The following is a 72,089-nucleotide window of genomic DNA, read 5'->3' as shown; positions in this document are numbered from 1 at the left end:
TGATGAAACAGTACATGCCATATGAGGTCCCTGGAGAGGAGACACGCGAGCGTGTCACGTGCACACACACACACACACACACACACACACACACACACACACACACACACAGACACAGACACACACACACACACACACACACACACACACACACACACACACACACACACACACACACACACACCACACACACACCTCCGTACATGCATGCATGCATGCACACACACACACAAACATACATATTATATATACATGTATATTAATATACAGTAGCCTACATACACACACATACATAATATACATACATGTGCGCGCAGGCACACACACACACACACACACACACACACACACACACACACACACACACACACACACACATAGGGACGTGCGTGCGTGCGTGCGTGCGTGCGTGCGTGCGTGCGTGCGTGCGTGCGTGCGTGCTGATGGAGGAGAGAGAGGAATAACCACTTGGGTTAGAGAAAGCCTTTTATCCATAAGATGGAATACTTCACCACCACGCCTCTCTCTGACACGCACGCACGCACGCACGCACGCACACACACACACACACACACACACACACACACACACACACACACACACACACAGCCTACGTTTCGGAGCTCTTCAAACAAACGTGCTGTTGATTAAATATTGAAGAGTGCCTGTGGCGGATGGAGCGGAGACGCAGTTCCTCTTCCCTCACACATCACTGGAACTTCATGGTGTCACACGCACATACGCACACACGCACATACGCACACACGCACACACGCACACACGCACATACGCACACACGCACGCGTATATCTATTCTACGTCCGAGCATAGACATGGTAACGCCCCGCCTGCCTCTGATTGGCCTACCGACACTGCCGGCCTTACCAGAGTTTCCTCTGAGGTGGAAGATACATGCTGGATAGTCTGCCAAGAGGTGGTGGGAAATAAATAATACAAGTACGATATACAAGAGAATGACAGCTTAGCAGGCGCGACAGTAAAGTAAGAGGCAAACTAATATTGTTTATGCCGTTGGCCTGTTTATGTGTAAACTTGAAACATTATTGTACTGTAAACAGTATTAGTTTACTATAATTAGATTAATACCATGATCTTTATCTTTTTTAGTATAATAGTATTAGTTTACACGATAATCAACACTAACACTTTAATTTAGAACACAGCCAAATCAAATCATAGTACATACGTGTTCAATCAATTATTCAATCAAAGCAAACGGCACAAACAATATTAGTTCGCCTCTTCTACAAAAATGTAAAGTTACAAGTTACTGTTGCGTGTTGCCATTCTCTTGTACTTGTATTATTTCCCACCACGGAGTAGCCTTGCATCTCGGAGGACAGGCAAGACAATTCAATTCAATTCAATTCAATTCAATTCAATTCAATTCAATTCAATTAAATTCAATTCAATTCAATTCAATTCAATTCAATTCAATTCAATTCAATTCAATTCAATTCAATTCAATTCAATTGCACTGCATCCTTATATAAATGTTATACAGGGTATAAGAGCGAAAATACATCGCTTGGATGCACCTGGGACGTGTCCTCAGTGATGTATCCCAAGGTCATCACCTGGGACGTGTCCTCAGTGATGTATCCCAAGGTCATCACCTGGGACGTATCCTCAGTGATGTATCCCAAGGTCATCACCTGGGACGTATCCTCAGTGATGTATCCCAAGGTCATCACCTGGGACGTATCCTCAGTGATGTATCCCAAGGTCATCACCTGGGACGTATCCTCAGTGATGTATTCCAAGGTCATCACCTGGGACATGTCCTCAGTGATGTATCCCAAGGTCATAACCTGGGACGTATCCTCAGTGATGTATTCCAAGGTCATCACCTGGGACATGTCCTCAGTGATGTATCCCAAGGTCATCACCTGGGACGTATCCTCAGTGATGTATCCCAAGGTCATCACCTGGGACGTATCCTCAGTGATGTATCCCAAGGTCATCACCTGGGACGTATCCTCAGTGATGTATCCCAAGGTCATCACCTGGGACATATCCTCAGTGATGTATCCCAAGGTCATCAGGGTTTCGGATCTACCAACATCATACCCCTCACTCGGGTGACCCAGCCGGCATTGATCAAGTCCCGACTTTACGTCCCAGTAAGTACCCTCGATCAGACCCACTAGGGAAAGACCAGGGCCACACAATCCGTTGGATGCACTCCGGAACTACTATGCCGGGACTGGGAGGCACAATTCTGGCATGTGGAGGGACTAGGCTCTGTGGGTTGACTCCTGTCCGGGCCCCTCCCTGTGGAGGGCCTAGGCTCTGTGGGTTGACTCCTGTCCGGGCCCCTCCTACATGGAGGGCCTAGGCTCTGTGGGTTGACTCCTGTCCGGGCCCCTCCTACATGGAGGGCCTAGGCTCTGTGGGTTGACTCCTGTCCGGGCCCCTCCTACGTCTCACCAGGTCCACTCCGGCTCTCACCAGGAGTACCGCCATGACCTGTGCGTTGCACCAGACACTTCATTCAGGAGTGGTGGTTTCTTGAGGTATAAAGCTTATATATTTTGAAACAAATAGGATCATTGTTTTTGCAGTCACTTTGGGACAAATAGCAGCATTTCTTCTCAAGACTTTTCTCAAGGAAAAGACAAGGAAAAAACACACGATGCGACGCATTGTGAGCTTGTAGATCTACTATTTTCAAATGACTTGACTAAATGTACTTTCCATCACCGGGAGAGGAAAAGACAAAGAGACAGACCAAGGTCGGGGGAATTAAGAGACAGAGGAGGAGAGGAGCTGAGGAGGAGGAGGAGGAGGAGCTGAGGAGACGAGGAGGAGGAGGAGGAGGAGGAGGAGGAGGAGGAGGAGACATCTAAAAAGGAGGAGAGGAGCTGAGAAGACGAGGAGGAGAGAGGAGGAGGAGGAGGAGGAGGAGGAGGAGAGAGGAGGAAGAGGAGGAGAGGAGGAGACATCTAAAGAGGAGGAGAGGAGCTGAGGAGACGAGGAGGAGAGAGGAGCTGAGGAGACGAGGAGGAGAGAGGAGGAGGAGGAGGAGAGGAGCTGAGGAGACGAGGAGGAGAGAGGAGGAGGAGGAGGAGGAGAGGAGCTGAGGAGACGAGGAGAAGAGAGGAGGAGGAGGAGGAGAGGAGCTGAGGAGACGAGGAGGAGGAGGAGGAGGAGGAGGAGGAGAGGAGGAGACATCTAAAGAGGAGGAGAGGAGCTGAGGAAAAGAGGAGGAGAGGAGCTGAGGAGACGAGGAGGAGAGGAGCTGAGGAGACGAGGAGGAGAGAGGAGGGGGCAGAAATGAGTGCAGTGGGACAGGGGGCGGGGGGTGGGGGGATAAAAGACAGGATAAAGTACAGAGGGACTATGGGAGCTCAACAGCCTGTGAAAGGGATGAATATTGAGAGAGAGGAGCCTCTATCTATCGTGTGAAGATGAATCGCTATAAGTCAAACCCCATGTGACAGAGAAGGTCGTCATTGTGTTTATGATGGAATAGAGAAGTATATGAAGCATGCATGCATGCATGGGGTCGTTTGGTGTTCAGCAAATTGAAAACAACCTTAATACGCTCACTCTTCGTGTAGCCTGTCTCTTAATACGCTCACTCTTCGTGTAGCCTGTCTCTTAATACGGTCACTCTTCGTGTAGCCTGTCGCCGCTGCAGTCCTGTTCGGGGTTTATGATCCGCGGTCGGGAGCGGATAGCAGATCTACAAGCTCACAACATTGTGAGCTTGTAGATCGGCTATTTTCAATAGACTTTGTACACATTTTGAGTACAATATGAGTACTTTTACATTTAGTACTTTTTGATGCCGATACTTTTGTTCTTTTACTCAAGTATACATTTTCAATTACACACTTTTACTTGTAACGAAGTACTTCTTAATTGCAGTATTGGTACTTTTACTTGAGTAAAACAATTGAGTACTTTTCCCACCACTGGTAGCATGTGGATGTAATGGACTGAATGCATCTGCCGTCAAACATCATAATACATACCAGTCCGCCATCTAGTGGCGGCTATGGTGAATGACATGTTTGATTTGTTCAACGCTGACAGTCGATGGCAGGAAAAAGCACAGGAGAGTACAGAGACAGTTCAATACAAGATCTGATAGCTGTTTCCATTAGGGCTCTTCATATTCAATTCATCTCAACCATCTGAGACAAATGCTTCTTTCTTTCTGTACACAAGAAAGGAAATAAACCAAGAAAGGCTTTATTAGAACTATTTGGGATCTTCTAGTAACAATACTTTTCATTTTAAAATTGAGGTATTTAAAAAGCCACTTTGGAATGTTGGAAACCACTTGTGAAAATGACCCCCATCATCGGACATAACGTCGACTCTGGACCTAGACGAGTAGATGGTAATACTGGCACAAAATACAAAAAAGTTCCCTGGTTTTGAGGTTAAGCCCCAAATAGTCAAACTGGCCAAAAAAGAAAAAGAGCATAGTATCGTAAATGGCGTCATCATGTTAGAGAGACCTCATGGGAGATGGAAGGTGATTCATCATGTTAGAGAGACCTCATGGGAGATGGAAGGTGATTCATCATGTTAGAGAGACCTCATGGGAGATGGAAGGTGACTTGGTGCCAGAAGGGTCATCATGTTAGAGAGACCTCATGGGAGATGGAAGGTGACTTGGTGCCAGAAGTGTCCTTGAGCAAGACACCGAATGAGCAGGTTTCCTGTGAATGTGTGTGAGAATGGGTGAATGCACCTTAATAATTAATTGGTGTGCGTGCTGTTGGCCTGTTGCGTGTCTGCACTGTAGTGCGTGCATGTGTACATCTTGTTACCGGGGCGGACCGGGCGGGTTTTTCAAAATCACCCAAATCACTGAATGCTCCTTTAACCCATAACATAACAGCTCCCAATGAGCTAATGTAACAGGCTACATTATAGATGCATTTATTATTTACCGTTTAGATGCTGACGGGGTGCCAAATGGTGGTACATGGAAAGACAAAGTGAGGGGATTTGAGGGCTATATTTTCATCATTGCAAATTTAAGTTAGCACATTCTTACAACAAGAAACAGACTTTCATTTTATGAATTACCAATGAATTACCAATTCTAATGGTAATTGGTGTTTGAAGCATTATGTAATGCTTTAGCTATTGAAAAATAGCAGATCTACAAGCTCATAGCGTGGCACCGAGTGGCGCGCTATGAGCTTGTAGGTCTGCTATTTCTTTTTTAATGTGAAAATGTGGCGCAAATCTTTTAATTTCAGAGTGAACATTTTTAACTCAAATCTTTGTGTCTGGGAGGAGGTCCCTGGAACTATACATATTTTCAGATGGGGGTCGGCGGCCAATTACATATAATTTTTGGGGTCCTTGACATGAAATATTGAGCACCACTAATAGTGTATTTCAGAAAACTGTCAGAATTTAGGAGACATTTTTTAAATTTCGACGTCAGGCCTGAATGACTTAATCCAGAGCGATATACAGTAAGCAAGAACAACACATGGTAATACATCAGATAGGGCCTGTATACATGGAAATATAATAGTCATCCTAGAATCATAAGCAAGCTAAGAACTAAACATCTGTCAAGTGAAGTGAAGCTATGAGTATACACTTATAGAGTGCTATGTGACGCATGCACTGTGTGCCCCCCCCCTCTCTCATGCACTGTGTTTACATAACATGCTATCTGAATTACATAAGTTATAGACCTCCGAATACGTCTGTAAGGTTGTCGAGGCTAGTGCAAGTGCCAAGATGAAGGCCGAGTCAAAGTGCCCTTTCCCTAAAAAAAAATGTGGCCAATAAAGGTGTATGGGGGGGGGGGGGGGGCAGTAAGGGCTTATGTGGGGGGCCAATAAGGGCCATTGGCCCGTCAAGATGAACATTTGACAGATAATTCCACGATCGTAATTATTATTTATAATTGTACTTTTAATGCGCTGGCTGCCATCAGTCAGTTTTAGTTTCATACTAATGAGAACGTATTGCTAATTTTACTGACCAATGACATGAAGCGGAACAAGGGACGGACCCCACAAAAAAAACACCTCCCCCAAAATCGGGCTATGCGCGCACACACACTGTGCCCTTTTATGGGGTTTGAGCGAATACCTAACAACTCGCCCCTTTACCAACTCGCCCCGGGCGTACAGCTGGCGGAACCGCGCGGCCCTGTATTCCTAGAGTAATCTAGTAAGAGAGTGGCGACACTATAGCGTTGACTCTCATTGTAACAATGGAATGCGGACGTGCTCATTCTATCTCAATGGGATAGTTCCAGCCACAGGAGCAATGTGTGGAACTATAGCCCATAGGCGCTACTCTCCTACTCTACACTCTGGGTATTCCTAAATGTAACTTAAATTATGCTTAAACGGTTTAAACCTAACCTTATTCCTATAACCTAACCTCAGTAAAACTATGTCTAAACCTAACCTTATTCCTATAACCTAACCTCAGTAAAACTATGTCTAAACCTAACCTTATTCCTATAACCTAACCTCAGTAAAACTATGTCTAAACCTAACCTTATTCCTATAACCTAACCTCAGTAAAACTATGTCTAAACCTAAACCTAAACCTAACCTTAACCTCAGTAAAACTATGTCTAAACCTAAACCTAAACCTAACCTTAACCTCAGTAAAACTATGTCTAAACCTAAACCTAAACCTAACCTTAACCTCAGTAAAACTATGTCTAAACCTAACCTTATTCCTATAACCTAACCTCAGTAAAACTATGTCTAAACCTAACCTTATTCCTATAACCTAACCTCAGTAAAACTATGCCTAAACCTAACCTTATTCCTATAACCTAACCTCAGTAAAACTATGTCTAAACCTAACCTTATTCCTATAACCTAACCTCAGTAAAACTATGTCTAAACCTAACCTTATTCCTATAACCTAACCTCAGTAAAACTATGTCTAAACCTAACCTTATTCCTATAACCTAACCTCAGTAAAACTATGTCTAAACCTAACCTTATTCCTATAACCTAACCTCAGTAAAACTATGTCTAAACCTAACCCTATTCCTAAACTTAACCCCAGTAAAACTATGCGTAACCCTAAACTTATTTCTAACCTTATTCTCAGTAAAACAAAATAAAGAATACAAGAACAGCGGCACCGAGCGGTCGGCGTGAGGTCGGCGTGAGGTCGGCGTGAATTGGGTGTCCCAGAGATAGAAATGCCATTAAACAGGGGGTCCGTAGACTAATGTATGTCAAACTGGGGGGTCCTTGAAATTAAACGGGTTGAGAATCACTGCTATAGAGCCGTAAAAACCTTCTCTTATGGGGGTCCCTGGCATATATTTTCAAATGGGGGGGTCCGCGGGGCTAACGAGTGTCAATTCGGGGGTCCTTGACATGAAAAAGTTTGTGAACCACAGGTTTAGGGGCGACCGCCGTACCCAATACCGTGTGTTTGAGCCAAGTTCTTGAGCTTAGCCCAGATACCCTGGGTAAATATAGATTTCATTTCATTTCATTTCATTTCAGCCCCTGCCCCCTCACATGTCCTCTGCAAGGCCCTGCCCACCCACCCTCTCTCTCTTACTCATGTGCAGTTCGCTGGAACCTGGGCCGGCCGTCCGCGTCCGAGAAACAACGATAAAAACAGTGGGAGACGGAGAGAAGGTGGGGGGGGCAGGAGGAGGATATGATGCCGCCGGTTCCACCAACACAACATGTTGTAAAAGTGTCTCTGGGCAGGAAGCCAAGCCCAGCGAAGAGTTCAGCAGAGTTCTGACTGTGCTGTTTATAGCAATGATGCAGCATTTCTGTTGAAGCAGCACTATATGTAATGTTCCTCTTCTACCCTGGATTTGAACCAGGTTTTCTGCATGCGCCTGAAGGGTAACAAGACAACTCACCCCTAAAGCCACTTTTGGTGAGTTGTCCAGACAACTCACCCCTAAACGTGAAGACATCTCACCCCTGCTTTTTTAGGGGTGAGATGTCTTCACTTTCCGGGGTGAGATGTCTTCACTTTGGGCCACTTTCGGGGTGAGATGTCTTCACGTTTAGGGGTGAGTTGTCAGGACAACTCACCAAAAGTCTGACTGAATATGTAGCCTTTGAGCTATACTTTACTGAATATTTCACAAGAATATAACACAAGAGTCAAATGTACGGTCAAATATAATGTAGTTTATTTAAATATAGAAACATTGTAAACAAAGTTCAAACAGCAGTTTGTACAAAAAATATAAAAAAAAGGTAAACATCAAAAGTTTAGAAAAACATCAGTTTGTACAAAAAGTTAAGTATAGAAAAAATGTAAACTAAAAAATATAGTAAAAAGTTGTCATAAAAAAAAAAGAAAAACATCAGTTTGCTACAAAAACACTAAAAGGTTGTCATATCTACAAAAATAAAGAAAAAAGTTGTGCTGTGTGCAGTGCAGTGTGCTGTCCCATTTTGGTCAAAAGTTGTGCACTAAAAAGTTGTCATATCTACAAAAAGAAAGAAAAAAGTTGTGCTGTGTGCAGTGCAGTGTGCTGTCCCATTTTGGTCAAAAGTTGTGCACTTAAAAGTTGTCATATCTACAAAAAGAAAGAAAAAAGTTGTGCTGTGTGCAGTGCAGTGTGCTGTCCCATTTTGGTCAAAAGTTGTGCACTAAAAAGTTGTCATATCTACAAAAAGAAAGAAAATCCATTCGGATTTCGATTCCGATTCGGGGCCATTCGGATTTTTTAATAATTATATTTACACCAATACAACCTGAGACATAACATTTAAGATCGCATTGCTGGCTAGCCTCGGTCCCAGGCTCACTTAACTGCGAAAAAGAAGAGCCTGGTCACAACCTAGGACAAATAAGCTATCTAAGGCAGGACTTCCGCCGTGTAACCCCCCCCGGAAGTTAACGTTTTTTGACCAATCGCAGCGTTGTGTCCCCTTAAATGTATTCCCGCTGAAATGATCATTGGGTGGGGACTAGTAAACACAGCCGCACCGCGTGACGTAGTTATCTTACACGCAACACTTCCGCCACTTCCGCTGATAGTCTTTTCAGCGTAGGTCTTGGCCAGGGTGATTGCTGGCGCAACTCTCTCTCTCCGCGCATTGGCGCTGCTGAAAACCGAGTTGGAACACAACGCATGCATTCTCCCTTCTCCCATAAAACTTCACGGCACGGAGGCAGTATTAATTCACAGAACAGAACACGGCATTGCTGCTGCTGCCGGACCGGCGCCGCAGTTCATCCTGTTCATTCCTGAAGGATAAAGTCGCTTCATGATTGAAGATTGATGAGTGATAGATCTGTGTGTTGTTGTCTAAAAATATACTCTCCCGTCCGTCCGACACAACACAACACAACACAACACAGCAAAATAAGTTTCGGTGTAGGCCAGGCCTGTCTCTGATTCTGATCACTAGGTACGCTGTTGACGGAAGATTTCACCCTTCTGAGCAGCGTACACTCACTGCGCAAATAACGTAAAAGGCCCCGCCCGTTATTTGCGCACCGTCCGTACGCAAATAACGTAGTGCGCTCTTTGCCGACTTTGCGCAGGGCGGGCGGGGGCCTTTTGTGAATCGGAACTACGCAGCCTGCGTAGTCTGCGTTTAGGAAGAGTGCGAGGCAGCTGATTTATTCTTCAATGTATGCCGGTGTCGGCGTGTGGCAAATATAACTAATCTACAAGCTCACAACGCTTACCCACGGAACCGTCTCGCGAAAACTTGCACAGCATTTTTTTTTTTTTTATTCGAATCTTAATTTTATATATTCAGTTATTCATTTATTTTTTTGATTCGAAAATTCGTTCGAATATGGAATATTCGTTGGCAGCTCTAAGAGAGAGAGAGAGAGAGAGAGAGAGAGAGAGAGAGAGAGACGCTCTACTCCTTACAAGTGTTTCACCGGATTTTACTGTTAAATAAATAAATAATTAGCCGTGACTGCGCACGTCTGTAGGAACCGATAGTTAGATCCGAAATTGAATTATGCCTACTGTAATGGGTGCCACGGAAAGTACAGACAACTCACCCCGCAATGTCAGAAAGTGAAGACAGCTCACCCCGGAAAGTAAAGACATCTCACCGGGGTGAGATGTCTTCACTTTCCGGGGTGAGCTGTCCGGGGTGAGCTGTCCGGACATCTCACCCCGACATGTAAAAAAGTGAAGACAACTCACCGGGGTGAGATGTCTCGTATTCGCATGAAGTACCGTTGAGCTAATAGAGTACAAGGCTTGTGGTCGCCCCTGGATCGAGTCCCAGGATGGGTCTATAGCTTTTTGATTAGTTATTGTACAGACATGTGGGGTTCTTATGGGAGGGGGGGGGGGGGGGTCCAGTGGGGTCCCCTCCAGCAACATGTGTCAACCCATTCTGGACGGGAACCCCTTTTGGTGTTTTAACTAAGCATTATGTTATACTTTAGCTATTGCAAAATAGCAGATCTACAAGCTCATAGCGCGCCACCGAGTGGCGCGCTACGAGCTTGTAGGTCTGCTATTTTTTTTAAATCGTGAAAATGTGGCACAAATCTTTGAATATAATATATTATAACTTTCAGAATACTTTTTATTTATTTCGACGTCAGACCTAAATGTGTTAATATAGCATCACACTCACTTTAAACCACTTTATCCATATTTTATATGTTGGCAGCAGATCTATACATTTAGAAAAAATGCATCATTCCATAAATACATAATCAATTCAGGGGTCGTTGGCATAGAAAGGTTTGAGAACCACCATCCTAGAACAAATAATATATACAAAGGTCGGCCTCTTGGTGGCGCTATAAAAGGCAGATGCAGGCCGAAGGTTTTTCCTTGGCCTCTAGGGAGTGTGCTATCAACGTTTCACGAAGATCGGTGCAGTTATAGGTATAAAAATGTGAAAATCTGTGAACATCTCATGGTGGCGCTACAAGAGGAACATTTGGGGCAGAGGTTCATCGTTGGCATCCAGTGTGGCATCGACTTGCTGTGTGACAGCAGTGCAACCTTTCTTGGCGAGAAAATATTTGCTTGGCTTCAAAATATACCTAAAGTACCAAAAGTAAAAGTATGCATCATGCAGTAAGTAATGACCCATTTCACAAGTTAGTCATCTATACAGTATATGTAATAAATAAATGAAAGTAGCAGATCTAAACGCATCACAGCAACACGTTGGAAACTGTTAATATATGTGGTCTTAGTTTTAGTCATCATTCCAAAGCACCAGCGCTCGCCATGCAGCCCTTATAGTGCGAGGTCGCTTCTTGCCCTCAGGCGTCTTACTGGATTTATATGAGGGATATATATATATATGCAAATTACACTAATAAGGAGGTTGCATATCCTTATGGAAAGAGAATATTTTCTAGACATGCAAACAGACTTACACTGTCTATAAGATCATGAGTATTAATTAACGTAAAGCAAAGAAATATGGCCATTTCTGGTTTTGGTGTGATTATTACATAATTATTACATAGACAAAAGGTTGCATGATTTATTTATAAGATGATAATAATTCCTGGAGTTGTAAACATACACTTAGAATCTGTGGGAAGCTTTCAAAGTTGACTAAAAGTAAAACATGCAGCAATTTGCTGATGTTCACCTCGTTTTTGCATAATTGATGGCAATTATGCTAATTAGGAAAGGTTGTATGACTTCACAATGGTAACAGATGAATTTCTGAACATCACAAACATGGACTTAAACTCTTAGATCACCTTTATAAGTTACCTAGAAGCAAAGTTCTTGCCATTTCCGTTTTTGACAATTTATTAGCCAATTATGCTAATTGCACATGCTAAACTCAACAGAAAAAATTGGAGACATGTTTTTTTGGCATTCTGGTAACCCCAAGAATCAAGATATACCTGTTTCCAAAAATTAACATTCCAAAATCACGGGCATCAGAATCTGATTGATAGGCTCCCCTACTATTAGTTTCAATTTAGTTTTCATTTAGTATGTCAGTGAAAAAAGGTAGTTGGTGCATTCTTTGTGTTATTAGTCAACGAAATTAACACTGCAAATCCAAACAGCGGTGCGTGCAGGGTATTAGCGCAGTATAGAGGAGGGTATGCGTGCAGAGTATTAGCGCAGTATAGAGGAGGGTATGCGTGCAGGGTATTAGCGCAGTATAGAGGAGGGTATGCGTGCAGAGTATTAGCGCAGTATAGAGGAGGGTATGCGTGCAGGGTATTAGCGCAGTATAGAGGAGGGTATGCGTGCAGAGTATTAGCGCTGTATAGAGGAGGGTATGCGTGCAGAGTATTAGCGCAGTATAGAGGAGGGTATGCGTGCAGAGTATTAGCGCAGTATAGAGGAGGGTATGCGTGCAGAGTATTAGCGCTGTATAGAGGAGGGTATGCGTGTGACAGCATCCTCATACCCGGAAATTATGTGGGAAAGCCTATTGAGTGGCAAAAAACTACTTTCTGGCCTTGACACAAACAGTACATGCAAACAGAAAAGTCCTGTCTGATTGACAGCCCATACATCCAATCATAAAAGTCCTATCTGATTGACAGCCCATACATCCAATCAGAAAAGTCCTATCAGATTGACAGCCCATACATCCAATCAGAAAAGTCCTATCTGATTGACAGCCCATACAGCCACAGTCCTGTCTGAGTGACAGCCCATACATCCAATCAGAAAAGTCCTATCTGATTGACAGCCCATACATCCACAGTCCTGTCTGAGTGACAGCCCATACATCCAATCAGAAAAGTCCTATCTGATTGACAGCCCATACATCCACAGTCCTATCTGAGTGACAGCCCATACATCCAATCAGAAAAGTCCTATATCTGATTGACAGCCCATACATCCAATCAGAAAAGTCCTATATCTGATTGACAGCCCATACATCCAATCAGAAAAGTCCTATATCTGATTGACAGCCCATACATCTAAACAGAAAAGTCGGATTGCATTAAAACGACTCGATTTGCCAATCACTTCATGCATGCTCATACTCTCTACACACAACACATACAAAGTGTCCTAGTAATCATTGTAATGTTGACTATAATTAATAACCATAAGTTAAGTACAATTTTGAGGTATTTGTACTTGAATTGAGTATTTCCAATATCCAGTACTTTTACTTCTACTCCACTACATCTCAGATTCAAAATCTGTACTTTTACTCCACTACAATCATTTGAAAACTTGAGTTACTAGTTACTTTGGAGATTTTAATTTTGATTAGAAAACATACATTGACCACTTCAACCCTATACATTTCGGCCATTTGGAAATAGCCGATCTACAAGCTCACAATGCGTCTGTGAGCTTGTAGATCTGTGAGCTTGTAGATCTGTGAGCTTGTAGATCTGTGATCTTGTAGATCTGCTATTTTCAATAGATTTTGTACACATTTCGAACTTGTAAAATGGCACATTCTGCACAATGAGTACTTTTACTTTTAGTACTTTAAGTACATTTTGATGCCGATACTTTTGTACTTTTACTCAAGTACATTTTCAATTCTGTACTTGTAAAAACAATGGAGTACTTTTGGCAGTGGTGGGAACCAAACGTCTTGACACGACCGGACGGACACACTGCTGGACAGCACCACCAACAGGCATGCCCAACGTCCGGCACGATCCATCCGGCGGCTGCTCCGACACGATAAGCGTCGACCAACATCCGTGGTGCACGACCACCGGCACACACACACACACACACACACACACACACACACACACACACACACACACACACACACACACACACACACACACACACACACACACACACACACACACACACACACACACACACACACACACACACACACACACACACACACACAGATCAAGCCTGTCACCTCTTCTTTTAAAACGCTTTTAAAAACACATCTATATGCCAAGTGTTTTTCCTAATATTGTTTTTAACTGTTTTATTGACCTGCTATTTTCTTCATATTTTATTGTTTCTGATGTTTTGTTGTTTTGATGTTTTTATGATTCCTGTTTTATAACCTGTCTGTAAAGCACTTTGTAACTATATGTTTGGAAAGGTGCTATACAAATAAAATTCATTCATTCATTCATTCAAACTCTCTATAAAGCCTATACCAGTAACTTACTAAAAAGAGACAATGTGACATCAAATTACTTTTGTGTTTAGTGTATATACGGTGATGGAAGTACTCACATGTTGTGTTTAGTGTATATACGGTGATGGAAGTACTCACATGTTGTGTATAGTGTATATACGGTGATGGAAGTACTCACATGTTGTGTATAGTGTATATACGGTGATGGAAGTACTCACATGTTGTGTATAGTGTATATACGGTGATGGAAGTACTCACATGTTGTGTATAGTGTATATACGGTGATGGAAGTACTCACATGTTGTGTATAGTGTATATACGGTGATGGAAGTACTCACATGTTTTACTTTAAGTAAAACAATAAAATAATACATTAAAAAAGGCACTTAAGGACAGTATTTGAGTACAGTATAGTAGTGATCAGTGTTGATTTTGTCGACTAAAACTAAGGCGAAAAATGTGGATACTAAATGAAAACTAAGCTACGATGACTAAAACCAAGTCTAAATATACCGACAATTTCGTCAAATAAAAACTAGATGTTATAGGAAGGGACTAGTGGACAAGAGATTCAGTCTTGGTTGCATGCTGAAAATAGCAGATCTACCAGCTCACAACGCGTCGCGCTGTGAGCTGGTAGATCTGCTATTTTCAGCAAGGCCCGCCAAAAAAACATTTTAGTCGACTAAATCAACTGTAGCTGTATATAGGTTTAGTCGACTAAAATCTTATGACATTTAGTCGACTAAAACTAGACACTAACACTAAAACATTACGGGTGACTAAAATGAAAACTATTCGAGACTTAAACTAAAACTAAAAATGTCAGATCTTGCTGCCAAAAACAACACTGCTATAATGAGTTACTTTACACCTACTTTACACGAAAACAAAAATGGATACTAAATGAAAACTAAGCTACAATGACTAAAACCAAGTCTAAATATACTGACAATTTCGTCAACAAATAAAAACTAGATGTTAGGCAGGGAGTAGTGGGCAAGAGATCCAGTCATTTTACACTTGGTTGCATGCTGAAAATAGCAGATCTACAAGCTCACAACGCGTGGCAAGGCGACGCGTTGTGAGCTTGTAGATCTGCTATTTTCAGCAAATGTAAAATCAGCCATTACGACGGCATCAAGGCCCACCAAAAAAAAACATTTTAGTCGACTAAATCGACTGTAGGTTTAGTCGACTAAAAATCTTATGACATTTAGTCGACTAAAACTAGACACTAACACTAAAACATTACGGGTGACTAAAATGAAAACTATTCGAGACTAAAACTAAAACTAAAAATGTCAGATCTTGTCGACATTTTAAAAGTCTCCTAAATCAGTTTTCTGAAATACCTATGTTTCTGTATCAGTGGTGCTCAATATTTCATGTCAAGGACCCCCACAAATATGTTGTTCCAGAGACCCCTCAGAAGCAAAGATTTGAGTACTTAAAATGTTCACTCTGGAATAATATATATTCAAAGATTTGAGGCACACTTTCACGATTATTAAAAAATAGCAGACCTACAAGCTCATAGCGCGGCACTCGGTGCCGCGCTATGAGCTTGTAGGTCTGCTATTTTTCAATAACATAATGCTTTAACACACCAAAAGGGGTCCCGGCACAACATGTGTTCATTACATCATCTCCTGCTGAAAGGAGGAAGGTGGTGTTGGAGGAAGGAGGAAAGGAGGAAGGTGGTGTTGTAAGTTTCCATTTAGAGATAATATGAGACGTCAAACTATGAGGGAAGCAAAATGCTGTGTCATGTTGTACTGTATGTGGGCTTGCATTCAGTGCAAGGGGAAGTACACGCCCTCAAATTGCAGCCTATATATTATATATTATGCGTTTGGGGCTGATCAGCATAAACCAGAAGGTTTTGGAATTTATTTATTTGTTTTCAGGCTTCTGGCAAAAGCAAAAAAAAAAAAAACCCCAAAAAAGTTTTTCATGTCAGATCTTGGCTCAATGGGGGAATAAGATTTTGCTGTAAACAGAGGAGAACATCTCTCAGAAATCATGTACTGGGAGGATACATTTGGGACATTCTTAATGTTATACAGTACAGTATTTTGTACTACTCAGATTTTTTCTTTTTCTTTTTACAGTTTGTATAATCTCGCCGATATCGCCTTGTGTATATAACCCCTTATGCAATACTATATTTCTACTTTATTCACAAGCATTTATTCAAAGCCCGCCTATACTGTAATTCATGGGTGCCCAAAAGGTAGATTGCGATCTACCAGTAGATCACAAAGGCTGTGCAGGTAGATCACATGACATGCCCCTAAAGAGTATTTCATTTAAATATATTGAAGAAAAATAAACGATACAAAAAAAAAAAAAACACATTTCTCCCCCTCTATTTCCCATTCCAAGTGCATTTGTCTTATACTGTACAGAATGTAACACAAACTCTACTATTCCGAAGCCCCCTCAGGTACATATTTAAACTATTTTCAGCAATGGTATAATAATTGATTTGGTGAAAAAGTGTGGGCACCCCTGCTGTAATTGAACTGACAGAAAAGCCTGCATAGAGTCAGTGCTGTTTTCGTCGACTAATACTATGACGGAAAAATGTTCTTCGATTACCTTTTTTCACTGAAAAAAACGACTAAACTAAATAAAAACTAAGCCATGACGACTAAAACTACGACTAAATATACAGTCGATTTTGTCAACAAATAAAAACTAGACCAAAATGTTAGGGAGGGACTAGTGGACAAGAGATCCAGTATAAGTTAAAGACACAAGTCATTTTACACTTGGTTGCATGCTGACAATAGCAGATCTACAAGCTCACAACGCGTCGCAGCGCGATCTACTATTTTCAGCAAGTGTAAAATCAGCTATTACGACGGCATCAAGGCCAAACAAAACACATTTTAGTCGACTAAATCACCTGTACATTTCAGGTGACTAAAATGGGACTAAAACTAAATGAAGTGAAGTGAAGTGCTTGAAAAAGATTCCACGATCAAAGGGATCGATATACAGTATATAAATATAAATATATGTATTGATTCCGTAGAGTAGCAGATTTCTGCAGGGAGGATGTTACGAACATGCTTATCCGATCAGATCAGATGTTGACGTAAAGAAAGAAAGCACATTACGCACAAGAAACAAACCCCACGCACTCATGGATAGTTCACACCAGTTTCCTGTGAAACAGATCCATATCTGATAAAGTGTGAACATTGGGGCTAGTAGTAGTAATAGGCTACATCCGACATTAGTATCAGAGTTCCAGTAAAACGCCTGCGGTCTCCAGGCTCCAGTTACGGTAACCAAAGGTTATGTCATGGATGAAGCAATCAACCAATTCTCTTGGCATTGGCATGTTGGCACTGTATGCCAACTGTATGCCAACTGTATGCCAACTTTCCCTTAATTCTGTGCAGTGTTGATTTCATCGACTAAAAAAATACGACAAAAAAATGTTCGTCGACTACCTTTTTTCCACCGAGGAAAACTACATGGAAACTAAATGAAAACTAAGCCATGACTAAAACTAAGACTAAATATAGTGACAATTTTGTCAACAAATACAAACTAGACTAAAACGTTAGGAAGGGACTAGTGGACAAGAGATCCAGTATAAGTCATTTTACACTTGGTTGCATGCTGAAAATAGCCGATCTACAAGCTCACAACGCGTCACGCTGCGACGCGTTGTGAGCTTGTAGATCGGCTATTTATTTTGGCAAGTGTAAAATCAGTCGTTACGACGGCATCAAGGCCAGCCAAATCACATTTTAGTCGACTAAATCAACTGTAGATTTAGTCGACAAAAACTAAATAAAAACTATTCAAGAGACGACTAAAACAAAAAAAAAAGAAATTTGCTGCCAAAAACACTGATTCTGCGGTTCTATCATTGGGCGGTTTTCTGTGAGTGCGATTGATTGATTGATTGATTGATTTATTAACAGTTTGCAGAATTACAGTACATTTCAAGTACAACTCAATACAACTGTGAGTGGACGACACCATAAAGCATTACACTTGTTTACAATAGGGCCCACCATTTTCAATTCATCAAAACAATTAGAGACGTACAGATATACACAACTATATAGTCTGAACAGGACATCATCATAAAGGAGGTAAAAAGGGAAAATAAACATAATACAGTGAGGGGAAAAAGGGGTGGGCGGTGGGGGGGGGGGGGGATTCAGATTTTTACGGGGGCCAGTTTCTAATTGCAGCCGTCCGTAGGTGCCCTTTGAGACACGTGAACGCGCGCAAACGGCGCAATGATAGTAATTTATTTTACATTTTGACAAAATATCGCAAACCATAAATCAGTGGACTCTCCAAAATCAGGATCGATAATCAGACCCAGAAATCTGGCATCGGTGTCGCATAGCCAGACTTTAATCTGGCATCGGTGTCACATAGCCAAACTTTCCGAGAGCACTTCACTAGCCCACTCCGCCCGCCTACGTAACTCCGGCGCTGTGTCCATAATGTCTGGCTATGTGAGACGAGTCGCCATCTAACAATGTCTCATGATGAATAATCCTCCTGTTCTGGAGAAAGGATTTTTAAAGTGAAAAACGTGATTCATCTAGATTTAGCTAAAACAAACACAGGACGCCCCAACCCCCTCCCCTCCCCTCCCCTACAACATCCTGGCCATCACTCCGAGCATCCCCTCCCTACACTCAGGACCACAATGGAAATAAGATCAGCAACATTGACTATGTATCGTATCGTTTTGCAATGGAAATAATCGGTATCGAATCGTTTTGCTATATGCAATTAATCGATTGTATCAATAGTGATTCAATACTATATTTTTGTGCGTGGTATTTAGCAATTTTTTGAAGAAAAATGAAAAAGAGGGGTTTACTTGTATACTTAATTTAAAAAGAATGTCAATGTATTTTAAATAGTTACTGTATCGATTTCAAATCATTGAATCGTATCGTATCGTATCGCCACAATGAACCAATATCGTCCATGTATCGTATCGTCAACCATGTATTGTGATACCCCTACCCCTACCCCTACTAAATATATGTTCATTATGCATTATTTGGTACATTTTTTGTGAATAAAACCACATAATACATATACCTCTTGGCTCCCAAGCTGTGTAATTTAGAGAGTAAATATTGTACTTTTACTCCACTACAATTATTTGAAAACTTTTTTTTTTTTTTTTTAGACCTCATGGGGGGGGGGAGGGCATTCAACAGAAGGGAAACCCCTTCCAAAACCAGGAGAGGGTAGGCCTATAAAATGAAGGATGCACTCGACACCCAGCAGAACTCTTTTTTGGCCCTTGAGGCAAACTGCAGGAAGCATCATCATCATCATCATCACTCACATTTCAACATAGTTTGGCTCACACTGCAAGTCTTGCAACGCAACATGCCTTCCTCATCGAGACGACACAGTGAGTGTGTGTGTGTGTGTGTGTGTGTGTGTGTGTGTGTGTGTGTGTGTGTGTGTGTGTGTGTGTGTGTGTGGGCTGGTCTTTTACACAAGTCTCTTCCTCTCCCATTCGCTCATTCATTCACTGACTGACTGACTGACTCATTCACTTCTTTGCTGTGTAGTCTTCCCCAGGCAGCAGCAGCAGCCTCTTCTCTCCTCCTCCGCGGTCCTGGTGGCGGTGCAGGTGCTGGTGCTGTATGTGGTCTCGGGGTCCGGGAGCCCCCTGGTGGTGGGGGTGGGTGAGGCGATGCTCGACGGCCCGGCCGGAGGGGAATCGTCCGGAGACAAGGACCACCCCGCTAGCGGTGCTTCTGCTCCGGACGCACCGATCAGCGCCTCTCCGTACTGGAGGGCGCTCATCAGTGCCACGGCGGGGCACGAGAAACAGGTGAGTGGGAAAATTATTGTTATTATATGTTTTCTATGCGAGTGGTTTTCATAATTAGTTCATGTCAATTAGGACCCCAGAAATTATGTAATTGGCCCACCCCGACCCCCATCTGAAAAAATGTGTTGTTCCTTCCAGGGACCCCGACCCCAGAAGCAAAGATTTGAGTTAAAAAGAATATGGGCTCCATTTTCGTCACCGCTAAACCCCTTATCCCTAAACTTCTTTGCCTTTTTTTTTTACTATTTTGAAAAACATTTTTTAAAAGTTCAACTAGCCAATCTACATTGACACGTTGTGAGCTTGTAGACTGGGCCATTTTAACTATTCAAAAATGTTTTGCAAAATAGTAAAAGGGGTTTAGTGATGATGAAAATGGAGCCCTATATGTTTTCAAAGATTTGTCCTGGAACAACATATTTTCAGATGGGGGTCGGTGGCCAAATACATTTTGAATTCCAGACGTACACTTTAACAGAGTAGTTCTACATTGCAGTATTGATACTTTCACTAAGGTAGAAATTGACTACAACAACAATATACAGCAGTGGTTCTCAACACTTTTCATATTGAGGCCCATTATTTATTATTTATTATTTATTTGAGCCACGGAACCACCATCCACCTTGGAACAACATATTTTGAGATTGAGGTCCGCGGCCAAATACAGAACATTCTGGGGCTCCTTGACATGAAAAAGGTTTGAGCACCACTGACACAATTATTTACATAGGTTTTTTTTCCCCCGGAAAACTGTCATGATTTAGACGACGTTTTGTAGAATCAGTTCTCAGGTCTAAAATGGGTTGAATAAAGTTAGACGTTGTTCCTTTTCTCCATACAGTTTAAAGAGGAATTTCTCTCCAACATAAAGTATCAGTCTTTGGAAGACTACAACCTGCCCTCCTTCCCGGCAGGCTGTCCCAGCGCCAACTTCAGCAAGGTGTGTGTTGTTTCCTTTTGTACCTTTTACTTTCGCTGTGCGACCAGATCGCCACCATTATATTTTCCTCCGAGTGCTCGCTCCCATGCAGCGGTTCCTGTATTGTTGAATTTGTTTTACTGAGGTTAATGTTAGGTTTAGACATAGTTTTACTGAGGTTAAGGTTAGGAATAATGTTAGGTTTAGGCATAGTTTTACTGAGGTTAAGGTTAGCAATAAGGTTAGATTTAGACATAGTTTTACTGAGGTTAAGGTTAGGAATAAGGTTAGAATTAGACATAGTTTTACTGAGGTTAAGGTTAGGAATAAGGTTAGGTTTAGACATAGTTTTACTGAGGTTAAGGTTAGCACTAAGGTTCGGTAACTTTAGACATGTCTAAACCTAACCTTATTGCTAACCTTAACCTCATATATGCATAGTTTTACTGAGGTTAAGGTTAGGAATAAGGTTAGGTTTAGACATAGTTTTACTGAGGTTAAGGTTAGGAATAAGGTTAGGTTTAGACATAGTTTTACTGAGGTTAAGGTTAGGAATAAGGTTAGGTTTAGACATAGTTTTACTGAGGTTAGGTTATAGGAATAAGGTTAGGTTTAGACATAGTTTTACTGAGGTTAAGGTTAGGAATAAGGTTAGGTTTAGACATCGTTTTACTGAGGTTAAGGTTAGGAATAAGGTTAGGTTTAGACATAGTTTTACTGAGGTTAAGGTTAGCACTAAGGTTCGGTAACTTTAGACATGTCTAAACCTAACCTTATTGCTAACCTTAACCTCATATATGCATAGTTTTACTGAGATTAAGGTTAGGAATAAGGTTAGATTTAGACATAGTTTTACTGAGGTTACGTTCAGTGAGCGTGCTGTGGGGCGAGCGTTCTTGTATGCCAATACGACTGGTAAAAAAAGGTAAACACAATGCATTCCGAGGTTTTTTTCCCCAACCATGATTTGTGACTTGACCCGCTGTCTTTCTCTGCCTCTCTCTCTCTCTCTGCCCCCCCCCCTCTCTCTCTCTCTCTCTCTCTCTCTGCCCCCCCCCCCCCCCCCCTCTCTCTCTCTCTCTCTCTCTCTCTCTCTCCCCACTCTCCAGGAGAGCTGTCTGAAGAGGCTGGTCCAGGGTCTGCTCCAGTACAGGGTTCTTCTGAAGCACGTGGAGTCTCAGTACCCCAAAAACCCCATCCTGCCCGAAGCCAGGTTCTACGGCGAACGGCTGACCTCACTCCTCACAAACAAGGTGTGTGTTTCTGTTTGTGTAAAAGGGTTGTTTTTGGCAGCACATTTCTATTTTAGTTTTAGTCATTATAGTCTCTTGAATGGCTTTCATTTAGTTTTAGTCCCATTTTAGTCACCCGGAATGTTTTAGTTTTAGTCGACTAAATGTCATAGGATTTTAGTCGACTAAATCTACAGTTGATTTGGTCGACTACAATGTGTTTTGGCGGGCCTTGATGCCGTCGTGATGACTGTTTTTACACTTGCTGAAAATAGCCGATCTACAAGCTCACAACGCGTCGTGCTGCGACGCGTTGTGAGCTTGTAGATCTGCTATTTTCAGCATGCAACCAAGTGTAAAAGGACTTATACTGGATCTCTTGTCCACTAGTCCCTTCCTAACATTTTAGTCTAGTTTTTATTTATTGACGAAATTGTCAGTATATTTAGTCATAGTTTTAGTCGTCATAGCCTAGTTTTCATTTAGTTTCCATTTAGTTCTCGTCAGTGGAAAAAGGTAGTCGACAAACATTTTTCGCCTTAGTTTTAGTCGACGAAAACAACACTGGTTTGTAAGGACTGTTTGAATCAATTAACGGGAGGAAGAATTTACTACATTCTTAGAAGCAAAGAATCTCTTTAAAGTTTAGATAATGCTTGCTGGTTTATGTACCATAATTATAGCAGTATTTCTCCAGCAAAGCGAGGAGTAGTTTGATTTCACCGTTACTTGCTGTAAGTTATCACAATAGAAGTTTTAATTGTATTTGAAGAACAATTACAATCCCACTGAGGACCTATACTATACTATACTATACTATACTACTACTACTACTACGTTTCTGCCTTGAAAGACCATGAATCCAAACAGAAAAGTCTGAAATTACCTCATAGTTTGAGAAAGAAATGTTGTCATGAATGTTAGCCAATTCAGGACAGGAACCCCTTTTGGTGATATAAGCATTATGGTTATACTTTAGCTATTTAAAAATAGCAGATCTACAAGCTTGTAGATCTGCTATTTTTTGACAAATATTGAAAATGTGGCGCAAATCTTTGAATATATATATTGTTTTCAGAGGCCTGGACCGAACGTTTTTAACTCAAATCTTTGCTTCTGGGAGGGGTCCCTGGAACAACATCTTTTCAGATGGGGGTCGGCGGCCAATTACATACATTTTTGGGGGTCCTTGACATGAAAATGTTTGAGCACAACCGACATAGAAAACTGTCAGGATTTTAGAAGGCATTTGTAGTATCGTCCTACAAGGTCTAAAAACGAGTTAAACTCACCACGTTGTTCCTCCTCTCCGCAGATGAGGCGTCCAGAGCAGGTGGTCGAGCAGAGCGCCGGCCAGGAGCGGAAGCTCCTCGGCGAGCTGAGCGACCCCGACACGACCACCGAGTTCGACCGGAAGTTGACGGCGCACGCGGTCCTGCGCCACATGCACCTGTTCCTCATCGACGGGCAGCGCGCCCTCTCCCGGAGGGAGGTGAGAGCATCCCGACAGCACCGGCCCGCCAGCGCCTTACAGCCACTGTAACCTTTAACAATAGAACCTCTATCAGGTTGGAGTCTCCATTGATGTCGTGGTCACAGGTTTCTGAACTGTCCACTCCACCACAGGCCTCCTCTGAGAGACAGACCGAGAAGATGAAAATGGTACCATAGTATCACGTTATCTTTATTATTATTTTTTACTACATTTTTATCCCACAATTTTGTAACCCATCTTTTCACCCAGTGTCAATTATCTAATGTAATCCTGGGCGCTACACTTCCTCTGCCAACCCGGGGGGGCAGTGGACTGACCTCATGCTTCCTTCTATGCATGAGGAGTCCAAGCTGCTTCTTTTCACCTAAAAGGGTGAAAAAAACGGACGTAGCGCGTGGAAGGAACACGTTATTCCGACCAGTTCCTTTCCCCTCCATCAGGCGCCCCGCTGGCCAGGGGGAGGCAGTTTTAGAGACCAGGATTTCTGCATGTTTTTGTGAGGGTAGCTACCCTAGGGGGACACAGGGGGAGAACATGTGAGGGTACCTACCCTAGGGGACACGGGGAGAACATGCAAACTCCACACAGAAAGGCCCTTTCGCCAACCCCGCCTCGGGTATGGGCACTGATGACGCCCCCAGCGGGAATGGAACCCAGGACCTTCTAGCTGTGAGGCGACAGCACTACCGACTGTGCCACCATGCCCCCTGTGCCACCGTGTCCCCTGTGCCACCGTGTCCCCTGTGCCACCGTGCCCCCTGTGCCACCGTGCCCCCTGTGTCACCGTGCCCCCTGTGCCACCGTGCCCCCTGTGCCACCGTGCCCCCTGTGCCACCGTGCCCCCTGTGCCACCGTGCCCCCTGTGCCACCGTGTCCCCTGTGCCACCGTGCCCCCTGTGCCACCGTGCCCCCTGTGCCACCGTGCCCCCTGTGTCACCGTGCCCCCTGTGCCACCGTGCCCCCTGTGTCACCGTGCCCCCTGTGCCACCGTGCCCCCTGTGCCACCGTGTCCCCTGTGCCACCGTGTCCCCTGCCACCGTGCCCCCTGTGCCACCGTGCCCCCTGTGCCACCGTGCCCCCTGTGCCACCGTGTCCCCTGTGCCACCTGTGCCCCCTGTGCCACCGTGTCCCCTGGGCCACCGTGCCCCCTGTGCCACCGTGCCCCCGTGCCCTGTGTCACCGTGCCCCCTGTGCCACCTGTATCACCTTATCTTTAGTGAGCACCTATATGAAGAGAGGTTGAAAAACTGTTTGTGTTACTGCACCCGGTTTCATTCCTAGAAGAATGTAGTGCTTCGTAAATACCATCTCAGTGAACTCACCATTTAGAAGAATGTAGGGCTACATAAATACCATCTCAGTGAACTCACCATTTAGAAGAATGTAGTCCTACATAAATACCATCTCAGTGAACTCACCATTTAGAAGAATGTAGTGCTACATAAATACCATCTCAGTGAACTCACCATTTAGAAGAATGTAGGGCTACATAAATACCATCTCAGTGAACTCACCATTTAGAAGAATGTAGGGCTACATAAATACCATCTCAGTGAACTCACCATTTAGAAGAATGTAATGCTACATAAATACCATCTCAGTGAACTCACCATCTGTGAAGTGGATTGAATTAGCTTGAATGTCTAATTTATTCAACTTATTTATATTTATGTATTAAATGTATGCTATTTATTAGGATTCTATGCTACACTGACTTACCCGTGTATTTGATTGACAATTTACACTGTGATCAGGGATCGGTTTTATTTATTTATTCTTAGATACTACGGGCTATATTTTCGTACGATTTACCATGTGGAATGTATTTGAGCTATTTACCATGATGTGGAATGTATTTGAGCTATTTACCATGTGGAATGTATTTGAGCTATTTACCATGTGGAATGTATTTGAGCTATTTCGCACTGAACATTGTATTGATGACATTTTTTTATTGTGAAAAGGAATTCTGAATGAAATGCCATGAATATTTATTTTGTATACAGATAAATAAAAATAAAGTTCTTAAATAAGAAGTCTTATTTGTATATCAGAGCTGAAATCGACATGTAAATATGAAATAAATGCTTAAACATGTAGCTAGGTGTAATGTTAGAGACCACAGAAGACATGTAAATATGAAATAAATGCTTAAACATGTAGCTAGGTGTAATGTTAGAGACCACAGAAGACATATGAAATAAATGCTTAAACATGTAGCTAGGTGTAATGTTAGAGACCACAGAAGACATGTAAATATGAAATAAATGCTTAAACATGTAGCTAGGTGTAATGTTAGAGACCACAGAAGACATGTAAATATGAAATAAATGCTTAAACATGTAGCTAGGTGTAATGTTAGAGTGAACCTTTCAAGCCTGTTTTCTCAACTCGCTGTTTCTCTGCAAGACATTACTCTATAAGCCATATCTCCAAAACTGGAACCAATATTTCATATGACATGAAAAAACAAAAATTCAAAAAAATCCAATGGCAGTCCCTCAGTCAAATTTGTACACATTTTGTAAAGAGTACTAGACAGATTTAGGGCTTGAACTTTTTTTTTTTTTTTTAATAGTTCAACTAGCCGATCTACATTTAGTACAGCGGCTTATACCCCAATACAAGAGGTATTGTGCACTTTTTCAAAAAAGCATGAAACTTCTACCATAGTTAGATGATATCATGAGGTGTATTTTCAGATGTGGAGTCAAGTCAGATTTGACCCCTGAGGCCCGGTAGAGCATAATATGTGACCAATACCCATAACATCCTATATAAGGCAAAAAAGTCCAAATTTCATCATTCTTTAAGTAGCATGTGACATATGAAACTAGGGTGAATTCATGATTCTGAATCCATTCCAAGCATTAGTTTTGCACAAAAAACACTCCTTGGGCTAAATTAGGCCATATCCACTTGACCAAATGTGCTGACCTCAACACGTTTGTGTGGCCGTTTTCCTCCCAAGGAGTGTTGAATTCTATTGATCTCAGTATCACCAACTGACTGGGCACCCAAAAATTAGTGGGAAATGACACCTTAAATGTTCTTCTACTGTGTTTGGTTCCAAAGTTAAGCATTTTTCAATATCTTCGGCAGCCATTTAGAATTTGACCTCTCCCGGGCCTCAGAGGTCAAATCAGACTTGACTCCACATCTGAAAATACACCTCATGGTATCATCTAACTATGGTAAAAGTTTCATGCTTTTTTGAAAAAGTGCACAATGTTTTGGTAATCCGCTGTACTAATTGACACATTGTGAGTTTGTAGATTGGCTATTTTAACTATTCAAAAATGGTTTTCAAAATAGTAAAAAAAAAAAAGGCTAAGTAGTTTAGGGATAAGGGGTTTAGCATGGACGACAATCGGCGTGACCTGGCACCGAGGCGAACACACACACACACACACACACACACACACACACACACACACACACACACACACACACACACACACACACACCACACACACACGTCTGAACGCAGCTTAACCCATTTAGACCTGAGGACGATTCTAAAAACGTCTAAAAGTCTAAAAACATTCTAAAAGTCGTCTAAATCCTAAATGTTTTCTGAAAAACCTATGTTTGTCAGTGTGGTGCTCAACCTTTTTCATGTCAAGGACCCCCAGAATTATCTGTATTTGGCCGCCGACCCCCATCTGAAAATATGTTGTTCCAGGCAGAGACCCCCCCCCCCCCCCCCCAGAAGCAAAGATTTGAGTTAAAAAACGTTCACTGTGAAAGAATATATATTCCAAATTTTGTGGCACATTTTCACGATTTTTCAAAAATAGCAGATCTACAAGCTCGTAGCGCGGCCGCGCTATGAACTTGTAGATCCGCTATTTTTCAATAGCTAAAGTGTAACATAATGCTTAAAACACCGACAGGGGGTTCCCGCTCAGAACGGGTTAAGAAAGCCTTCTCCAAAGGGAAAGCTTAGACTGTACAATAGTCCTGTTATGTCTCACTACAGCTGTTTGTGAACTGACAGCTGTTTGATTGTGCTGCGCTCGTTGCATACTCCTGTGTTGCCTGTGTGATGATTGGGGGGATTATCTGGGATCTGGTACTTCAGTCTTGATACACAACATGTTGTGATGTTGCTGCTTGCTGCGTTGTTCTATTCTAAGTTTGAAAGTAAAGAAGAGTTGTGTTAAACCTGTGTCATGGTCCACTGATTGACAAACACAATAAGGCCTACTTGATTAAAAGTGGAATTATCAGTCAAATTTGGTCACATATGGCTTACGTTTACTTCCGTGCTTGCGGTAATGCGTCACCTGCCCTGGCTGGCTGCCAACAGTGATGTAATGCGTCACCTGCCCTGGCTGGCTGCCAACAGTGATGTAATGCGTCACCTGCCCTGGCTGGCTGCCAACAGTGACGTAAGCAGCACATCCTCTGCGGAGCTGAAGACGAGAAATACCAGGGAACCAAAAAGGTCTTTTCCAGTGTTGCACAAAACTCCGTGATTTCATTCCACACTTTACACACACAGTTATGACGCAATTTCCTTTGCGCCAAAGTTTGCAACAAATCTACAACCTTTTGGACATTTGCAGATTCATCTTTAAGATCTCAACTTAAAGTGTCACTTTGTCTTAACCCATTTTGGGCAGGAACCCCTTTGTGTTTTAAACATAGTTATAATTTAGCTGTTGAAAAATAGCAGATCTACAAGCTCATAGCGCGCTACGAGCTTGTAGGTCTGCTATTTATTGAAAAGTTGTGAAAATGTGGCACAAATCTTTTAATATATATACTTTCAGAGCGAACGTTTTGTGCTTTCTGGGGGGTGGGGGGGGGGGGGGGGGGGACATATTTTCAGATGGGGTCGGTGGCCAAATACATATAATCTTGGGGGTCCTTGACATGAAAATGTTTGAGAACGACTGGCATAGAAACATGGGGTTTTTCCGAAAACTGTCAGGATTTAGAAGACATTTGTAGAATCGTCCTCAGGTCAGAATTGGTTAATGAGTACAATTTACTTATTACTAATTCACTTAATAGTCTTCCTGCTTTTCTATTGAGACATTTAGGTGGTGTCAAAGGTCATGTCTCACCCAGACACAGGATCTTTTCTATTGAGACATTTAGGTCGTGTCAAAGGTCATGTCTCACCCAGACACAGGATCTGACACGACCTCCGACCTGATGTTCAAGGTTCGATTTATCCCCCGAGCAAGCAGGCCCGGCTCTATTAGTTCAACGGTAGAAACTTCAGCACTTGCTGAAACCGGGTTCAAGTCCGAATCTGTGCAGCTTTATAATACATACCGAAAAATAAATGAACTTTCCACAAACACGCTTTATGTATCAAAAGGATGTAATTTCCATTAAGATTTATTGACAGACATGTTCCATAATTTAGGTGTTGCACATTTCAAAAAAAGGAAAAAAAAAGAATAGGTGTCTGGACTTTAGTTCTTTGTTCCATTGGTCATCCAAGCAGTCCAGACATCGGCCCACCCATCCATCGGCCCACCCATCCATCGGCCCACCCATTCATATACAGTCCATACAGCAGGTACAGTAGCCATGTAAACGGTGTGTGGACACAGAATACATACAGTACTCATTCAAGAACAGAAAGAAAATGTTCTCAAGAAAGAGATGTCAAACATTGGACGCCAACACTTGGGGGCATGAAAAATTGAGACATGGTGGGTGTCCATGTCCCAGGGGACTGCCAGGGGTCGGTAGGTAGGATGGTGGGTGTCCATGTCCCAGGGGACTGCCAGGGGTCGGTAGGTAGGATGGTGGGTGTCCATGTCCCAGGAGACTGCCAGGGGTCGGTCGGTAGGTAGGATGAGGGTCGTCATTGTGACCATGGCGAAGGGGAGGTAGGGGACGGGTGGTCCTCAGCCCAAAAGGGGAGGTACCTCAGGTGGTCCTCAGCCCCAAAGCAAACTGGAACAAATAAAACAAGGAGGTTAGCAGTTTAACAGAACTAATCGCTATTCCACCTTCGTCACCCTGTTCTGACAAATACAAATGATGCGCGTAGGATGTGAAAACTACTAATTCTTGTACAAATTGCATTTTTTAGAGCGCTTTTCCAAGTGCTCAAAGCGCTCTACACTGGTTCGTTCCTTCATACATTGGGAGGTGAAGCGGCGAACAGTAGACGCCAGCGTCCACACTTCCCACATCAACACACCGACGGTGGCGAGCTCACAGCCTCACAGCGACCGACTCATTGGAGGCGACGTGGGGTTCAGTGTCTTCTTGCCCAAGGACACTTCGACATGTGGACAGGAGGAGGAGCCGGGATTCGAACCGCCGACCCAGGGATCATTGGACGACCTGCTCTACCTCCTGAGCCACAGCCGCCCATAATAAAGTTTATTATAAATTAACATAATTTCACTCTCTTCTACAACTGTAGAAGATCGTCTCATTGGGGTGGAAACCTCATTTTTCTTCAGGATTCAGATTGAAAAGTAGCAGATCTACAAGCTCAGAGAACCAGCGTTGGGGGAACGTTACTTTTAACTGTATTCTGTAATGTTACAGGATTATACGTCCATTAAGAAGTATTCCAGTACGTTACAAGATTACCTTCAGAGAAAAGTAACTCATGGACGGGAACCCCTTTTGGTGTTTCAAGCATTATGTTATACTTTAGCTATTGAAAAATAGCAGATCTACAAGCTCATAGTGCGGCACCGAGTGCCGCGCTATGAGCTCGTAGGTCTGCCATTTTTGAAAAATCGTGACAAATTTGGAATAATATATTCTTTCAGAGCGGGGGGGGGGGGGGGCGGGTCCCTGAAACAACATATTTTCAGATGGGGGTCGGCGGCCAATTACATATATTTTTGGGGGTCCTTGACTTGTGGACAATTTACAATTTAGGCATTTAGCAGACGCTCTTAATCCAGAGCGACTTACATTAGGCAAGAACAAAAGTATGGGAATACATCACATATATAAAATGCATTTAACAAGAACGTAACTAGAACATATCTATATAATGACACTATACATATTAACTATACATATATACTATACTATGCTATACATATGTACTATGATGTGCTATGACTACATACAATGCAATTATTGTGCTGTCTACATGACATGCTATAAGTCTGTTTCAAATGCTATCTAAGTCTAAAAAGTGCTATCTAAGGGGGTAGGATAAGTGCTATGGGCCATGATGGAGTCTGAAAAGGTGGGTCTTCAGACTACGGCGGAAGATTGGGAGTGATGCTGCAGTTCTGACTGCAACGGGGAGTGCATTCCACAGTTTTGGGGCCAGACGGGAGAAGAGTTTGGGACGTGTGGAGCGTTGTCCCGGCGTTTTTAGTGAGGGTACTTCCAGCTTTCCTGCGTTGGCTGATCTGAGTGCGCGGGAGGGTTTGTAGGGTTCAATCATGCTTGCAAGATATGGGAGATATGTGGAGCCATGCTGGGCTTCACACGGACTCGTTTGCATCGACGTTGATCTCCTCCTTTCACCAATACATCCAATAATAGTGAATACTTACTTCCTTTCACCAATACATCCAATAATAGTGAATACTTACTTCCTTTCACCAATACAACCAAATAATAGTGAATACTTACTTCCTTTCACCAATACATCCAATAATAGTGAATACTTACTTCCTTTCACCAATACATCCAAATAATAGTGAATACTTACTTCCTTTCACCAATACAACCAAATAATAGTGAATACTTACTTCCTTTCACCAATACATCCAATAATAGTGAATACTTACTTCCTTTCACCAATACATCCAATAATAGTGAATACTTACTTCCTTTCACCAATACATCCAATAATAGTGAATACTTACTTCCTTTCACCAATACATCCAAATAATAGTGAATACTTACTTCCTTTCACCAATACATCCAAATAATAGTGAATACTTACTTCCTTTCACCAATACATCCAAATAATAGTGAATACTTACTTCCTTTCACCAATACAACCAAATAATAGTGAATACTTACTTCCTTTCACCAATACAACCAAATAATAGTGAATACTTACTTCCTTTCACCAATACAACCAAATAATAGTGAATACTTACTTCCTTTCACCAATACAACCAAATAGTGAATACTTACTTCCTTTCACCAATACATCCAATAATAGTGAATACTTACTTCCTTTCACCAATACATCCAAATAATAGTGAATACTTACTTCCTTTCACCAATACAACCAAATAATAGTGAATACATACTTCCTTTCACCAATACAACCAAATAATAGTGAATACTTACTTTACTTCCACAGCCTTAACTAAACCATAAACTCTCCGTCTTCTCTCCATCATTAAATTAATTTAATGTCATATAGCTTAGGTAGTTCGGGCATCTGCTTAAGGGGGGGGGGGGGGGGGGGGAGTTGCACCACTCAGTTCACACGGGTGTGATTTTACTAGGCGACTAGTTGTTACCCATTTTGGGCGGGAACCCCTTTTTGTGTTTTAAACATTATGTTATAATTTAGCTATTGAAAAATAGTCAGGCCTAAATGGGTTGACTAGGCCTACCTATTATGTACAAAAAAACAATATTTATTTTTAAAAATATTTGTACATTTTAAAACTGTGTACATTGGTGACTATAACTATAATCTACCAGATCTTGTAGTATAAAAAAGAAAAAAATAATCTATCAACTAGTACCAAGAAGGTCAACTAGTGGATTTACTAGTTGAATAGTCGATTTTATTTTATTACAGAAGTCATTGATGATTTGATAAGCTTTATATACACACCTCAGGACGGTTGGTTCAGGCATGCCTGGGTCCGCTCCCCGTTTGAAACCTGGAAGATCACAAAGTAGAAATGAGACAATAATGAAGGAAAAGGTGGAAAAAGTCACAACAAAAAGTTTTTCTTCAGTTTCTTTGCCCACCAGAGTGGCTTTCCAGCATTATTTAAATATAACCAGCATTATTTAAATATAACCAGCATTATTTAACCCATTTTGACCTGACAGTTTTCTGAAAAAGCTATGTTTCTATGTCAGTGGTTCTTCGATTTTTCAAAAATAGCAGACCTACAAGCTCATAGCGCGCCACTCGGTGGCGCGCTATGAGCTTGTAGATCTGCTATTTTTCAATAGCTAAAGCATAACATAATGCTAACACCAAAAGGGGTTAGCCTTATAAATGGGATAACAAGCATTATTTAAATATAACCAGCATTATTTAAATATAACCAGCATTATTTAAATATAACCAAGGCACACCGCTGGTTTCCAAGTAGTTAGGACAAGACAAAATTAACTTAAATGTTATTTAAAATTTATCCCATTTAAACCAGAGGACAATTCTACAAATGTCTTCTAAATCCTGACAGTTTTCTGAACACCTCAATGTCAGTGGTGCTCAACCGTTTTCATGTCAAGGACCCCCAAAAATATCTGGATTTGCCCCCCCCCCCCCCCCCCCCCGCCCCATCTGAAAATATGTTGTTCCAGGGACCCCCTAGAAGCAAAGATTTGAGTTAAAAACGTTCGCTCTGAAAGAATATATATTCAAGATTTGTGCTGCATTTTCACGATTTTTCAAAAATAGCAGACATACAAGCTCTACATACCAACTGTATGACTGTATCAGACATAAGACAATGTTGTAGCACATTAGTGCTGCCAACGAATATTCCATATTCGAATAAATATTCGAATGTAAAAAAAAAAAGAATAATCAAATGTATTAAATTAAGATTCAAATTAAAAAAATAACCAATACATTGCTGTGTGAGTTCTGGCGAGACTCTGTGCCACGTAAACTAAAACATACCAAAATTAGGCTATTAAGATAATTATGAATCATTCATTTGATCTCGCAAGACTCAAGAGAGTGCATTTCTCAGTCAGCACCAACCGCGGCCCATACAGGACCGGACCATACAGGACCGGCCCATACAGGACCATACAGGACCGGACCATACAGGACCGGCCCATACAGGACCATACAGGACCGGACCATACAGGACCGACCCATACAGGACCATACAGGACCGGACCATATAGATAAAGAAAGAGAAAGCTTTACAGCATATTAGGCTGCAATATTCATATCATATTCATATTAACCCATTCTGGGCGGGGAGCCCTTTTGGTGTTTTAACTAAGCATTATGTTATACTTTAGCTATTGAAAAATAGCAGATCTACAAGCTCATAGCATGCCACCGAGTGGCACGCAATGAGCTTGTAGGTCTGCTATTTTTGAAAGTCAAATTTAGTCACATATATTCTTTCAGAAGACTTTTTTTATTTTGACGTCAGGCCTAAATGGGTTAAAAATCATATGCATTCGACATTCTAAATTCGTTGGAATCCATGTGGTTTTATAAGAAATATTAAAATGTCATTTTTGGCCAATTCTGGCAGCACATCCTGGTAAACCAGCTCGTCCAAAAATATCTCCGTTCAAAATGGAAAATCAATAACGCTACGCGTCCTAATCCTCCCACGGACGGAAGGCAAAGAGAATCCCGGAATCTCACATCCATTTAATGAGCATTTCTAGTAAGGCGCGCGCACACACACGCACACGCACACACACACACACACACACGAAGAATTCCCACATATGCAGTTCTAACTTGATGTCATAGCCGAGTAATAAACTGGATGTCTTGAGTCTTGTTCGGCTGATTCGTTTTCCTTGTGGGGGATGATTGTCATTTATCATCAGCTAAGCGTAGGACGCGGTCCTAAGCGTAAAGTAAACAGTGTTTTGCAGACTGACTTACATCATGATACAGTGTGCACTGCTATGTGATGTGTGCAGCAATAGAGGCCCAGGAAATCATTCCCAATGCCTTTTTCCCATAGACATTTCAAAAAAGTATTTATTTTAAGACCTTATAAGCGTCGTACAAAGCCAACTCGAGTCGTGACAAATCGTGACAACAAACACAATATTTTGGACCAAACAAATAATTAAAAAGAAGAAAAACAACAAAAAAAAGTGTTGTAACCTGCCGTTTTCTTCTTATTAACAAACAGCACTCCTGTCTCACTCCTCCTCTGCCTCTCATGGCGTCGCTCATACGCACACGTTGCAACTTGCATCACACATGATGATGATGATGATGCAACACACTTCACGTAAGCAGGTTTCCCAGAAGAAGGCAATGTCTCAGAATAGATTATTAATATTGTATATGTGAACCGGATTCTCAATTAAGTGGCTAACCCATTTTATGGGTTTTAAAGCATAATGTTATACTTTAGCAGATCTACTTTAGCAGATCTACAAGCTCATAGTATGAACTTGTAGGTCTGCTATTTTTGAAAAATCGTGAAAATGTGCCTCAAATCTTTGAATATATATTATTACAGAGTGAACATTTTATATATTCAGATGGGGGGGGGGGGGGGGGGGGGGGGGGCGGAGGCATTATTACATATAATTGTTGGGGTTCTTGACATGAAATATTGAGCACCACTGATACAGAAACATAAGGTTTTTCAGGATTTTGAAGACATTTTTAAAAATGTCGACGTCAGGCCAAAATGGGTTAAATAAAGGCTACAACAAAGAAAAGGAAAAAGGTCACTACTTTAAATATCTGACCCCCCACTAGTGAAATTAACAAGTTGGGCTGATTTCATAACGACTAAAAACGTCATACTGCCTCATACAGCTTTTTGCACCAGATGAGACAAATCAAATTAATTAACCCCCAGCCAGGATCAAGCCGCCACGATCCGAGAATTTTCCACTGAATTCTGGGCCATCTGTGGAATAGTATGCAGTGTGCGCGGGGCAGAATAATATTATATTAATTCTTTATGTAAAGATTGATTGTTGGGGGGGGGGGGGGGGGGGTTATTACTGCAATACAGGCGGTAAGGGGAAGATGAATATCGCAGTAAATAACATTCCATACCGCCTACTGTTTAGCCCTAAACAGTAGTGCAACATCAACATATTCACTATTCACTATTATGAAATATCATCATGTGATGTGATCAAATGACATGGTATGGGATTGGCACAGACTGGCCTTTATTTCTCGCCGATACCAGCCGTTTAGGAAGTTAGACAGCTTTCCCCCATTCTGGTATCGATACGACTGTTGTGTCAGCTACTTTCTGGTATTTACGTCACCAAGGCTCAAACGCTCCGGATCTCAAGAGTATAGGGCCAGTTCCTGGTGGGATGCCCAGGGGTGGTTCCAACAACACAACCTAATGACAGCAGGCCAGGGCAACTCCACCCCACAGGGTGCGGTCGAGACTCCTGCAATGTCCAAAGTTCCACAACCACACCAACCACTAATGCGTACGCACACGCTCTCTCACACACACACACACACACGCTCTCTCACACACACACACACACACACACACACACACACACACACACACACACACACACACACACACACACACACACACACACACACACACACACACACACACACACACACACACACACACACACACACACACACACACACACACACACACACACACACGCACGCGCACGGAGGATGACTGCTCAAAGTAAGCACTTCCTTTTTGCGGTGTTTCTCTACAGCCAGCCACGTCATTCAGAAACCACACAGTAGGCCTGTCAAAATGATTCATCTTACAGGGAACAGTATTACACTGTCATGCTATGTGACCTAGGTGTCATGTGACCTAGGTGTCATGTCACAGAGCATGACCGTGCAAGAATAATTAATTGCATTTTTATAGCGCGTTTCCAAGTGCTCAAAGCGCTTAACGACGGTCCAGTGTAGGGTTCAGTGTCTCATTGGAGGCAGTGGTGAGTGTATTTCCAAACAGTTTTTTTATACCCAGCACCCTAATCAAGGGAACTTGATTCAGCTGGAGGGGCACTTTCTGACGAGGGAACCTCCCGAGAGCACTTCAAGTCAAGGGACTGGTTTCAGAAAGGGCCTAGGGTTCAGTGTCTTGCCCAAGGACACTTCCACATGTGGACAGGAGGAGGAGCCGGGATTCAAACCGCCGACCCAGGGATCATTGGACGACCTTCTCTACCTCCTGAGCCACAGCCTTCTGGGGACCCCCGGAAATGCTTTGGCCATGTCTCGCGGCCCCCTGCCCCCCTCCCCACCCCCAATACAAATTGGCCTCTACAATAACCTTAATAGAGAAAATACATCATAAATAAATACCGGTACTGAAACCGGATATAATCATTAGGGATGCACCGAAAGGGACATTCTTGGCCGAAACTGAATATAGGAAACAGTTGGCCGAAAACCGAATATCCAAATATGATCCTACCATTGCTGTCATGGCCGTACCTTAAAGCTACCTGATTTATGGCAAAATAAACTGGCATTTTTAGCAATTTTCTGCCGAATATTTTCTGCAGCCTAATATTCGGTGCATCACTAAATAATCATTAAGGAAGGTTTATGCATGCACTATGTGTACTATGTAAACTCTTAATTTCCATTTTCCAGCCATTCGGTTGCCCCCACAATCATTTGGTTCCATTTGTACACTCAGAGTTAAATTAACAATGTTTTTACAATATAAATTGGGGGTCCCAGAGATAGAAAATTAAATTCCATTCAATGGGGGACCGTAGACTAATGCATGTCAAGCTGGGGGTCCTTTAAATTAAACAGGTTGAGAATCATTGCTGGAGCCGTACAAATCTCCTCTCATGGGGGTCCCTGGAATACATTTTCTAATGGGGGTCCACAGGCCAATTAGTGTCAATTTGGGGGTCCTTGACATGAGAAAGATTGGGACTTATATATGGCTGGCTGAGTGTGTATAGACTCACTTTATGCATATGGGTAACATGTCCCATGAATATATGATATATGAATTCATTCAAGCTAACCAGGCTAACAGAACAGAGGTACTGACCCAGTGGGGATGATGCTAAGCTAACCAGGCTAACAGAACAGAGGTACTGACCCAGGTACAGCACTGTAGGGATGATGCTAAGCTAACTAGGCTAACAGAACAGAGGTACTGACCCAGTGGGGATGATGCTAAGCTAACTAGGCTAACAGAACAGAGGTACTGACCCAGTGGGGATGATGCTAAGCTAACAGAACAGAGGTACTGACCCAGTGGGGATGATGCTAAGCTAACCAGGCTAACAGAACAGAGGTACTGACCCAGGTACAGCACTGTAGGGATGATGCTAAGCTAACTAGGCTAACAGAACAGAGGTACTGACCCAGTGGGGATGATGCTAAGCTAACCAGGCTAACAGAACAGAGGTACTGACCCAGTGGGGATGATGCTAAGCTAACCAGGCTAACAGAACAGAGGTACTGACCCAGTGGGGATGATGCTAAGCTAACCAGGCTAACAGAATGGAGGTACTGTGGGATGATGCTAAGCTAACCAGGCTAACAGAACAGAGGTACTGACCCAGTGGGGATGATGCTAAGCTAACTAGGCTAACAGAACAGAGATACTGACCCAGTGGGGATGATGCTAAGCTAACCAGGCTAACAGAACAGAGGTACAGACCCAGTGGGGATGATGCTAAGCTAACCAGGCTAACAGAACAGAGGTACTGACCCAGGTACAGCACTGTAGGGATGATGCTAAGCTAACCAGGCTAACAGAACATAGGTACTGACCCAGGTACAGCACTGTAGGGATGATGCTAAGCTAACCAGGCTAGCAGAATAGAGGTACTGTGGGATGATGCTAAGCTAACCAGGCTAACAGAACAGAGGTACTGACCCAGGTACAGCACGGTGGGGATGATGCTAAGCTAACCAGGCTAACAGAATAGAGGTACTGTGGGATGATGCTAAGCTAACCAGGCTAACAGAACAGAGGTACTGACCCAGGTACAGCACGGTGGGGATGATGCTAAGCTAACCAGGCTAACAGAACAGAGGTACAGACCCAGGTACAGCACCGTGGGGATGATGCTAAGCTAACTAGGCTAACAGAACAGAGGTACTGACCCAGTGGGGATGATGCTAAGCTAACCAGACTAACAGAACAGAGGTACTGACCCAGGTACAGCACCGTAAGGATGATGCTAAGCTAACTAGGCTAACAGAACAGAGGTACTGACCCAGTGGGGATGATGCTAAGCTAACTAGGCTAACAGAACAGAGATACTGACCCAGTGGGGGAGATGCTAAGCTAACCAGGCTAACAGAACAGAGGTACTGACCCAGTGGGGATGATGCTAAGCTAACTAGGCTAACAGAACAGAGATACTGACCCAGTGGGGATGATGCTAAGCTAACCAGGCTAACAGAACAGAGGTACTGACCCAGGTACAGCACTGTAGGGATGATGGTAAATGGTAAATGGTGCATTTATATAGCGCCTTTATCCAAGGCACTTTACATAGATTGTGCATTACATTCACCCATTCACACACACATTCATACACCGATTGCAGCGGAAGCCATGCAAGGTACCAACCAGCACATCGGGAGCAATTTGGGGTTCAGTGTCTTGCCCAAGGACACTTCGACATGTAGACAGGAGGAGCCGGGATTCGAACCGCCGACCCATGGATCATTGGATGACCTGCTCTACCTCCTGAGCCACAGCCGCCCCCTAAGCTAACTAGGCTAACAGAACAGAGGTACTGACCCAGTGGGGATGATGCTAAGCTAACCAGGCTAACAGAACAGAGGTACTGACCCAGGTACAGCACTGTAGGGATGATGCTAAGCTAACCAGAATAACAGAACAGAGGTAGTGACCCAGGTACAGCACTGTAGGGATGATGCTAAGCTAACCAGGCTAACAGAACAGAGGTACTGACCCAGGTACAGCACGGTGGGGATGATGCTAAGCTAACCAGGCTAACAGAACAGAGATACTGACCCAGGTACAGCACTGTAGGGATGATGCTAAGCTAACCAGGCTAACAGAACCGAGGTACTGACACAGGTACAGCACCGTGGGGATGATGCTAAGCTAACTAAGCTAACAGAACAGAGATACTGACCCAGTGGGGGTGATGCTAAGCTAACCAGGCTAACAGAACAGAGGTACAGAACCATGGGGATGATGCTAAACTAACCAAACTAACAGAACAGAGGTACTGACCCAGGTACAGCACCGTGGGGATGATGCTAAGCTAACTAGGCTAACAGAACAGAGGTACTGACCCAGTGGGGATGATGCTAAGCTAACTAGGCTAACAGAACAGAGATACTGACCTAGTGGGGGTGATGCTAAGCTAACCAGGCTAACAGAACAGAGGTACACACCCAGGTACAGCACCATGGGGATGATGCTAAGCTAACCAGACTAACAGAACAGAGGTACTGACCCAGGTACAGCACCGTGGGGATGATGCTAAGCTAACTAGGTTAACAGAACAGAGGTACTGACCCAGTGGGGATGATGCTAAGCTAACTAGGCTAACAGAACAGAGATACTGACCCAGTGGGGGTGATGCTAAACTAACCAGGCTAACAGAACAGAGATACTGACCCAGGTACAGCACTGAGCACTGTACTAGCCTAGTACAGTGCTCAGTGCTGTACCTGGGTCAGTACTACTAGGGATGATGCTAAGCTAACTAGGCTAACAGAACAGAGGTACTGACCCAGTGGGGATGATGCTAAGCTAACCAGGCTAACAGAACAGAGGTACTGACCCAGTGGGGATGATGCTAAGCTAACCAGGCTAACAGAACAGAGATACTGACCAAGGTACAGCACTGTGGGATGATGCTAAGCTAACCAGGCTAACAGAACAGAGGTACTGACCCAGGTACAGCACTGAGCACTGTACTAGGGATGATGCTAAGCTAACTAGGCTAACAGAACAGAGGTACTGACCCAGTGGGGAGGATGCTAAGCTAACCAGGCTAACAGAACAGAGGTACTGACCCAGTGGGGATGATGCTAAGCTAACCAGGCTAACAGAATAGAGGTACTGTGGGATGATAATAAGCCAACCAGGCTAACAGAACAGAGGTACTGACCCAGTGGGGATGATGCTAAGCTAACATAACAGAGGTACTGACCCAGTGGGGATGATGCTAAGCTAACCAGGCTAACAGAACAGAGGTACTGACCCAGTGGGGATGATGCTAAGCTAACCAGGCTAACAGAACAGAGGTACTGACCCAGTGGGAATGATGCTAAGCTAACCAGGCTAACAGAATAGAGGTACTGACCCACTGTGGGATGATGCTAAGCTAACCAGGCTAACAGAACAGAGATACTGACCCAGGTACAGCACTGTAGGGATGATGCTAAGCTAACCAGGCTAACAGAACAGAGGTACTGACCCAGGTACAGCACCGTGGGGATGATGCTAAGCTAACTAGGCTAACAGAACAGAGATACTGACCCAGTGGGGGTGATGCTAAGCTAACCAGGCTAACAGAACAGAGGTACAGACCCAGGTACAGCACCATGGGGATGATGCTAAGCTAACCAGACTAACAGAACAGAGGTACTGACCCAGGTACAGCACCGTGGGGATGATGCTAAGCTAACTAGGCTAACAGAACAGAGGTACTGACCCAGTGGGGATGATGCTAAGCTAACAGAACAGAGATACTGACCCAGTGGGGGTGATGCTAAGCTAACCAGGCTAACAGAACAGAGGTACTGACCCAGTGGGGATGATGCTAAGCTAACTAGGCTAACAGAACAGAGATACTGACCCAGTGGGGATGATGCTAAGCTAACCAGGCTAACAGAACAGAGGTACTGACCCAGGTACAGCACTGTAGGGATGATGCTAAGCTAACTAGGCTAACAGAACAGAGGTACTGACCCAGTGGGGATGATGCTAAGCTAACCAGGCTAACAGAACAGAGGTACTGACCCAGGTACAGCACTGTAGGGATGATGCTAAGCTAACCAGGCTAACAGAACAGAGGTACAGACCCAGGTACAGCACCATGGGGATGATGCTAAGCTAACCAGACTAACAGAACAGAGGTACTGACCCAGGTACAGCACCGTGGGGATGATGCTAAGCTAACTAGGCTAACAGAACAGAGGTACTGACCCAGTGGGGATGATGCTAAGCTAACAGAACAGAGATACTGACCCAGTGGGGGTGATGCTAAGCTAACCAGGCTAACAGAACAGAGGTACTGACCCAGTGGGGATGATGCTAAGCTAACTAGGCTAACAGAACAGAGATACTGACCCAGTGGGGATGATGCTAAGCTAACCAGGCTAACAGAACAGAGGTACTGACCCAGGTACAGCACTGTAGGGATGATGCTAAGCTAACTAGGCTAACAGAACAGAGGTACTGACCCAGTGGGGATGATGCTAAGCTAACCAGGCTAACAGAACAGAGGTACTGACCCAGGTACAGCACTGTAGGGATGATGCTAAGCTAACCAGGCTAACAGAATAGACGTACTGTGTGATGATGCTAAGCTAACCAGGCTAACAGAACAGAGGTACTGACCCAGGTACAGCATGGTGGGGATGATGCTAAGCTAACCAGGCTAACAGAACAGAGGTACTGACCCAGGTACAGCACTGTAGGGATGATGCTAAGCTAACCAGGCTAACAGAATAGACGTACTGTGTGATGATGCTAAGCTAACCAGGCTAACAGAACCGAGGTACTGACCCAGGTACAGCATGGTGGGGATGATGCTAAGCTAACCAGGCTAACAGAACAGAGGTACTGACCCAGGTACAGCACCGTGGGGATGATGCTAAGCTAACTAGGCTAACAGAACAGAGATACTGACCCAGTGGGGGTGATGCTAAGCTAACCAGGCTAACAGAACAGAGGTACAGAACCATGGGGATGATGCTAAGCTAACCAGACTAACAGAACAGAGGTACTGACCCAGGTACAGCACCGTGGGGATGATGCTAAGCTAACTAGGCTAACAGAACAGAGGTACTGACCCAGTGGGGATGATGCTAAGCTAACTAGGCTAACAGAACAGAGATACTGACCCAGTGGGGGTGATGCTAAACTAACCAGGCTAACAGAACAGAGATACTGACCCAGGTACAGCACTGAGCACTGTACTAGCCTAGTACAGTGCTCAGTGCTGTACCTGGGTCAGTACTACTAGGGATGATGCTAAGCTAACTAGGCTAACAGAACAGAGGTACTGACCCAGTGGGGATGATGCTAAGCTAACCAGGCTAACAGAACAGAGGTACTGACCCAGTGGGGATGATGCTAAGCTAACCAGGCTAACAGAATAGAGGTACTGACCCACTGTGGGATGATGCTAAGCTAACCAGGCTAACAGAACAGAGATACTGACCCAGGTACAGCACTGTGGGATGATGCTAAGCTAACCAGGCTAACAGAACAGAGGTACTGACCCAGGTACAGCACTGAGCACTGTACTAGGGATGATGCTAAGCTAGCTAGGCTAATAGAACAGAGGTATTGACCCAGTGGGGAGGATGCTAAGCTAACCAGGCTAACAGAACAGAGGTACTGACCCAGTGGGGATGATGCTAAGCTAACCAGGCTAACAGAATAGAGGTACTGTGGGATGATGCTAAGCTAACCAGGCTAACAGAACAGAGGTACTGACCCAGTGGGGATGATGCTAAGCTAACATAACAGAGGTACTGACCCAGTGGGGATGATGCTAAGCTAACCAGGCTAACAGAACAGAGGTACTGACCCAGTGGGGATGATGCTAAGCTAACCAGGCTAACAGAACAGAGGTACTGACCCAGGTACAGCACGGTGGGGATGATGCTAAGCTAACCAGGCTAACAGAACAGAGGTACTGACCCAGTGGGGATGATGCTAAGCTAACCAGGCTAACAGAACAGAGGTACTGACCCAGGTACAGCACTGTAGGGATGATGCTAAGCTAACCAGGCTAACATAACAGAGGTACTGACCCAGTGGGGATGATGCTAAGCTAACCAGGCTAACAGAATAGAGGTACTGTGGGATGATGCTAAGCTAACCAGGCTAACAGAACAGAGGTACTGACCCAGGTACAGCACGGTGGGGATGATGCTAAGCTAACTAGGCTAACAGAACAGAGGTACTGACCCAGTGGGGATGATGCTAAGCTAACTAGGCTAACAGAACAGAGATACTGACCTAGTGGGGGTGATGCTAAGCTAACCAGGCTAACAGAACAGAGGTACACACCCAGGTACAGCACCATGGGGATGATGCTAAGCTAACCAGACTAACAGAACAGAGGTACTGACCCAGGTACAGCACCGTGGGGATGATGCTAAGCTAACTAGGTTAACAGAACAGAGGTACTGACCCAGTGGGGATGATGCTAAGCTAACTAGGCTAACAGAACAGAGATACTGACCCAGTGGGGGTGATGCTAAACTAACCAGGCTAACAGAACAGAGATACTGACCCAGGTACAGCACTGAGCACTGTACTAGCCTAGTACAGTGCTCAGTGCTGTACCTGGGTCAGTACTACTAGGGATGATGCTAAGCTAACTAGGCTAACAGAACAGAGGTACTGACCCAGTGGGGATGATGCTAAGCTAACCAGGCTAACAGAACAGAGGTACTGACCCAGTGGGGATGATGCTAAGCTAACCAGGCTAACAGAATAGAGGTACTGACCCACTGTGGGATGATGCTAAGCTAACCAGGCTAACAGAACAGAGATACTGACCAAGGTACAGCACTGTGGGATGATGCTAAGCTAACCAGGCTAACAGAACAGAGGTACTGACCCAGGTACAGCACTGAGCACTGTACTAGGGGTGATGCTAAGCTAACTAGGCTAACAGAACAGAGGTACTGACCCAGTGGGGAGGATGCTAAGCTAACCAGGCTAACAGAACAGAGGTACTGACCCAGTGGGGATGATGCTAAGCTAACCAGGCTAACAGAATAGAGGTACTGTGGGATGATAATAAGCCAACCAGGCTAACAGAACAGAGGTACTGACCCAGTGGGGATGATGCTAAGCTAACATAACAGAGGTACTGACCCAGTGGGGATGATGCTAAGCTAACCAGGCTAACAGAACAGAGGTACTGACCCAGTGGGGATGATGCTAAGCTAACCAGGCTAACAGAACAGAGGTACTGACCCAGTGGGAATGATGCTAAGCTAACCAGGCTAACAGAATAGAGGTACTGACCCACTGTGGGATGATGCTAAGCTAACCAGGCTAACAGAACAGAGATACTGACCCAGGTACAGCACTGTAGGGATGATGCTAAGCTAACCAGGCTAACAGAACAGAGGTACTGACCCAGGTACAGCACCGTGGGGATGATGCTAAGCTAACTAGGCTAACAGAACAGAGATACTGACCCAGTGGGGGTGATGCTAAGCTAACCAGGCTAACAGAACAGAGGTACAGACCCAGGTACAGCACCATGGGGATGATGCTAAGCTAACCAGACTAACAGAACAGAGGTACTGACCCAGGTACAGCACCGTGGGGATGATGCTAAGCTAACTAGGCTAACAGAACAGAGGTACTGACCCAGTGGGGATGATGCTAAGCTAACAGAACAGAGATACTGACCCAGTGGGGGTGATGCTAAGCTAACCAGGCTAACAGAACAGAGGTACTGACCCAGTGGGGATGATGCTAAGCTAACTAGGCTAACAGAACAGAGATACTGACCCAGTGGGGATGATGCTAAGCTAACCAGGCTAACAGAACAGAGGTACTGACCCAGGTACAGCACTGTAGGGATGATGCTAAGCTAACTAGGCTAACAGAACAGAGGTACTGACCCAGTGGGGATGATGCTAAGCTAACCAGGCTAACAGAACAGAGGTACTGACCCAGGTACAGCACTGTAGGGATGATGCTAAGCTAACCAGGCTAACAGAACAGAGGTACAGACCCAGGTACAGCACCATGGGGATGATGCTAAGCTAACCAGACTAACAGAACAGAGGTACTGACCCAGGTACAGCACCGTGGGGATGATGCTAAGCTAACTAGGCTAACAGAACAGAGGTACTGACCCAGTGGGGATGATGCTAAGCTAACAGAACAGAGATACTGACCCAGTGGGGGTGATGCTAAGCTAACCAGGCTAACAGAACAGAGGTACTGACCCAGTGGGGATGATGCTAAGCTAACTAGGCTAACAGAACAGAGATACTGACCCAGTGGGGATGATGCTAAGCTAACCAGGCTAACAGAACAGAGGTACTGACCCAGGTACAGCACTGTAGGGATGATGCTAAGCTAACCAGGCTAACAGAACAGAGGTACTGACCCAGGTACAGCACTGTAGGGATGATGCTAAGCTAACCAGGCTAACAGAATAGACGTACTGTGTGATGATGCTAAGCTAACCAGGCTAACAGAACAGAGGTACTGACCCAGGTACAGCATGGTGGGGATGATGCTAAGCTAACCAGGCTAACAGAACAGAGGTACTGACCCAGGTACAGCACCGTGGGGATGATGCTAAGCTAACTAGGCTAACAGAACAGAGATACTGACCCAGTGGGGGTGATGCTAAGCTAACCAGGCTAACAGAACAGAGGTACAGAACCATGGGGATGATGCTAAGCTAACCAGACTAACAGAACAGAGGTACTGACCCAGGTACAGCACCGTGGGGATGATGCTAAGCTAACTAGGCTAACAGAACAGAGGTACTGACCCAGTGGGGATGATGCTAAGCTAACTAGGCTAACAGAACAGAGATACTGACCCAGTGGGGGTGATGCTAAACTAACCAGGCTAACAGAACAGAGATACTGACCCAGGTACAGCACTGAGCACTGTACTAGCCTAGTACAGTGCTCAGTGCTGTACCTGGGTCAGTACTACTAGGGATGATGCTAAGCTAACTAGGCTAACAGAACAGAGGTACTGACCCAGTGGGGATGATGCTAAGCTAACCAGGCTAACAGAACAGAGGTACTGACCCAGTGGGGATGATGCTAAGCTAACCAGGCTAACAGAATAGAGGTACTGACCCACTGTGGGATGATGCTAAGCTAACCAGGCTAACAGAACAAAGATACTGACCCAGGTACAGCACTGTGGGATGATGCTAAGCTAACCAGGCTAACAGAACAGAGGTACTGACCCAGGTACAGCACTGAGCACTGTCCTAGGGATGATGCTAAGCTAGCTAGGCTAATAGAACAGAGGTATTGACCCAGTGGGGAGGATGCTAAGCTAACCAGGCTAACAGAACAGAGGTACTGACCCAGTGGGGATGATGCTAAGCTAACCAGGCTAACAGAATAGAGGTACTGTGGGATGATGCTAAGCTAACCAGGCTAACAGAACAGAGGTACTGACCCACTGTGGGATGATGCTAAGCTAACCAGGCTAACAGAACAAAGATACTGACCCAGGTACAGCACTGTGGGATGATGCTAAGCTAACCAGGCTAACAGAACAGAGGTACTGACCCAGGTACAGCACTGAGCACTGTACTAGGGATGATGCTAAGCTAGCTAGGCTAATAGAACAGAGGTATTGACCCAGTGGGGAGGATGCTAAGCTAACCAGGCTAACAGAACAGAGGTACTGACCCAGTGGGGATGATGCTAAGCTAACCAGGCTAACAGAATAGAGGTACTGTGGGATGATGCTAAGCTAACCAGGCTAACAGAACAGAGGTACTGACCCAGTGGGGATGATGCTAAGCTAACAGAACAGAGATACTGACCCAGTGGGGGTGATGCTAAGCTAACCAGGCTAACAGAACAGAGGTACTGACCCAGTGGGGATGATGCTAAGCTAACTAGGCTAACAGAACAGAGATACTGACCCAGTGGGGATGATGCTAAGCTAACCAGGCTAACAGAACAGAGGTACTGACCCAGGTACAGCACTGTAGGGATGATGCTAAGCTAACTAGGCTAACAGAACAGAGGTACTGACCCAGTGGGGATGATGCTAAGCTAACCAGGCTAACAGAACAGAGGTACTGACCCAGGTACAGCACTGTAGGGATGATGCTAAGCTAACCAGGCTAACAGAATAGACGTACTGTGTGATGATGCTAAGCTAACCAGGCTAACAGAACAGAGGTACTGACCCAGGTACAGCATGGTGGGGATGATGCTAAGCTAACCAGGCTAACAGAACAGAGGTACTGACCCAGGTACAGCACTGTAGGGATGATGCTAAGCTAACCAGGCTAACAGAATAGACGTACTGTGTGATGATGCTAAGCTAACCAGGCTAACAGAACCGAGGTACTGACCCAGGTACAGCATGGTGGGGATGATGCTAAGCTAACCAGGCTAACAGAACAGAGGTACTGACCCAGGTACAGCACCGTGGGGATGATGCTAAGCTAACTAGGCTAACAGAACAGAGATACTGACCCAGTGGGGGTGATGCTAAGCTAACCAGGCTAACAGAACAGAGGTACAGAACCATGGGGATGATGCTAAGCTAACCAGACTAACAGAACAGAGGTACTGACCCAGGTACAGCACCGTGGGGATGATGCTAAGCTAACTAGGCTAACAGAACAGAGGTACTGACCCAGTGGGGATGATGCTAAGCTAACTAGGCTAACAGAACAGAGATACTGACCCAGTGGGGGTGATGCTAAACTAACCAGGCTAACAGAACAGAGATACTGACCCAGGTACAGCACTGAGCACTGTACTAGCCTAGTACAGTGCTCAGTGCTGTACCTGGGTCAGTACTACTAGGGATGATGCTAAGCTAACTAGGCTAACAGAACAGAGGTACTGACCCAGTGGGGATGATGCTAAGCTAACCAGGCTAACAGAACAGAGGTACTGACCCAGTGGGGATGATGCTAAGCTAACCAGGCTAACAGAATAGAGGTACTGACCCACTGTGGGATGATGCTAAGCTAACCAGGCTAACAGAACAGAGATACTGACCCAGGTACAGCACTGTGGGATGATGCTAAGCTAACCAGGCTAACAGAACAGAGGTACTGACCCAGGTACAGCACTGAGCACTGTACTAGGGATGATGCTAAGCTAGCTAGGCTAATAGAACAGAGGTATTGACCCAGTGGGGAGGATGCTAAGCTAACCAGGCTAACAGAACAGAGGTACTGACCCAGTGGGGATGATGCTAAGCTAACCAGGCTAACAGAATAGAGGTACTGTGGGATGATGCTAAGCTAACCAGGCTAACAGAACAGAGGTACTGACCCAGTGGGGATGATGCTAAGCTAACATAACAGAGGTACTGACCCAGTGGGGATGATGCTAAGCTAACCAGGCTAACAGAACAGAGGTACTGACCCAGTGGGGATGATGCTAAGCTAACCAGGCTAACAGAACAGAGGTACTGACCCAGGTACAGCACGGTGGGGATGATGCTAAGCTAACCAGGCTAACAGAACAGAGGTACTGACCCAGTGGGGATGATGCTAAGCTAACCAGGCTAACAGAACAGAGGTACTGACCCAGGTACAGCACTGTAGGGATGATGCTAAGCTAACCAGGCTAACATAACAGAGGTACTGACCCAGTGGGGATGATGCTAAGCTAACCAGGCTAACAGAATAGAGGTACTGTGGGATGATGCTAAGCTAACCAGGCTAACAGAACAGAGGTACTGACCCAGGTACAGCACGGTGGGGATGATGCTAAGCTAACTAGGCTAACAGAACAGAGGTACTGACCCAGTGGGGATGATGCTAAGCTAACTAGGCTAACAGAACAGAGATACTGACCTAGTGGGGGTGATGCTAAGCTAACCAGGCTAACAGAACAGAGGTACACACCCAGGTACAGCACCATGGGGATGATGCTAAGCTAACCAGACTAACAGAACAGAGGTACTGACCCAGGTACAGCACCGTGGGGATGATGCTAAGCTAACTAGGTTAACAGAACAGAGGTACTGACCCAGTGGGGATGATGCTAAGCTAACTAGGCTAACAGAACAGAGATACTGACCCAGTGGGGGTGATGCTAAACTAACCAGGCTAACAGAACAGAGATACTGACCCAGGTACAGCACTGAGCACTGTACTAGCCTAGTACAGTGCTCAGTGCTGTACCTGGGTCAGTACTACTAGGGATGATGCTAAGCTAACTAGGCTAACAGAACAGAGGTACTGACCCAGTGGGGATGATGCTAAGCTAACCAGGCTAACAGAACAGAGGTACTGACCCAGTGGGGATGATGCTAAGCTAACCAGGCTAACAGAATAGAGGTACTGACCCACTGTGGGATGATGCTAAGCTAACCAGGCTAACAGAACAGAGATACTGACCAAGGTACAGCACTGTGGGATGATGCTAAGCTAACCAGGCTAACAGAACAGAGGTACTGACCCAGGTACAGCACTGAGCACTGTACTAGGGGTGATGCTAAGCTAACTAGGCTAACAGAACAGAGGTACTGACCCAGTGGGGAGGATGCTAAGCTAACCAGGCTAACAGAACAGAGGTACTGACCCAGTGGGGATGATGCTAAGCTAACCAGGCTAACAGAATAGAGGTACTGTGGGATGATAATAAGCCAACCAGGCTAACAGAACAGAGGTACTGACCCAGTGGGGATGATGCTAAGCTAACATAACAGAGGTACTGACCCAGTGGGGATGATGCTAAGCTAACCAGGCTAACAGAACAGAGGTACTGACCCAGTGGGGATGATGCTAAGCTAACCAGGCTAACAGAACAGAGGTACTGACCCAGTGGGAATGATGCTAAGCTAACCAGGCTAACAGAATAGAGGTACTGACCCACTGTGGGATGATGCTAAGCTAACCAGGCTAACAGAACAGAGATACTGACCCAGGTACAGCACTGTAGGGATGATGCTAAGCTAACCAGGCTAACAGAACAGAGGTACTGACCCAGGTACAGCACCGTGGGGATGATGCTAAGCTAACTAGGCTAACAGAACAGAGATACTGACCCAGTGGGGGTGATGCTAAGCTAACCAGGCTAACAGAACAGAGGTACAGACCCAGGTACAGTAACCATGGGGATGATGCTAAGCTAACCAGACTAACAGAACAGAGGTACTGACCCAGGTACAGCACCGTGGGGATGATGCTAAGCTAACTAGGCTAACAGAACAGAGGTACTGACCCAGTGGGGATGATGCTAAGCTAACAGAACAGAGATACTGACCCAGTGGGGGTGATGCTAAGCTAACCAGGCTAACAGAACAGAGGTACTGACCCAGTGGGGATGATGCTAAGCTAACTAGGCTAACAGAACAGAGATACTGACCCAGTGGGGATGATGCTAAGCTAACCAGGCTAACAGAACAGAGGTACTGACCCAGGTACAGCACTGTAGGGATGATGCTAAGCTAACTAGGCTAACAGAACAGAGGTACTGACCCAGTGGGGATGATGCTAAGCTAACCAGGCTAACAGAACAGAGGTACTGACCCAGGTACAGCACTGTAGGGATGATGCTAAGCTAACCAGGCTAACAGAACAGAGGTACAGACCCAGGTACAGCACCATGGGGATGATGCTAAGCTAACCAGACTAACAGAACAGAGGTACTGACCCAGGTACAGCACCGTGGGGATGATGCTAAGCTAACTAGGCTAACAGAACAGAGGTACTGACCCAGTGGGGATGATGCTAAGCTAACAGAACAGAGATACTGACCCAGTGGGGGTGATGCTAAGCTAACCAGGCTAACAGAACAGAGGTACTGACCCAGTGGGGATGATGCTAAGCTAACTAGGCTAACAGAACAGAGATACTGACCCAGTGGGGATGATGCTAAGCTAACCAGGCTAACAGAACAGAGGTACTGACCCAGGTACAGCACTGTAGGGATGATGCTAAGCTAACCAGGCTAACAGAACAGAGGTACTGACCCAGGTACAGCACTGTAGGGATGATGCTAAGCTAACCAGGCTAACAGAATAGACGTACTGTGTGATGATGCTAAGCTAACCAGGCTAACAGAACAGAGGTACTGACCCAGGTACAGCATGGTGGGGATGATGCTAAGCTAACCAGGCTAACAGAACAGAGGTACTGACCCAGGTACAGCACCGTGGGGATGATGCTAAGCTAACTAGGCTAACAGAACAGAGATACTGACCCAGTGGGGGTGATGCTAAGCTAACCAGGCTAACAGAACAGAGGTACAGAACCATGGGGATGATGCTAAGCTAACCAGACTAACAGAACAGAGGTACTGACCCAGGTACAGCACCGTGGGGATGATGCTAAGCTAACTAGGCTAACAGAACAGAGGTACTGACCCAGTGGGGATGATGCTAAGCTAACTAGGCTAACAGAACAGAGATACTGACCCAGTGGGGGTGATGCTAAACTAACCAGGCTAACAGAACAGAGATACTGACCCAGGTACAGCACTGAGCACTGTACTAGCCTAGTACAGTGCTCAGTGCTGTACCTGGGTCAGTACTACTAGGGATGATGCTAAGCTAACTAGGCTAACAGAACAGAGGTACTGACCCAGTGGGGATGATGCTAAGCTAACCAGGCTAACAGAACAGAGGTACTGACCCAGTGGGGATGATGCTAAGCTAACCAGGCTAACAGAATAGAGGTACTGACCCACTGTGGGATGATGCTAAGCTAACCAGGCTAACAGAACAAAGATACTGACCCAGGTACAGCACTGTGGGATGATGCTAAGCTAACCAGGCTAACAGAACAGAGGTACTGACCCAGGTACAGCACTGAGCACTGTACTAGGGATGATGCTAAGCTAGCTAGGCTAATAGAACAGAGGTATTGACCCAGTGGGGAGGATGCTAAGCTAACCAGGCTAACAGAACAGAGGTACTGACCCAGTGGGGATGATGCTAAGCTAACCAGGCTAACAGAATAGAGGTACTGTGGGATGATGCTAAGCTAACCAGGCTAACAGAACAGAGGTACTGACCCAGTGGGGATGATGCTAAGCTAACATAACAGAGGTACTGACCCAGTGGGGATGATGCTAAGCTAACCAGGCTAACAGAACAGAGGTACTGACCCAGTGGGGATGATGCTAAGCTAACCAGGCTAACAGAACAGAGGTACTGACCCAGGTACAGCACGGTGGGGATGATGCTAAGCTAACCAGGCTAACAGAACAGAGGTACTGACCCAGTGGGGATGATGCTAAGCTAACCAGGCTAACAGAACAGAGGTACTGACCCAGGTACAGCACTGTAGGGATGATGCTAAGCTAACCAGGCTAACATAACAGAGGTACTGACCCAGTGGGGATGATGCTAAGCTAACCAGGCTAACAGAATAGAGGTACTGTGGGATGATGCTAAGCTAACCAGGCTAACAGAACAGAGGTACTGACCCAGGTACAGCACGGTGGGGATGAAGCCCCAGCGGATGACGAACTGTCCGCACTGGAACACCTGCTGCAGCCTCTGCTTGGTCTCCTTGCTGAGTTTAGCCATGATGACAGAAAGATGAAGACGTCTCTCCTCCAGGTAGGATAATAATAATAATACAACTCAACCACAGCAGCACATGAATGAAGGACGCGAGAGAGAAGAGGAAGCGACGTGACGTCAGGGGATATATATGGTAAAACTCCACGTTTAATTATTGTAGCGCGCCACCTAGAGGGCCAAACCAGGACATACACAACAACAGCAGTACTATAACTGTAAAATAGCTCAAGGCTGTATTGCTGATTAGGTTAGGACCCCCGCAGTGGTGTCCGGTTAGAACTTAAACCAGGATGCTTCGACTTCAGCCTTCTCCCTGAAGCCGACCCTTTATATTCTCGACCATGGGCTTGTCACGATGACTAAGCTAGTTAGATCTATCCATATATGGTTCTACCACATCTGTCTGATATCAGCACTAGGTCGGCTCGGGCCCAAATATAGGGATTGTCATATTGGACATATCATATCGGATATCCCCATATATGGAGACTGTAACACTCTCCCAGTTCGGCTAATATGAATGGAAGTGAGAGTCTTCGTTACAATAATAATGTAGCTACTAGGAGGGAATGTATGCCATTATTGCATGTTTCTTTTCCCCTTTTCCCTCCCTTATGATGAATTCCTGTTCTGTTCTGTTCTGTTCTTTGACTATTATAGTGTCTATTTGTACGTCTCTAAATGTTTTGATGAATTGAACAAGGTGGACCCTCTTGTAAACAAGTGTAATGCTTAATTGGGTCGTCCACTCACAGTTAACAGTCTTTGTATTGAGTTTGTGCTTGAAATGTACTGTAATTCTGCAAACTGTTAATACATATTTCAATCAATCAAAACATGTTACTGTTTCTCTCACACTGTGTGTGCACACACACACACACACACACGCACACGCACACGCACACACACACAGAGTAACTTGAGTCCCAAGTCTCCCCAGTAGCCTACAATGTGATTTTTGTTAAAATAAGTGCTATAAATACCATTCTTTTCTCATGAGTCTCCCTGTCTCACCAGCTCTTTTTAATAACCATTAAAAGGATCAGGTCAGGATACCAGTTAATGTTGTCTTTAAACTAGAGAGAATTCCTACAGGATACAAGATAAACGAGATGTGAAACAAAACAATTATATTTTTAACTGATTTGGTGCCCTCTCCTGGTCATAATTAGAATTGCAGTTCTAGGGAATGCTATGTTGAGGAATGAGGACTATCTCAGTGGATCCCAAAGTGGTCCTTGACATGAAAAAGTGTGGGAACCACAGCCTTAGAACCACAATTAGCCAACTTGACAATGTAAATAACAAAATCAAAGTAGCAAGGCTATTGAATTTGTGACCTTTTTTTTTACAATGTAAAAGGTTCATTGTTCATTTGTGATAGAAAAACAGATTATTCTGGTGCACTTCCCCTATGTGTTGTCTCTCACACACACACACACGCACGTACACACGTACACAACGGACCAGCAGACGAGCGAAATATATAAACACTTTATTCCCAGATGCTCGAGCAATGAGTTAAACCCATCGTCATGACAAGATAAAAGGCCCAAAATAAACCAAACTTTAGTACAACAACAGTAGTATGATGTACAAGAAGTACATACTACAACAGTAGTATGATGTACAAGAAGTACATACTACAACAAGTAGTATGATGTACGAGAAGGAGAGCTCTTTACACCACTTCGTAAATCTGTAAACCCCACGTTGTCACAGACACAAAGATGATTATCGTCCCACCGAACCAAACTATGAACACTTAATAAAAACAGCTTTAGAAGTAGAACATGTAGAAATAATTACAGAATACCGGTACACCCTTTTTTCTCTATATATTTGTTTTATCTTCTTCTCAAGAAGCACATGGGTTTGCGCTGGAGAGGAAACCGTTGTTTGTAGTACTAGGACACCAAAACGTCATCAGATGCGAGATGACGTTTTTTTTTGTTGAAAAATCGAAGACATAGAAACACAGCTTTTTCAGAAAACTGTCAGGATGTAGAAGACATTTTTTAGAATCTGATCTCAGGTCAAAATGGGTTATGAATTCATTTGTTTTCTCTCCCAGTATAATAAGTCATGGACCATGGTGAGTACCACCACGGTGTTGTTCTGTTCTCCCACAAGACGGGCTTGGACAACAAAACCAAACAATGGAAGGACGTGGAGCGGGAACAAGCTTTTAAAATACCAAAAACACATCATCATCACCACAGTTTTACTAACACCTAAAATGGGAGTGGAGTTGTCGGTTCCGATATACCATCGGTGGCATCGTGGAAAAAAAGCTGCCGATATTATGCTGCCTGGCTGAAAGGCTCTGGTAGAAGTTGGTATGGGCAAGGTAAGTGTGCCGGCCAGTCTGTCTGTGCCAATCCGATACCACGTCATTCGTCACGTGATGATGATATTTCATTTATTTTTTGAATGCTTCAGTTGATGTTGCGTGACGTTTAATACTCTTACGTTATCCAGTTGATGTTGCGTGACGTTTAATACTCTTACGTTATCATTTTACTAGTAGGTGCACTTAACCCATTTTGGGCAGCATTAAGTTATGCTTTAGCTATTGAAAAATAGCAGACCTACAAGCTCATAGCGCGCCACCGAGTGGCGCGCTATGAGCTTGTAGGTCTGATATTTTTTTTTTAAACCGAAGAACGACTGACATAGAAACATAGCTTTTTCAGAAAACCGTCAGGATGTAGAAGACATTTTTTAGAATCTGATCGAAATAATCGCTTTCTGATGCATTTCCTAGATCCGTGGTTCTTTCTTTAACTTCTTGAGGGTGTACAAATGGAACCAAATGGACCAGTACTTAAGGGTCCATTTGGTTTCATTTTGTACGCCATCAGAGTTACAAGCCTGTGCCAATTAAGGGACCCATTTGGAACCCCCCTCAAGTGGAACCCAGATGGTCCCGACCCGTGTGACACCTCTTTGAGAAGTTTGAGGACCACCGTCGTAGATTTGTTTAGACTACACACACACACACAGACACACAGGTATCGGATCAGTACTCTGTATCGACCGATACGCATCGTTATGGGCATCGGAATCGCGGAGGAGAAATGGTTATCGGTACATCTCTACAACGGAGCATGGTCTTTGAATGTGTATGTACGAGTCGAGAGATGGCCGGTTTTAAACATTTCTCCAAGAAAAGGCCATGAAGCATCAGTCTTTGGCTACAGCCACGATCTCCCATACAAGCCTATAGGTGGCGGCAGAGAGTGTTAGAGGGGCGGGGCTGAAATCCCGTAAGAGGGCACTCTTGGACCGAGAATAGCTGATCTACAAGCTCTCAACGCGTCGCAGCGCGACGCGTTGAGAGCTTGTAGATCAGCTATTTTCGGTGGCGCAAACCCAGCACTCTTTTTCTCTACTGGAGATGTGGTGTTTGTTCGACACAAAATGCTGCCGTTCCAATAAGTTCAGGAGACTCCGGAGAAAAAAAAGCAATTCTCCTGAACGCTGCCTTCCGGGCATGGCGTGGAAAGGAGTGGCATTTCTTTCATTTCTTTGGAGAGGGCAGTCACTCAGTTGTTTTACAGACGGGTAAAAGGGCAGGGGCCGAAGCCCCCCTTTGATGTCTGTGTGTGCACGTCCCACCACACCGTATGGAATTCTTAACCGGGAAACGCTTTCAACACGTTCCAAAAATAGTCACAAAAAATAGCCGGTTTACAAGCTTCACAGCGTGTCACGACGTGGCGCAAATTTTCTGAGCTCGTGGATCGGTTCGCCGTCACTATTTCCGCTACACGATGAATGTATGCATGTATGTATAGGCCTCGAGTGGTTAAGAGACCAATGTCACTTAAAGGTTAGGTAAATGGACTTTGGATTACTTTTACAAACTTGTGGGTTGACATTTTCTGTTGCTCTCATGTGCTTTTTAAACACTTATGTGAAGTAAATACAGTTTAAGACAGAAAATAAAACAAAAACAGCTCTTCCTCGCAAGAAAAAAACAAAATGTACACCTCTCTTTCATAAGAAAATACCACAGATGAAGCATTCAAAAGCACTCAGCGCTCTCAACCTTTTCGTGTGCAAAAAAATTCCAACACTTAAAAACATCATAATCATACAAACCTCTTTCGATTTATTCAACCCGAACCCGAATCAGACAAAACCACATGCAAGACAGTCAGAACTCTTTATTCCTTCCTCTAAAACCCAGCTATTCATTGACCCATTATGTTATAATTTAGCTATTGAAAAATAGCAGATCTACAAGCTCGTAGCGTGCCACCGAGTGGCGCGCTACGAGCTTGTAGGTCTGCTATTTTCTTTTTTTGAATCGTGAAAATGTGGCACAAATTTGGAATATATTTTTTTTCAGAACGAACGTTTTTAACTCAAATCTTTGCTTCCGGGCGGTCCCTGGATCGTGTTTTTAGATGGGGTTCAGCGGCCTCTTACATACATTTTTTTGGGTTCCTTGACATGAAATATTGAGCACCACTGATACAGAAACATGAGGTATTTCAGGATTTAGACATTTTTAAAAATTTCGACGTCAGGCCTGAATGGGTTAAAAGGTGCGAGGGCGGCGAGTGGAGGAGGACGGCGGTATTGCTTCCACGCGGTGACAACAATACTGTCCGATTGTAAACACAAAGAACCCATTATTGTTATTATTATCATTACTAGCGTCTCGGTTGATCGTGGAGTGGTTTCATATTTAGTTCGACTCGTATGCAGACATTTTAATATGGAGCGAAACGTAAACATATACAAGACATCTAAAAAAATAAATCAATTTAGGGACAAACTGGGTCTAAATCAATGTAAAAAATATGTGGCCGATGAAACTCTTGAATTGGAAAGGGGGGGTTTATATTGCTATTCGAGGGGGTCCATTTTATGTAAAAAAAAAAGAAAGAAAAATAAATGTTTGGAGGATGCTAGGATTTAGGAGAATCATACCTTGTTCATACCTTGATCAGCAGCCTTTATTCTAAAAACGCGTGTACAAACACAAACACACACACACACACACACACACACACACACACACACACACACACACACACACACACACACACACACACACACACACACACACACACACACACACACACACACACACACACACACACACACACAAACAAACACACACACACACACACACTCAATAACCCTCCAGTGACAATCTGGGTGAAACATGGATGTTAAGGGACAGCCACACGACAGACAGGAGCACCGAAAAGTCTTATTAAAATATCCACAATATTCCCAAATCCTCTGCGATACAGTGACGTGAGCGGTCCGTCCGTCCGTCCCGCCCGCTGGGGTGTGTGTGTGTGTGTGTGTGTGTGTGTGTGTGTGTGTGTGTGTGTGTGTGTGTGTGCTCTCATGATGATGTGTAGGAGGACACAAGCAGGGCAGCTCTGTAAAAAGAGCACTGTAGTTCCGGCGCGGCGCGGCGTGGCGTGGCGTGGCACGGCGACCTGGCACGTTTTCAAGAGCCGCCGCCACATCCGTGCACAAACTAGTTCAACGGTGCTGTCCCGCCTCCCCGAACAGAACCTGGGTTGTAACGGGGGCATGATGGTATAGCGACAAAGGGAGGGGAAATGGAGAGCCTCTGGAAGGCTATCTGGGGGGGAGAGAGAGAGAGAGAGAGACAGAGAGAGAGAGAGAGAGAGAGAGAGAGAGACAGACAGAGACAGAGACAGAGAGAGACAGAGACAGAGACAGAGACAGAGACAGAGACAGAGAGAGAGACAGAGAGAGAGAGAGAGAGAGAGAGAGAGAGAGAGACAGAGAGAGAGACAGAGAGAGAGAGAGAGACAGAGAGAGACAGAGACAGAGAGAGAGAGAGAGAGACAGAGAGAGAGAGAGAGACAGAGAGACAGGAGAGAGAGAGAGAGAGATGCAGAGAGAGAGAGAGACAGAGAGAGAGAGAGAGAGAGAGAGAGAGAGAGACAGAGAGGAGAGAGAGAGAGAGAGACAGAGAGAGAGAGAGAGAGAGAGAGAGAGAGAGAGAGAGAGAGAGAGAGAGAGACAGAGAGACAGAGAGAGAGAGAGAGGGGGGGGGCAGAGGGCTGCTGGTTATCCAGACCCAGAGGGATGGAACGGTGAGAGTAGGGCGAGCGCGGAGCGGTGAACAAAACAAACAAAACCAAAAAGAACGAGTGCACGTCGGCCAAGTTTGTCGTCCGTTGCAAAGTGGCATGGCTTGGAGTTCCCAAGGTCACAGGTATGGGGTCAAAGGTCAGGGTTTGAGGGACTGGGGGGGGGGGGGGGGGGGGGATTCGGGGGTCAGGAGCTGAATTCCAACACCCCAAAAATCTCGGCCACTCGCTCGCTCAGTCCAGCATGGCGGTGTTTTACGGTGATACTAGTGAGAGGCATGTGACGATAATATGTCGTAGATATATCAATCCAAAACGGCTCCAGAGGTATCGATATGTCGTATATATCAATCCAAAACAGCTGCAGAGGTATCGCACAATGGAGTTAAACTTTCCCGCTAGTTTGCTACACAGCACTGGAAAGATTGGCTCACCTACCTCAGGGTTGAAAAGAGGGCGAAGACAGTATCGTTAAAACAGGGAGGTTGCCTGTCATTTAGCTACAGTATTGAAAACAAACACTACTGTTAAATTAATTTGTCTGCGAAATAATTTTCTGTTTTAAAAGAATCGTGGAGAAGAAAGAAAAATCGCATCGTGAACCTTAATATAGTGTTATAGTGAGCCGAGCGAATCGGTGACCTTCTGAAATGTGTGTCTTTAAAAGACCTCCATGTTACGTTACAGTGTGTGTGAAGTCCGCAAGAGGGTCACCTATTTGGGCCGGTCACCAATTTCACCGTCACACCGCCAACCGCCCATGCCGGTGAGTGACCGCAGTGTTTGGGTATTGGAACTTGTGGCTCAGTGGGTGTCGTCTAACCTGACTCCGCCAGATGGGGCAGCAGAGGTTAGGTGTCGTCACCAGTGGTGGAAAGTACTTTTACTTAAGTACATTGTCTTAGGTATTTGTACTTTACTTGAGTATTTCCAATTTCCAGTACTTTTACTTTAGAACTTACTTAAGTTACTAGTTACTTTGGAGATTTAAATTTTGATTAGAAAACATACATTAATCACTTCAACCCTATATACATTTCGGCCATTTGAAAATAGCAGATCTACAAGCTCACAATGCGTCACGTTGCGGCGCATTGTGAGCTTGTAGATCTGTTATTTTAGATCTGCTATTTTCAATAGATTTTGTACTTTTACTTTTAGTACTTTAAGTACATTTTGATGCCGATACTATTTGTACATTTTCAATTCTGTACTTTTACTTGTAACGAAGTAGTTCTAAATTGCAGTATTGGTACTTTTACTTGAGTAAAACAATTGAGTACTTTTTCCACCACTGGTGTCATCATCACGGCCCCGGGGTTCAGAGGTCGTGAACTCTGAAGGTCGGAGCCCACTGGGGGTTCAGAGGTCGTGAACTCTGAACCCCGGGGTTCAGAGGTCAGAGCCCAGGGGTTCAGAGGTCAGAGCCCAGGGGTTCAGAGGTCAGAGCCCTGGGGTTCAGAGGTCGGAGCCCACTGGGGGTTCAGAGGTCGGAGCCCTGGGGTTCAGAGGTCGGAGCCCTGGGGTTCAGAGGTCAGAGCCCTGGGGTTCAGAGGTCGGAGCCCTGGGGTTCAGAGGTCGGAGCCCACTGGGGGTTCAGAGGTCAGAGCCCTGGGGTTCAGAGGTCGGAGCCCACTGGGGGTTCAGAGGTCGGAGCCCACTGGGGGTTCAGAGGTCAGAGCCCTGGGGTTCAGAGGTCAGAGCCCTGGGGTTCAGAGGTCAGAGCCCTGGGGTTCAGAGGTCAGAGCCCTGGGGTTCAGAGGTCAGAGCCCTGGGGTTCAGAGGTCAGAGCCCTGGGGTTCAGAGGTCGGAGCCCTGGGGTTCAGAGGTCGGAGCCCTGGGGTTCAGAGGTCGGAGCCCTGGGGTTCAGAGGTCGGAGCCCTGGGGTTCAGAGGTCGGAGCCCTGGGGTTCAGAGGTCGGAGCCCTGGGGTTCAGAGGTCGGAGCCCTGGGGTTCAGAGGTCGGAGCCCAGGGGTTCAGAGGTCGGAGCCCTGGGGTTCAGAGGTCGGAGCCCAGGTGCACGCTGACGTACTCCAGGTGGCTCTCCTCCACCAGGCTAAACGAGTAGCGTCCAGAGTGGTTGAGGGCAGGGGGGGGAGGAGGAGGGGCGTTGGTGCTGTTTGGCGCCGGCGGCAGAACCGCCTGCTGCTCGAAGGAGCGAGAGAACACGGCGCTGGCGGTGCGCGTCAGGCTGCTGAGGGCGCCGCCCGGCTTGGGCACCGATTGGCTGGAGGTGAGCGTCAGCCGCTTGACGGACAGCGAGTCGCTGTAGTTGCCGCCGCCGCCGCCGCACTCGCTGGCGGCGCGCCCCATGGTGGTCAGCAGCAGCCCCGCCCCCGGCCCCGCCTCCTTGCTGTGGTCCTTGCTGGAGCGCCCGCCGCCGCCCAGCCGGCACTTCTTCATCATGGCCTTGGCGCCCAGGCTCGCCACGTTGTTGCTGCTGCCCCCGGTGGTCACCGTGATGCTGGGCGGAGTCACCATGTCAGCAGGCATCGTAACCACGCCCCCACCACCGCCCGGCCACACCCCCTCGTCCAGCTCCGAGATCTCCATCAGCTCGTCCGGAGAGCCCAGGTCCACGGCGTCTGGAGGGACGGACAGATGGACGGAGACAGAGAGACAGGCAGAGAGACAGACAGACAGACAGACAGACAGACAGACAGACAGACAGACAGACAGACAGACAGACAGACAGACAGACAGACAGGATTGATAGTAGGCATGAATAGAAACTCTGCTAACAGGAAAACCTCCATGTAAAACTGGTCAAATTTGGTCCAAAAATAATAAGGCTGATTCTAAATCCTGACCTACGTTTTCTGAGAAACTGGGGTTCCCATCCTAATTTGGTTTGTAAAGGTTTATACATGACTAAAACATGCCTGAACATTTGACAATATTAAGGTCTAATATTTCTACGATTGCAACAGAACCTATTGTAGAGACATGCCAGGGGACCCCCATGAGAGAAGATGTTTTATGGCTCTAGCAGCGATTCTCAAACCGTTTAATTTCAAGGACCCCCAGTTTGACGTGCATTAGTCTACAGACCTCCCATTTAATGGCATTTCTATCTCTGGGACCCCCAATTTACATTGTAAAATCACTGTTAATTTAACTCTGAGAGTGTACAAATGGAACCAAATGGACCCGTTAGGGTCCGTTTGGTTCCATTTGTACACTCTCAGAGTTACAGACCCATAATGGTCCATTTGGTTCCTAACTACCATTTAGCTGGGGACCCCCTGGAACTCCCTCAAGGACCCCCTGGGGGTCCCCGGACCCCACTTTGGGAACCTCTGATATAGAAGACAGCAGAACAGGGTCTATATCTATATATATGCCATTGTCTTCCACCAGGTGGCGCCTGTAGGCTGCGTAAACTCGGCCAACATTAATAATGGCAGCCACAGCAGGTATAGAAGGATCTCTGTATTCCAGACAGTCCTGCAGCTGAGATTAAACCATTCTGGGCGGGATCCCCTTTTGGTGTTTTAAGCGTCACGTTATGCTTTAGCTATTGAAAAATAGCAGATCTACAAGCTCATAGCGCGCCACCGAGTGGCGCGTTACGAGCTTGTAGGTCTGCTATTTTTGAAAAGGTGTGAAAATGTGGCGCGGATCTTTTAATATATATTCTTTCAGATTGTTTTAACTCAAATCTTTGCTTCTGGAAAGGGGGGGTCCCTGGAACAACATATTTTCAGATGGGGGTCGGCGGCCGATTACATATAAGTTTTGGGGGTCCTTGACATGAAAAAGGTTGAGAACCACTGACATTCTGAAAAATGTCAGAATTTAGAAGACATTTGTAGAATCGTCCTCAGGTCATAATGTGTTAAACGAGCAGCAGCCCTGTGTGGTGTCAGGCAAACAAATCAGTGATTTATGGGAGCTGTCCAAACACCAAGAGAACCATATAGATGTCTAGACAAGAAAGAAGACTTAGTAGGAAAAGATTAATAGAAAAAAAAGAAGACTTCACACCAGGAAGGAGAAGTAGTAGTAAAGCCAATACAATTAAACTTCTCTCTCACGGTCTCTCGTGAACAGACCCAAATTCATGTTGGCTCGTAATTAAGACACACACATCTGTTCATGCACGCATACACCCATGTGAGAAGCCACGCACACGCACACGCACACACACACACACACACACATACGTAACGCTATCAGGGCAGGGAAGAGCGCTACACAGCTGAGTGAGTGACAGAAAGGCAGATAGGCAGGTCACACGGGCCAGTGAAGATCTCTCTGATGAGCTCCGGTTACCACTTTCACTTTATTTCTACTTCTATATCTTGTATTGCTGAGTACCTACTAGGCACAGATACAGTCTGAGTACCTACTAGACACAGATACAGTCCGAGTACCTACTAGGCATAGATACAGTCTGTGTACCTACTAGGCACAGATACAGTCTGTGTACCTACTAGACACAGATACAGTCTGAGTACCTACTAGACACAGATACAGTCTGAGTACCTACTAGGTATAGACACAGTCTGAGTACCTACTAGACACAGATACAGTCTGAGTACCTACTAGGTATAGACACAGTCTGAGTACCTACTAGGTACAGATACAGTCTGAGTACCTACTAGGTATAGATACAGTCTGAGTACCTACTAGACACAGATACAGTCTGTGTACCTACTAGACACAGATACAGTCTGAGTACCTACTAGGTATAGATACAGTCTGAGTACCTACTAGACACAGATACAGTCTGAGTACCTACTAGGTATAGACACAGTCTGAGTACCTACTAGGTACAGATACAGTCTGAGTACCTACTAGGCACAGATACAGTCTGAGTACCTACTAGGCACAGATACAGTCTGAGTACCTACTAGGTACAGATACAGTCTGAGTACCTACTAGACACAGATACAGTCTGAGTACCTACTAGGTATAGATACAGTCTGAGTACCTACTAGACACAGATACAGTCTGAGTACCTACTAGACACAGATACAGTCTGTGTACCTACTAGACACAGATACAGTCTGAGTACCTACTAGGCACCGATACAGTCTGAGTACCTACTAGGTATAGATACAGTCTGAGTACCTACTAGGTATAGATACAGTCTGAGTACCTACTAGACACAGATACAGTCTGAGTACCTACTAGACACAGATACAGTCTGTGTACCTACTAGACACAGATACAGTCTGAGTACCTACTAGGCACCGATACAGTCTGAGTACCTACTAGGTATAGATACAGTCTGAGTACCTACTAGGTACAGATACAGTCTGAGTACCTACTAGGTATAGATACAGTCTGAGTACCTACTAGGCATAGATAAAGTCTGCACAGCAATTTCTGCTCCCAGACACATTATATCTTTACTTGACATTTTACATTTCAAATACCACTTCTAGTCCATGAGCCAGACCCCCCTAATTTGCGCGTTAATTACGAAATGGGTGGGCAAATTCTTGTTTGAATTTTTGACTAGCTGTACATCTCTACTTCACATTTTTGTATGATAACAATTGCAGACTAGCAGCTTAGTGGTTGTTATCATGCATTGAATACATGCACCCCTATATTGCCACATGCAAATTGTGACAACAAATATATGATCAACGTTTGAACCTTACTTTGTGCAGAGACCAATGAAACCACTTTTCTGCATAATTCAAATATGGGGAATTGATTGGAATGGTTATTTTACTTCCACAAAACTTCCATATATGCTTAAATGGGCTTTTAATGCAGTATGTTGCACACACATCTAAGAAATTTAAAATAAGGCTTGCAAATATCCCCATTTTGGAAGTGTGTGCTAAGAACCAACATGTTCCTAATGGCTATAGAAAACTGCTCACCATTCTAAGCTTTAATTTGAGTGGTAACATGTGTTTGTACGTTTTGTAACTCTAGAGATACAATCAGAAACCCTATTATAGTGTGATAACACAAGCCAGGGCCATAGCTATAGAATCAAATGGGTGGGAAAAACTGGTGTAATTCTTTTTGAATAGGTATGGTTTTGCCCACTCATTTCGTAATGAAAACTTGTCCGGCTCATGGACTATTCCAAGTCATAAAGGTATGTGTCTGGGAGCAGAAATTGGTGTGTGGTGTTTTTTAAATTCTTTATCTATATGACTTTGTTAGATCCGGCACCCTACTGTTCCTGCCTCAGTGGGGGTCTGGGGACCCCCCAGGGGTCCTTGAGGGAGTTCCAGGGGGTCCCCAGAAAAATGGTAGTTAGGAACCAAATGGACCCTTATGGGTCTGTGACTCTGAGAGTGTACAAAGAGAGTTAAATTAACTTTGATTTTACAATATAAATTGGGGGTCTCAGAGATAGAAATGCCATTAAATGGGAGTCCGTAGCCTAATGCATGTCAAACTGGGGGTCCTTGAAATTAAAATGGTTGAGAAATCTTCTCTTATGGGGGTCCTTGCCATATATTTTCATATGGGGGTCTGCGGGCTAATTAGTGTCAATTTGGGGTCCTTGACCTGGGCTGCTCACAACCAATGGGAGACCTTCATATCCTTCCTGGGCTGCTCACAACCAATGGGAGACCTCCATATCCTTCCTGGGCTGCTCACAACCAATGGGAGACCTCCATATCCTTCCTGGGCTGCTCACAACCAATGGGAGACCTTCATATCCTTCCTGGGCTGCTCACAACCAATGGGAGACCTTCATATCCTTCCTGGGCTGCTCACAACCAATGGGAGACCTTCATATCCTTCCTGAGCTGCTCACAACCAATGGGAGACCTTCATAAGTCATTGCTTTGTTTTAAAAAAAAATATGAGGTTTTCTTAATTTCCTGAAAAAAATGCATATTTTTCATTTCCTCCCGACAGCAGAGACCTCCTTCCTGGGCGTCCGCAGCGAGCTGGTACCTCTATAGCTGGTACCTCTATAGCTGGTACCTCTATAGCTGGTACCTATATAGCTGGTACCGCTATAGCTGCGTACGAGTCTCCTGGGCGTCCGCAGCGAGCTGGTACCTCTATAGCTGCGTACAAGTCTCCTGGGCGACGCTCTCATAAACCCTGAGTCATACATAGTTTCTCATGGATGTCACGCCTCCACAAAAGGCCAATCTATAAGCTCTCAAACCCTAGATCTATAAGCTCTCAAACCCTAGATCTATAAGCTCTCAAACCCTAGATCTATAAGCTCTCAAACCCTAGATCTATAAGCTCTCAAACCCTACTGATGCAGTATGTTGTGAGCTTATAGATCTAGCCACTTCTTTTCATGCACGACTCCGTAGCTCAATGAAGCATAAACCAGGCTTAATGTGTTCAGAGTGAGTACCAGGGCCTACTGGAGACGACATAACTACTACCCACAATCCCCCCAAGCGAGTACAAATACAAAAACACACTATTCATTCAATAGCAGTTTATGTAGGAGTCTACACAAGGTGTAGGCACTAGGTGTCACATGGACTGGACCGCATCAGAAATGTAGTGGACCTCTATGGGGACCTACCTACGGGTCACGGACAAAGTCAGAGAGAGAAGGATGAGGCTGGCAGGGCACTGCGTCAGGCACCCAGAACTAGAGGCTGGCAGGGCACTGCGTCAGGCACCCAGAACTAGAGGCTGGCAGGGCACTGCGTCAGGCACCCAGAACTAGAGGCTGGCAGGGCACTGCGTCAGGCACCCATAACTAGAGGCTGGCAGGGCACTGCGTCAGGCACCCAGAACTAGAGGCTGGCAGGGCACTGCGTCAGGCACCCAGAACTAGAGGCTGGCAGGGCACTGCGTCAGGCACCCAGAACTAGAGGCTGGCAGGGCACTGCTTCAGGCACCCAGAACTAGAGGCTGGCAGGGCACTGCGTCAGGTACCCAGAACTAGAGACTGGCAGGGCACTGCGTCAGGCACCCAGAACTAGAGGCTGGCAGGGCACTGCGTCAGGCACCCAGAACTAGAGGCTGGCAGGGCACTGCGTCAGGCACCCAGAACTAGAGGCTGGCAGGGCACTGCGTCAGGCACCCAGAACTAGAGGCTGGCAGGGCACTGCGTCAGGCACCCAGAACTAGAGGCTGGCAGGGCACTGCGTCAGGCACCCAGAACTAGAGGCTGGCAGGGCACTGCGTCAGGCACACAGAACTAGAGGCAAGTCAATTGACTCCTATGGGAGCCAACCCTGCAGGGCAAAGCCAGGAGGGGAAAGAAGAAGCGATATTATACCACCTATGTAGACGTGCTGCGGTGCGACAGCTTGGCTGACAACACTGCAGAGCTCAAGAACCTGACGTTGGAGGGCAGCGATCCAGGAATCCCCAAGTTGGTGTTGGACCTCACTCTCGCAGCAACTAACTAACTAACTAACTAACTAACTAACTAACTAATAGTTACGGTGCCGTTTGTGCCCATTTTTATTAATGAACTCAATATTTATGTTACCTTCTGGAAATGTAATCATATATTATACGAGTCATCGTGTTCAAAGAAAAGGCATTATATATTATTATGTGTCAGTTATGCAGAGGTTTAGATTTTGTAAGGATGTGAAGCAAAGATCCCAAAAGCAGTAGCGAGGTCAGAGTCAGTGAATGAGTGGCGCGGAGAGGAAGAGGTCAGAGGTCAGAGTCATGAATGAGGCGCGGAGAGGAAGAGGTCAGAGTCAGTGAATGAGGCGCGGAGAGGAAGAGGTCAGAGTCAGTGAATGAGGCGCGGAGAGGAAGAGGTCAGAGGTCAGAGGTCAGAGTCATGAATGAGGCGCGGAGAGGAAGAGGTCAGAGTCAGTGAATGAGGCGCGGAGAGGAAGAGGTCAGAGTCAGTGAATGAGTGGCGCGGAGAGGAAGAGGTCAGAGTCAGTGAATGAGGCGCGGAGAGGAAGAGGTCAGAGTCAGTGAATGAGGCGCGGAGAGGAAGAGGTCAGAGTCAGTGAATGAGGCGCGGAGAGGAAGAGGTCAGAGTCAGTGAATGAGGCGCGGAGAGGAAGAGCAGACCGTGCGATTAGAGAGGCCGGGGTTTATACTGTGTTTAGTTTCCAAGATGGCCGCAGCACCAGGAGGGGGTGGGGCGGAGGTGAGCGGGCGGGCGGGGTCGACATATGCCCTTACTGGGCTGCATTCAAGACACTTGCCTTGTGTCTGACACCTGACTTGTGTCTGAACACAGCTTTGATGGATGTGTTCTGCCATTAAACACAGACACAAGAAAGACACAAGAGAGGTGTCCTGAATGTGTGAATGCAGCCCAGTAAGGCCACCCCCTCCTGGTGTTGCGGCCATCTTGGATCCTAAACACAATATAAACGAATGGGAGAAGGGTTGGGGCCGAGAAAGGCCCTTATTAAGGCGGGAGCGGGGGAGAAAGTCACCATGCAACGTTGCTTTGAGACCACGCCTCCACACATGGTTACCTATGGTTACCCCCGGCAGGGGAGGGGCTAGGTGGGGGAGGGGAGGGGATGGGGGGGGGGGGCGGGGCCCTAGTACTGGCTCCTCCCCGCGGAGGCGGGCCCCCCACCGCCGGAACCCTCATTCTCCACCATTCGCCTCACGGACTTCTGCCTGCGGACCTCCTGGTGACCCCGGGCGCCACCTCCTCCTCCTCCTCCGGTGCTGGGGAGGTCGTGGTGGGTGTGGCCCGCCTCTGAGGCGCCGCCGCCCATCATCATCAGCGTCATCTCCACGTCGCGGCCGTCGGAGCGCGGCCGCAGCACTGAGTCTCCGTTGGGCATGTTGGGCGCCACGCCCGCCACGCCCGTTACACTGATCTCGGGGATGAGGCCGCCGCAGCCGCCGCCGGCGCCCCCTAGCGGAGGCTCGCCGTCTATACTCACCTCCTGGGACTCTGGTTGGTGGGCATGGCGGAGGTGGGCGGAGCCAATGGGGTGGCGGCGGAGACAGCAACATATGGACAACATGTTTGAAACACAGACGAGACGAGACGGGGGACGAATGTGACACACGCAAAAACACACACAAAGACACACACGCACAAAAACACAAGACAAGACCACAGCAACACAAGAAAGAAAAGACACACACACACACACACACACACACACACACACACACACACACACACACACACACACACACACACACACACACACACACACACACACACACACACACACACACACACACACACACACACACACACACACACACACACACACACACACACACACACACACACACAGGGAAACGATGTCATGATGGCAGCAAAATGAAAAGACAAAAATAAATCATAGAAAGTCAGACTAATACTAAGAAAGACACAAAATGAAACAAAAAGCACTACATGATGATGATGTGATGATGATGATGATGATGATGATACATTCACTTTATAGTCCGGTTTATAGTCATTCATTTTTAATTAATTAATCTTCTCAGCCAGCTGTGCGCACACAGAGAGAAGGTCTCTGTTCGTTATCGCTGTAGATGAGCAGGCTTGGCGAGGGACGACATTGAATGGCTCCCATCATGAGGTGAATTAGCCCGTTTTGGGCGGTTAACCCCTTTTGGTGTTTTAGGCATTATGTTATGGTTTGGCTGTTGGAAAAAATAGCAGATCTACAAGCTCGTAGTGCAGCACCGAGTGCCGCGCTACGAGCTTGTAGATCTGCTATTTTTTTGAAAAATCGTGAAAATGTGGCACAAAACTATTATTTCAGGGCGAACGTGTGTTTTTAACTCAAATCTTTGCTTCTTGGGAGCGGTGGGGGGGGGGGGGGGGTCCCTGGAACAACATATTTTCAGATGGGGGGTCGGCGGCCGATTACATATATTTTTAGGGGGTCCTTGACATGAAAATATTTGAGAACGACCTGAGATCAGATTCTAAAAATGTCTTCTACATGTCAGTGGTTCTTCGATTTTTCAAAAATAGCAGACCTACAAGCTCGTAGCGCGCCACTCGGTGGCGCGCTATGAGCTTGTAGATCTGCTATTTTTCAATAGCTAAAGCATAACATAATGCTAACACCAAAAGGGGTTCCCGCCCAAAATGGGTTAAGGGGTATTATCGGCACAAGATGAAACCTAGTCATTAGGCTCCATCTGTAGACACGGCTGATAGCTATAATTTAACTGCCTTTTCAGTCCCCCCCGAGAGGGGAGAGGGAAGGGGGGGGGGGGGGGGGGGGGGGCTCTCTCTGTCTCTCTCTCTCTTTTTGAGTCTAAATTCTAGATTCTGAAAATAGTCGATCTACAAGCTCACTTGAGTTTGTAGATCGGCTATTTTCAACAAGTGTAAAAATCAGTCATTTCGACGGCATCACGACCTGCCAAAATACATTTTAGTCGACTAAATCAACTGTAGATTCAGTCGACTAAAATCTTATGATATTCAGTCGACTCAAACTAGACTAAACACCAAGACATTCCAGGTGATTAAAATGAAACCTAATCCAAAAACGAATGACTAAAACTAAAAATCTAAATTTGTGGTGTCTCCACATTCCTGGCCTGTGTCGAGTGTCCTTGGCTGACTTTAGTGGCCTCAAAGTCACTGAATAACGGTTGGTGACTGACGTTTGTCCCAGTCCCTTATCTGCACTGGCACGGTTGGCGCCATGGCGCTCTACCTGGGAGCGGGCAGAGGGCATTCTGGGTCTTAAGCCATTCAGGCCTGACGTCGACATTTTAAAAAAAAAGTTTTCTAAATCATGACAATTTTCGGAAAGATTTGAGGCACATTTTAACGATTTTTCAAAAATAGCAGACCTACAAGACATAGCAGACCTACAAGACATAGCAGACCTACAAGACATAGCAGACCTACAAGACATAGCAGACCTACAAGACATAGCAGACCTACAAGACATAGCAGACCTACAAGACATAGCAGACCTACAAGACATAGCAGACCTACAAGACATAGCAGACCTACAAGACATAGCAGACCTACAAGACATAGCAGACCTACAAGTAGATCTGCTATTTTTCAATAGCTAAAGTTTAACGTAATGCTTAAAACACCAAAAGGGGTTCCCGCCCAGAATGGGTTAAGTTTTAGTCGACGAAATAAACACTGATATTACGGAGATACAAATGTTCTGCACGCACGCGCGCGCACGCACGCACGCACGCACGCACGCACGCACACACACACACACACACACACACACACGGATAATGAGATGGACATGAGATGGATGAACAAAGAGTGATCCAAATGTGCCCACGACGTGCTGTCCATTTGGGAGGGGGGGGGGGGGGGGGGTGGGAGGGGAGGGGTGCAGGGTGTCCTCAAGGGCCCATTAGTTCTCGACAGTTCAGACAAATTGCCCTCATCAAACGTGGAACAGTGTGTCCGACGTCACGGCGCAGCATCTCTCTCTCTTGCGCCTTTGTGTTTGGTACCCGTTGGCCTGTGTGTGTGTGTGTGTGTGTGTGTGTGTGTGTGTGTGTGTGCGCGTGCGTGCGTGCGTGCGTGCGTGCGTGCGTGCGTACCGTGTCTCTTCCAGCGGTGTCCCCTGATGGACAGTGAGGTCACAGCGTTGCGGCTGATCCGTGACGAGGTGGGCGTGATGTCCACCTGGATGGAGCGCGCTCGCTCCTTGTTCCTCTTCAGGTTGACGCCCTGCAGGGACGACCGGATGGCGTTGCCCACCTTGGAGACGGACACACACCAGCGTTAGCCCGCCTCCAGCCCTGAATCGCTGGCCACGCCCATTCATTAACACATTTTGACCTGAGATCAGATTCTAAAAATGTCTTCTACATCCCGACAGTTTTCTGAAAAAGCTATATAAGGATCATAATATGTGACCGTACCATTAACATCCTATATAAGGATCATAATATGTGACCATAACATTAACATCCTATATAAGGATCATAATATGTGACCGTACCATTAACATCCTATATAAGGATCATAATATGTGACCGTACCATTAACATCCTATATAAGGATCATAATATGTGACCGTACCATTAACATCCTATATAAGGATCATAATATGTGACCGTACCATTTACATCCTATATAAGGATCATAATATGTGACCGTACCATTTACATCCTATATAAGGATCATAATATGTGACCGTACCATTAACATCCTATATAAGGATCATAATATGTGACCATAACATTAACATCCTATATAAGGATCATAATATGTGACCGTACCATTAACATCCTATATAAGGATCATAATATGTGACCATAACATTAACATCCTATATAAGGATCATAATATGTGACCATAACATTAACATCCTATATAAGGATCATAATATGTGACCATAACATTAACATCCTATATAAGGATCATAATATGTGACC

At 45.1% G+C, this 72,089-nt stretch overlaps 2 protein-coding genes across 2 annotated transcripts in view; both read right to left on the bottom strand.

Annotated features, from left to right (window-relative positions):
• Positions 1–28,847: 28,847 nt before the first annotated feature.
• tomm7 (translocase of outer mitochondrial membrane 7 homolog (yeast)) lies at positions 28,848–52,862 on the bottom strand. The gene is made up of 3 exons (XM_079521745.1): positions 52,644–52,862; positions 32,277–32,325; positions 28,848–29,443 (listed from the first exon to the last, which is right to left on the bottom strand). The coding sequence occupies exons 1-3, from the start codon at positions 52,744–52,746 to the stop codon at positions 29,428–29,430; spliced, it is 168 nt and encodes a 55-aa protein (XP_079377871.1). The 5' UTR covers positions 52,747–52,862; the 3' UTR covers positions 28,848–29,427.
• Positions 52,863–60,803: 7,941 nt separating this feature from the next.
• Positions 60,804–72,089, bottom strand: part of hycc1 (hyccin PI4KA lipid kinase complex subunit 1) — a gene marked incomplete at its 5' end in the record, with an annotated part of 52,875 nt that continues 41,589 nt past the window's right edge. Inside the window, 2 exons of the mRNA XM_079522946.1 lie at positions 60,804–61,423; positions 71,250–71,409. Of these exons, the coding sequence (XP_079379072.1) occupies positions 60,837–61,423; positions 71,250–71,409 (747 nt within the window). The 3' untranslated portion in view covers positions 60,804–60,836. The remainder of the gene's footprint in view (positions 61,424–71,249; positions 71,410–72,089) is intronic.

Source organism: Electrona antarctica (genome assembly GCF_951216825.1).
Source record: "Electrona antarctica genome assembly, chromosome: 15".
NCBI classification, from domain to species: domain Eukaryota; kingdom Metazoa; phylum Chordata; class Actinopteri; order Myctophiformes; family Myctophidae; genus Electrona; species Electrona antarctica.
Note: the sequence above shows the minus strand (reverse complement) of the source record. Positions and strands in the feature narration are given on the sequence as shown.

Coding starts and splice junctions, on each gene's coding strand:
- tomm7 (XM_079521745.1), bottom strand. CDS start 52,746: ATGGCTAAACTCAGCAAGGAGACCAAGCAGAGGCTGCAGCAGGTGTTC. Junction 32,326..52,643: donor CCCCACCGTGCTGTACCTGG/GTCAGTACCTCT, acceptor GTGATCTTCCAG/GTTTCAAACGGGGAGCGGAC.